The sequence below is a fragment of the Brienomyrus brachyistius genome, chromosome 9 (genome assembly GCF_023856365.1).
Source record: "Brienomyrus brachyistius isolate T26 chromosome 9, BBRACH_0.4, whole genome shotgun sequence".
In the NCBI taxonomy this organism is placed as follows: domain Eukaryota; kingdom Metazoa; phylum Chordata; class Actinopteri; order Osteoglossiformes; family Mormyridae; genus Brienomyrus; species Brienomyrus brachyistius.
Window position 1 is genome coordinate 28,790,853 of NC_064541.1, and position 72,089 is coordinate 28,862,941.

At 46.3% G+C, this 72,089-nt stretch overlaps 3 protein-coding genes across 9 annotated transcripts in view; 1 reads left to right on the forward strand and 2 right to left on the reverse strand.

Annotated features, from left to right (window-relative positions):
* Positions 1–27,665: 27,665 nt before the first annotated feature.
* Positions 27,666–35,759, reverse strand: rcc1 (regulator of chromosome condensation 1). Of its 7 annotated transcripts, none has more exons than XM_049025253.1 (11): positions 35,643–35,759; positions 34,795–34,897; positions 34,122–34,205; positions 33,601–33,788; positions 32,489–32,668; positions 32,134–32,230; positions 31,834–31,956; positions 30,480–30,626; positions 29,866–29,985; positions 28,802–28,954; positions 27,666–28,265 (listed from the first exon to the last, which is right to left on the reverse strand). In XM_049025253.1, exons 3-11 carry the CDS (start codon positions 34,189–34,191, stop codon positions 28,090–28,092), a joined length of 1,254 nt encoding a protein of 417 aa, XP_048881210.1. In that variant the 5' UTR covers positions 34,192–34,205; positions 34,795–34,897; positions 35,643–35,759; the 3' UTR covers positions 27,666–28,089. The 7 variants fall into 7 exon arrangements, with proteins under 7 accessions (XP_048881210.1, XP_048881211.1, XP_048881214.1 ...); XM_049025254.1 differs by having other exon boundaries at positions 34,795–34,873; positions 35,643–35,724; XM_049025257.1 differs by lacking the exon at positions 34,795–34,897 and having other exon boundaries at positions 35,643–35,718.
* Positions 35,760–37,632: 1,873 nt separating this feature from the next.
* On the reverse strand, positions 37,633–53,852 carry phactr4b (phosphatase and actin regulator 4b). The gene is given in 15 exon segments (XM_049025250.1): positions 37,633–39,231; positions 39,387–39,463; positions 39,774–39,911; positions 40,391–40,452; positions 40,856–40,911; positions 41,490–41,655; positions 41,902–42,221; positions 42,950–42,987; positions 42,989–43,491; positions 44,350–44,463; positions 48,001–48,381; positions 48,841–49,212; positions 51,145–51,225; positions 51,650–51,826; positions 53,388–53,852. Coding segments are annotated over 15 exon segments (2,547 nt in total). The 5' UTR covers positions 53,434–53,852; the 3' UTR covers positions 37,633–39,215.
* Positions 53,853–67,398: 13,546 nt separating this feature from the next.
* The window catches only part of LOC125748895 (uncharacterized), an 8,724-nt gene continuing 4,033 nt past the window's right edge, over positions 67,399–72,089 (forward strand). The window contains exons 1-2 of the mRNA XM_049025567.1: positions 67,399–67,582; positions 68,018–68,396. Of these exons, the coding sequence (XP_048881524.1) occupies positions 67,471–67,582; positions 68,018–68,396 (491 nt within the window). The 5' untranslated portion in view covers positions 67,399–67,470. The remainder of the gene's footprint in view (positions 67,583–68,017; positions 68,397–72,089) is intronic.

Below are 72,089 nucleotides of genomic sequence, written 5' to 3' on the forward strand. Positions count from 1 at the left end.
CTTATGCGATTAAGAAGAAGTACCATTTCGCAAAGCAGGTCTTATCTCCCTGTTTGCTAAAGTAGAGCACCCAACTAAACCAAAACAGCAGATTATCTACAAAGGCACCGCAATGATTTCAGCGACGTGTTACGTGGTGATAATTCAGCTTTGTGAGACAGGAACAGCATATAGGCCTGTGTGCGGCGCTGCAAGTTAAGACTGTGATCATTGAAAGGGCACTAGTTCAAATCCCATGGCAGCTTAAACTGGTTAAGCTGGTTAACTCCACACTAAAGCACTGGCTTACCCCGTGCTCTGACTCTCGCCTCTATATTGATGTCTGTCGAACAAAAGAGCATGATGGGATACATAGAAGCTAAAGAAGCCTTATGTACCTCTACTAATGGCAAATCATTAAATGTGAGACGGGTAGGAGAAGGCAGGAGACCCTGGACCCTCCAGATACCTGCAAGTGCTAATATACTGTTAAGGAAATGCAGCCACTGTTAATTTTGCAGCGAGAGATAGTGGGGCTCTCTCACGGAAGGTTTTCTCACCCCCCCCTGCCTGTTGTGCTCCGAGGGGGCTGTCAGGCTCCTTGCTCTATCCTGCTTAAATAAATGGATAAATAAGTGAGTGACCAACAAGGGACAGTTTCCCGTGGCTAGTTAATGAGCATCAGCACGGTCTGAGGAGCAGAATTTCTTTCAGCGTCCCCCGTCTGATCTCTGTTCCTCCAAAGCCCCATTTCCAATTTTTTGCTTGAGCCACAAGCATCAAAACAGCAAATCTGCGAAGCTGACAGAGAAATGATGTTTATGTGGCAGTTAGGCACTCTACAGGTACAATGTCTGATTTTGTGCGCTATGCACATTTTGTGATATTCTGACAGGGTCCTGTAACAAACTTTTACGATACAAGGGTGTCACTGGACTCAATCTAAGGAAGCATAGGGTACAGGAAGGGGACACCCTGGACGGGATGCCGGTCCATCACAGGGCACGAGGCGGGGGACCCCCTGGACGGGATGCCGGTCCATCACAGGGCACCAGGCGGGGGACCCCCTGGACGGGATGCCGGTCCATCACAGGGCACCAGGCGGGGGACCCCCTGGATGGGATGCCGGTCCATCACAGGCACGAGGCGGGGGACACCCTGGACGGGATGCCGGTCCATCACAGGGCACCAGGCGGGGGACCCCCTGGACGGGATGCCAGTCCATCACAGGGCATGAGGCGGGGGACACCCTGGACGGGATGCCAGTTCATCACAGGGCACAAACTGTGGACAGTTCTAATTACTGCAAAACCACAAGGAAACCAGAGAACCTGAAGATGCCCTCGAAAGCACAGCATAGAGCCAGGGGTAGCAATTATGCCCACAACCCCAGATGTGTGAGGACACAGGGCTCCCCACTGAGCCAAGATACAATCATTTAAAAAGGAAACCTGCTTCACCACTCCAAATAAAAGTACCCAAAAGCGTCCAAAAATGTCTGTTTCAAGGCAATGGTTCTAGTTGTACTTGCATTGAGCTATATGTAATATACACACATTGCATATATTACTTATCTCTTGATATGTCCACAAGTGGGATAACTAAATAATAAAATATTTATAATCAAGTAATGACTAAAATGTGGCTGCAGTTGCTCTCGGGGTTAATCCTCCATTCAGAGAAGCCATAACCAGGCAGTGACTGACCGCACGATAATCCCAGTCACCAGGAAATCTGGGTCAGTAAATACACGCCTGTCAGTGTGGGATTTACCTCTGTGCTGAGTGTTAAAGGGAGTGAAATCCATGCCAGTGTGGGGGCTTCAATCTTAGCACTGCCCTACCCGAAAACAAGTAAATTAGGAGTCAAATAATAGGAAAAGGGGTCAGGGCAAACAGTTCTCATACAGAAAATGGATGGATGGATGGATGGATGGATGGTCAGAAATAAAAACTCCAGGTTGGATCCCTATTTTACTTTACAGTCCTGTCACTCCCACACATGGAAATAATACAATTACCAAACTTCAGAAAGCAGCCACTATCAAACTCCACAGTCCAATGATTTGCTGTAGATTGTTTGATTGTTTAATGTCACTGGTCACTGTCAGGGGAAAACACATTTGCAAAATGATGTTCAGTAACTATACAAAAGGTTATATTTGCTTGAGCGATAACACATTTGTAAAATTCGGCAGCAGAAATTGCCAGTTACATATGACACGCCTAGTAATGTGAAAGGATGACTAGAACATCCCATGGCAACGACTTCTACAAATACAGACATAAAACAAGGAATTTTTGAATTCACATTTATTTTGCTGTTTCATAACCGTTTTCATAACCATAAAGGCATTAACTTCCAAAAAATAAGGACAGTAGACAATAGTTATTCCTTTAATGTCTCGAAATGATTTTAATGAAAAAAAGCATAAATAATAACAACTCCAAGACTCGAGGTTGGATGACCCAGGTGTACTTTCCAGTTACAAGCACATTAAATCCACCCACCTACCATACTTAGTCATCCAGTGCAGGGGCCTACAGGCAATCCCAGACAGCAGAGGGCACCCCCGCCGTGGCGGCCCATCACAAAGCACACACCCGTTGGGCAATAGAGGGCCATCAAGTCACCTGAATGCGTGTTGTTTAACTCACAGGAGGAAACTACAGACACAGAGGGAAGGCTCTCAGCTACAAATACACAAAGCCGAAGGCAGCATCCCCTTTGCAAATTACGCTTTAAATTATAATAAAATTACATAAAATCAGACAACTCCTGTGAAGTTCGGAACATTTATCTCGCCATTTAATGAACACTTGACACATAACTTCTAGGTAAATGCTGGAATATTTTCACTAGAATCTCACGGCAGTGTTACAGTCATAGTCTTGAAGGACAGCGCGCACTGCACTCTGTTAATTATTAGAAAAAAAACATACAGACATAGACAAATTTGTTTGTACACTTACAGCTAATTGAAACAATGCTTCATTTCTCCTGAAAAGTAATTCAATTAAAAGCAATTGTCATATGTATACCTGCATGCCTTTAGTATGTGAGAGAGTAAACTAAAAAAAAAATGTGAAAAGAAATGATTTGTTGTTTATTTTTCCATGATATGCTAAAATACTTTGGACAGATTTGTTGGTACCGCTAAAGAGACTGTTTATCCTTGGATTATAGTTATGTTTCAAACTAAGTGTTTACCCTTAATTAGTATCACAGGTACCTTCAAGCTATTCATCAACCATTCGGCCTATTTAAAGGGAAAGAACATGCTACTGTGTTGTTTGGTATCATTGTGTCACCCCACTGAACATGGACCAGAGAAAGTGAAGGAGAGAGCTGTCTGAGGAGCTCAGAAAGAAGATTATAGATAGCCATGTTAGAGGTAAAGGCTATGAGACCATCTCCAAGCAGCTTCCTGTTCCTGTGACCACAGTTGCTGATATTATTAAACAGTATAATGTTCATGGGACTGTAGCCAACCTCACAGGACGTGGATGCAAGAAGAAATTCAAACCCAAGTTGATCAGAAGGATAGAGTGGATGGTAGAAAGGAAACCATCCAAAACCATTCAAGCTGAGCAACTGAACAATAATGGGCTCCATGGAAGAAGACCCAGGAGGCTCCACTACTGACAGAAAAACATAAAAAAAAACTGAGTGGAATTTGCCAATATGCATGTTGACGAGCCCCAAAGTTTCTGTGAGAATCCTGGAGCGAAACATACTGTCCAGTGTCAGAAAGCTCAGCCTCCGTCGCAGGTCATGGGTCCTCCAGCAGGATAATCACCCAGAACATAAAGTTCAATGTATTCAAGAATTTTAGAATCTAAATCCTATTGAGTATCTATGGAAAGATCTGACAGTTTCAGTGTGGAGACGACACCCTTCAAACCTGAGACAGCTCGAGCAGTTTGCTCAGGAAGAGTGGGCCAGACTACCTGCTGGCAAATGCAGACGTCTCACTGTAAAGTACAGAGATCGCTTGGTAGCAGTGATTGCTGCAAAAGGTGGTGCCACAAAATATTAAATTAAGGGTACCATCTTTTTAGTCCGTGTCAAAAGTTTATTGATTCAGTTTAATATTTTACAATTAATCAAAAGTCTGATTCATGTTAAATATCGAATAAACAATAAGGGATGCCATTAAACCTTTGTCAGTTTGAAGATATTTCAGAGAAAGTTATGTTTTTTGATGGAAGGGTACCAACAAATTTGTCCACGTCTGTATCTGAGAGGAACAGACAGTATTTTGCAAATTCTGCAATATTTTAGTGCATGTCATAATAGGGACCCTTTGCTTTGAAATCAGGTATATTTCATATTGACCATTTCCCATCACAATCACTGCATCATAACTTTCACAGTGTCACATGCAGCCTGGTTTGTGACGTAATCACAGTAAAACACTAAAATATATCAAGCAAAGCAGTGACACAGATTTAATACTGTGTCATGCATGATAATCGCACATAGGTAATGCAGGTCCCTCTTAAATAATGAATAATGCAGCCTACATCTGCAGTCACACGATCCATCCTTAGATAGCTGACCTACATCCAGACGGTCTCACAGCAGCCTGAACGTATGACTGGATGCTGTCAGCTTTCGAACTGCTCCAGAATACAGAGCGTCTCTGAGGCACAGCAGCCCGGAATGCTAATGTTGAGAGTATGTGACATACATGACTGCCCTTTAAAGACAAGAAACACCATGGAGCTCCCACTCCGACAAACGTCACAGGCCACCGTGTCCTTCCTAATTAACCTCAAAGATCCAAAATAAACAGGACTGTCCTGGCAGAAACAGCAATCATGCGACAGCAGTCGCCACCACCCTCTGTGTGTAACGCCAAAGCAAACAAGCAACTGTCGAAAATGGTGACAAATTGATGTTGGGAATGAAACGCCAGTCCGTCGCACTGCATGCACTCACGCCCAGTACATGCTGTGGGCAAATTAGGGACGTTCAGCAGAACATATGCTTTTGGAGCGTGGGGGGAAACTGGAGAAAATGATCTACTCTGCCCATCTATCTTTTGTTAGCTCTTATGGGGAGCTGGTGCTAATCACAGAAAACAGAAGGCACATTTATCATACAACCGGATTCTTGTTTTCATTGGTCTAGCAGTGATTCTGCTTTTGCTTCTAGGACGTCACTGCCTCTTTAGTATTAGGGCTTGCGGTTTATGCCTACCTGAGCTGTCTCAAAAAACAAAGTACAACGAAGGTTTCTCAATATTTATTTATCATTAATTTCTTGTCATGCGCAGCAGAGTTAATTCTGGAAAAAGTTCCCATAAAAATCATGGGGGCCAGGGGAAGATAGGAATGGTTGAAACGGCGGGAATGTCGCCATGGCGGCTGCCTTAAGGTGACATGCATCCGATCTCCACCCAGGCGAGCAGACACTGTGGTATCTCCCCTCCGCCATCCCAGCTCAAGCTGGACCCATCATATTTTCAGCTAATCTTCACAGGAGAGCAGAACCTGATACCCAGCCTCCCACACATAATCACAGCTTAAAGAGTCTGATATAATTTGTGGGGGGGGGGGAGGGGGGCGAGATCGGCCCTTGCTCTGTGGTTAGTGCTGCCTCAGATGCTGTCAGAGCTGAACTTAAAGTTGTGCTGCCAGACAAGTGTGATCCGCACCAGAGCCTCACCAACCCAGTGCCTCTGCCGTCACAGAGCTGCCGCTGCGGACGTCAGGGCTGCAGGCTTCCGCACTCATTTGCGTGGAGGCTGCATGGGTCAGCCACGCCGCAGCAGCAGCAGCCACTGACGTCTGCGCTTCTGCGTCACCCAGCACTGTTTCATCAAAGGGACGCGGGGGCTCTCTGCTGCCTCGCTGCTCGCTAACCGCCGGTGATGATAACGCCGGTGAGTGACAGGTGAACAGCACGGCACTGACAGGTCATTTTCTTTCCTTACCTTCAGTGTGAAGGTTCTGTTCATGCTTCCCACTTGAGTATTCAAGGGACGTCAAAAGCTTGACAGATGCAGACGGCCAAACAAACAATAAACATACAATAAATGAACAATAAACCAAAGTGTCAGTTGTGGCCTTTGCTCTTCTTCTCGATACACAGTCGCTATAGTGCCACTGCTAAACCAGCCTCTGCTTCCCCTCAAATCTTTGTACTTCTTCTTCAAGGGTCACAATGTAAGAAAAAGCCCCGTGTGGTACAGCTGCTAATTTCTTTGCTCATCACAGATCAGGGGCCGACAGAGTGTCTGCAATTATTCAGGCTATCTGAACCTTAGCAGAAGACATGCTAATTATGGGAGACGGATGTCCCATCGGAGCACTGCTGTCTGCCATGATCTGACGCTACTTCAGAACTGTCATTAAAACACATGCCTGTCTTTTTCTGCCTGTAAACATTTAAACAAACAATGTAGGAATAGATCAACCTGTACAGTTAATGCTAATGTGATGCTAATGCTAATGCTGACCGACCGGAAGTAACGGAGTAAGTGCGACACCTTTCAGAGGTAATGTTCCTACTGCACAGGTGTACAATGCGCACTCTTCATGTGTCACTTATCTTGCACTTCAGCACACCAAATGTTTCTATTAGTATGGACGCAGTTTAACACCCCCCAAGCATACACTAATCCATTACCTACCTGCTTATTAATAATAAATATTAATAGTCAACTATGTGTGTAACTGGTCTTAATTTATTCCTTTATTAATTTTGCTTTTCCTTTTAGAGTTGTTTACCCTTGTAGAATTTCAGTGATTCAGTCATCCTAAGTGATCATTAAAATTCAATGCTAAGCAAAAGCTAATGTAATACATTATCTGGACACATAAACAATTAGCTTCATACTCTTTTTCATAGTACTTATTTTATAAAACCACAGGCTAATTATAAGGCAATACTATTATTTATGAGCAAATTTCTACTGTGTCAAAACTGGATTTAATTTTTTTTTGCACAAGCCATTTGTACCTTAAATTACTTCCTCACAAAACACTCCTCTACAGATAAATCAATACAGCTTAGAGCACAGCCGGCACATCTCATTAATCGGAAGTGATCTACTTGTATAGAGTTAATGGAGATAGCTTGCAGTCACGCCAGGCTGCAAAGCAGGTGCATTCGGACAATTTCAGGTCTATGGCTAGATAGCTGATCAAGGATCTTAGCCCTCTTGGGATAAAGGATGCAAATGCAGATACCAGTGTTAGGAAGCTGCACCAAAAACATTTTGAAATACAGCACTGATGAAGTATCAGCTTGCACAGCCTGATATACACCATTTTATGTTTGTGTTTGCATTGCATTACGCACATTTTTGTAAATTCGATGCAACTGGTCTTTTGGTGGAAGTACCAGGTTTTCTTAAAAACACTTGTTGTTCTACTTTTTCCCAGAAATCATGATATTTATAAAGATTGTCTTTTCTTCAAAAGAAAACTACACGGCATATCTTTATGCTTAATAATATAATGTACACTGGCTCACAGCATGAGTGAAAAAACTGCATTTTAAAATGCTTGGAAATTAAAGATTCCATCCATCTTCTAACCGCATAATCTTGGTCAGGGTCACCGGGGGCCAGGAGCCCATCCCAGACACACCGGAGATGAGGCTGGGGACGCCCTGGATGGATGCCTGTAAGAAGTCAAAGTGACAAATTGACTATGGTGTGCGATGCAGTCAATCAGTGACACCACAGTCATTTTATGCTGACTATTTGTACACTTGTAGAACATTTGTGATCTCTGTGGTTTTTCAGGTCTGCTTGCCGTGTGCTGAGGTGACAGTCCCGAGGGACCCATCGCTCTTCATTCTGACGTTTTCCCATCCACGAGGTCATCATCCTTCCTTGTCAATTCATCAGAGGGACCCTTTAAGGACATTGAAAGGGGTCAGGTGTCCTTTCAGGTGTCCTTAGGAGGTAACTTGAAGTTTGGACTAAAACATGTTGAGGTGAGTAAGCAAGGTGGTGACACAGATGCAGCATGCTGGGGATGGTGGGCTGTATGCTTGCTGACACATCCTTCAGAAGGTCTTTTGCTGATGCTGAACACTGACAGGTGCTGTGAACAGAAGGATTCTCCTGGGATGCATGTGAATTATTAAATGTCAGGCATTATGATGAGGTGAAGGAAACGGCCTTAAAGATCACAGCCACCTAAAGCTCAGTCTGGGCTAAGATGGATGGATTGGTGGTTTTAGTGATGGGCTGGGAGAGAGATCTAGGATCTCATATCTACTGAAGTAGTTTTGACCTTATCTTCACTAGCTCGGGGGCACCCAAGTGATGTCACACGGATACTCCACATAACTACGACCACGCCTCCCAGGGAATCCCCGTTTGCAAGAACCATCCGATCAGGGAAGCCCATCCTTGTCAGTGGCTTAACTCGCCGGTGGTCACACACCCTCCCATTTGAGATTGAGAATCGCAAAGTGCCAAACGCAAGATCTCCTTGGTTTCCCTAGAGTTTGAGCATTTCCCTGGTAAGTCTGTCCTGTCTGTCTGCCCTTTTTTCCTGGCTATGTTTCTGCCTTCAGATTACGAGAGTCGTCTTGCACATCGCCTGACCTTCACCTGCCCACCGACCACCGCCTTCGTGTCCTGATTTGGATTCTGTCTGGATTACTCTGGCTTTAACTTGGACTGTCGACTTCTAATAAGCAGGCTTTGGGAACCTGATTCCGCAGAAGAGTCTTCCTTACCATGCATCCCCTCACATATCTGTTGTTGTGCACAAGTATTGGCATCATTCAAGCAGTTAATACTTAATTAATACACTTCTTTATACAATGACATGCCAATTTAAATAAAGAAATATGTTGTTATGGAAACAGCATTATGATCAATATTCCATTTAGACTTCATCCTGACGTTCCTATACATTTCTTTCAGATGAGGCCTCCTTTCGGCTGCTTCTCCTGGTGCTTTAAACTTCAAACAAAGTTCCTTTTCTTTAACGAAGCAGAGAAACAGCTGCCTCACAGAAGTAAACATGGCTGACTCGTAAGTGACTTTCTCTCCATTGTATTCCAGACTCCTGCGTCCGAGCCGGAGGTTTTGATGCGCTTCTCTTTCACACACCCCGTGTCTCTCCCCCCCCCCCCCCCCTTTTTCATATCATGAGTTACTTTCTTGTTGCTGCCAAGGACACAATTCCACCATTAGCTGATAGCAAGCGATGGCCAAACAGGGCTGTTTTATAAGGCACCCAGGCGAGATACCAGGGCAATTTATTTCCTCCTTCAGCCAAATGGTTTCTGAATAATAAGTGAGCATTCAGTAACTTACAAATAGCAACAATAAGTCAAAGATTAATCATTTACTGAAAACAGATTGCTGTCGAGCCTTTCACATCGCAGGAGTTAGTGGTGCAGGGGCCCCGCGATCAAGAAAAACTGAAAGTTTTTGGTCCTTGGCAAGCAAAGTGAAGTGAAAAGATATGAGAAATGTTAGATACAGAGATCAATGCGAAATGTCACATGAGATGATTGACGTCCCCCAAACCAGCACTGTACATATACGTACAGCACTGAAAAAAATGAAAAGCCCGCTCATTAAAAAAAATCTGCATTGTTTAATCCTGGTACTACGGGCCAAAGGTTACACTGTGAGGCAGGCTGCTTCCAGACTCAAAGTTTCTAAGGCAGCAGTACACAACAAGGTAAATGCAGGAGACACTGGCGATGACCAAAAACCAACCAGCCAGAGGGAGAAACAACTTTCTATTGCCAAAGATTTCCATCAACTTATCTGGCAGAGCCTCATAAATTGGAGAATGACCTCAGGTGACCTTCAAAAGGAATGGGAAACATTAAGTGGCGTGGACTGCACTGCTAGGACAATTCGCATCAAGCTCCTAGAAGCAGGACTGAAGACCCATAAAGCAAGGAAGAAGCCCTTCATTAATGAGAAACAGGGAAGAACCAGGTTGAAATTTGCAAACAAATGCATATTTTACAGAGGGACACTACATTGAGAAATGAGTGAAACTGAAATTTTTGCTCTGGTCTGTTGCATTTCATACATTAATGAGTTGCTAAATTTTTGTGTGTTGGCTGCTGGACTTCGCGTGTTGACGGTGAGTTTTGAAAAACTCCCAAAAAAAATCTAATTTAATTTCTTATCCTGAACCTGCCATATCTTGGAACTGCAATGAGGAAACTCCATCCATCCATCCATCCATCCATCCATCCATCCATCCATCCATCCATCTATTTTCCAAACCGCTTATCCTACTGGGTCGCGGGGGCTCCGGAGCCTATCCAGGAAGCAATGGGCACGAGGCAGGGAACAACCCAAGATGGGGGCCCAGCATGAGGAAACTCACGAAGCAAAATTATCAGTGATCAACATTCAAGATCCATTTGCTGATTGGCCAAGTGTTGAATTTCTTCAGTGTTCATCCACAACTAATAAACAACTAACAGCATACTTAATTTGAATCTTACATAGGCCACAAACAATACGACATTTACTCAGTGTTTTCATGTACCTCTGTAGCATACTGGGGACGTTGCCCTTTCTCAATTGCATGCTTTAGGACTCAGACATTAATCATGTATCGTAATGAGAGATCGATTGGCCATTTGTCAAAGTAACTGATGGTGCAGTAGGGAAAAATTCTGCCGTAATTCATGATAAATCCAAAGATGTGCCAGCTTGAAGGGTATAACCTCTGAATAAATTCCACTAGTAAAAACATCAAATAGAAAACAGAGATGGTCATCTGTGTCATTCACTATAGATTACAGGTTAGGGAATCTTCCCAAGGCGTATAGCTTATTAATTAATAGTAATACTAATAGTAATTCCCATTGCCAAAAATAAGATAATTATTCAGAAATGCACACAGCACAAAAAATGGTCAGACTGACTTGATTTGATTCCACTGCAGGGATATTATTGCCCTGATGCTTGTTTGTCATGCACAGAACAAAAACATCGACCAGCCTTTCTTGAGTCTTAGTGTCAGAGGGAGAAATGGTCAGAGTATGAAAATCGTATTGTGGGAATGTTACTGCTTTTCTTAGCTGGTGCCCTGTAACAGAACATTATTATGAGGCAAAACACAGTAAATGTTCCAAATACTTCCACTTCCTGCTCAGTCTAAGAGCTTCTAATTAGTCGCTGCCACAGAGTTAACTCAACTCCTCACCTTTGTTCACAGACACGGTGGGTGGTGGTGGTGGGGGGGGGGGGGTCCTTTTTTCTATTGGAGCCGGAACAATAATAAGTAAAAAAAAGAATGACTCAGTTCAGTCCAGTTGTTATTCGGAGTGTGTTCAATTTCTAGTTGAATCAAGCATAGCTAGGGGCATATTGTCGCGCAAGCTTAAATAGCCAAACACATTTTCAGCACTTCAGGGAGCATTCAGGGGAGGAAGCAGAAATACATTTAAGTCAGGGGTTCTCAAACACGTTGAACCAAGTAGCACTTTGGATCAAACCAAGGTAGCCAATGGTACCTGAATGCATGTGCATGTGCACTCACACACAAACACAGACACACACAAATTGGCACTTACTTTTTCAGTGAGAGGGTCGGGCAGCTTGGCGTGGCAAAGCTTTGAAATGTCAGGGGTGAGTGCAACGCGTTTTGAGCGTGGATCTGGTTCAGCATTGTCGCTACTGCAGGAACCCGAAGGATAATCCTTCTCTGCCACAGTGGCTCTGCTCTGGTTGAGCTGCTGTCTCCAATCAGCCGTGACAAAACACCCGATTTCCACGAACTGTTCATTTCTGTTCTGTTAGCAAGTGTGGAGCTAATCTGTGTCTCTGGACAATCAGGATGACTAAAAGCTCAAGAACTGCCATGTGCAGCTTTGAGCTACGTTAACCCCACAAATGTGTCATTACTGAGAACATGAAAAACATCTTCATCAACTGAAAAATGGTGAAGGATATGTATTTTAAAAGCCTGTTTTATTACGTTAAGTTCTGTATCCATTATGCAACAGTGGAGCATGTTTCTGTGGAGATCTGTAAGTAACCTGTTTGGCCCTCTAACATGCGGTATAGATAAGAGCTTCATATAGCATTCACAATGCATAATAAATATGTGTTTTTATATATATTTATAGCTATGTTTATAATACTTTATGAATGCATTATAATGTGTTTTGGACATGTTCATAGATTCTTGTAATCATGACATTCGTAGAAAGTGTTGGCACATTGATTTATTTAGCTGACACATGAAAGTAAAGTACAATTGAGAAAGAAGGATCGGACCCTCCTTGGGTCCTTGCTCAGGGGCCCAATGGTGACATCATTCTGCTGACTTGGGATTTGAAACAACAACTGTCCAATCATCAGTCCTGCCCCATCAATTATCAACTGTTTGAGAGGAACAACAGAACAACCTCTAGCATCTCTTTTTTTTTCCAGCAGGGTCCACTAATATTCTGAGGAGCTTCTCATCTCCAGTGCACGACTCACCTGCCTCAGCATGCGTCTTGTGGAAAAGAATCTCTCTGAGAAGGGGTGAGTTTCCTTTCTTAATACTATGTCAATCGTAAGTTCTATCTTTTGACAAAGAACTTACGAACAACGTAGCGTTAAGAAGGCTTTGGGAAACTAAGCTCTGTACGAACGAAAATCCAAAGTTGTATAAATCATACAAACCCTACAGAAGCTGATCACTCACATGTAGGCAAACCGTAATGTAAGCTTTTACACGCATAGATACAACACAGTGAGTTATCCCAGATGCACCAGTGTGAGCCTATCTCGGGGCAATGCTTCCCAACCCAGTTCTCGGACACTGTCAGACAGTCCACATTTTTGCTCCCTCCCTGCTCCCAGCACACCTATATTCATAGGTATTCAGTGATCTTGATTGGCTGGGAGCTGGGACAGAGCACAAACATTGGCTGTCTGGTGGTCCCTGCGGACTGGGCTGAGAAGCTCGGTCTCTGAGTTTTTAGACTGACAGCTGATACTGTATGACATTGTCGTCTTTCTGCCCTCACCTTGCATTAGAGTTGTTCCTCAGTGAATGACCACAGTAAAATAACTACGGCAGCACAGTCTCTGTCACTGAATATGCATTTGCACATGACAACGGTTGCTATCAGATCTGTGCAAACATGGGAAAAAGCCTGACAAATGGTGCCTGACATTTAAAAGCTTGAAAAGGAATTTGAGCGGCTGGTGTTCAGTCAAGGATTTGACAGTTTCTCTTGAGTCACACAAATGCCCACAAGTTTAACACATGGAGAGGCAAGAAAACAGGATAAAAAAACAATAATTTCCTTAGAAGGAGAATTGGCTATAATAGACAATAGACTTCCGACTACTGCTGTAGTAACTAGGCAAGTGCTCCTATAAGTCTCCTTCCAGTTTAAAGGCTTCCTCACCTGAATCACCAGCAAAGACACAGGTAGCATTCAATGTTAACGCACTTGTCAGAGACATGAAGCAAGACGAAGTACAAAGTTCTGCTATTCATGACGCTTTAAAAAAAAAAAACGATTAATTGCGGCTAACAAAATAACATGTATACATGCCAAAACTATTCACTCCAATTAGTGGCAGCTGAGCTCCACGCTCGTTGTACCAGCCAATTACAGTCAGCAGAATATAATCTTTCTGCTGATAAACCTGACAAAACTGATGAGGGAACTTCAGAGCAGATGAAGGATTTCTGTAGACTGTAGATTGGAGCAAACTACATTAATATAGGTGGAAAACTTCACAAGCAGCATTAAGCGTACACCCAGTAACTCCCAAAAAGTCAGTGAGACTCTGGGAAAGAATCTCACCACCTACACTAAGTATGAAATATGTAGGTGTGCTGTTACCTTGAACCCATTTACTCTGAGTTTTCTCACATTTTAGGTATTTAAAACACTAGGAGAGCATAAATTAATAAGTCTCTGCTGATGGTTTTGCTTTTATAGCGAAGGAAAAATGAAGAAAAACTGCATTCAGGAGAAGTAATCTTCAAGATTGATGTGCATCTAATCATCTCCCTGTGTGACTAACAAGACCCATGAATGTGCTTGGCTGGACATTGCTGTAATAGACTGTAATAGAGCTGGACACAGGAAGACAGCCATGTTTTCCTGCCAGCAAGCCCCTCCATACCCTCATTTCAGTGTTTTTTATTCTGTGTCTCAAACCGACTGCAATGTTTTATTTTATTACCATGCAAGGAAGGAGACGTGTAAAGCTCACAGTGAACAGGTTCATCATGCTCTCTGGGTTTCAAACACATAGACAGCTCACAGTGATCCCATTCTCTGGGATTCAAACATATAGACAGCTCACAGTAATAATACTCTCTGGGTTTCAAACACATAGACAGCTCACAGTAATCTCATTCTCTGGGATTCAAACATATAGACAGCTCACAGTAATAATACTCGCTGGGTTTCAAACATATAGACAGCTCACAGTAAAAATACTCTCTGGGTTTCAAACACATAGACAGCTCACAGTAATGTCATTCTCTGGGATTCAAACACAGACAGTTCACAGTAACGTAATTCTCTGGGATTCAAACACAGACAGTTCACAGTAACGTAATTCTCTGGGATTCAAACACAGACAGTTCACAGTAATGTCATTCTCTGGGATTCAAACACAGACAGTTCACAGTAATGTCATTCTCTGGGATTCAAACACAGACAGTTCACAGTAATGCCACTTTCTGGGTTTCAAAGCTTTGTTTCTGCTATTGCTACTTTTCAAAGTTTCTACACTGTCATAAAAAATGGTACAGAAGGCATTTACCTACAGGTAGGGTACAATTAGCAGACCCTTGAAAGTACAGCCCCAATAACAAGTAATTGTACCCTCAAAGGTTCAAAATGATACTGACAGTGTACAGCACTTCAGTCAACGCCAAACCGCATCTTCTGAGTGTGAGTGATAGGAATCATGGAGAAAACTATTAGAGGAACTACTAGATATCTAGAGTGATGGGTAAGTTAGTGATAGTGAGATTGTGATAGCCCAAAAAGGCCCACTGAGTCCACTGGTGTACTGAGGGACACTTTCTGATATCAAAGTCAAAGTAAACTTTATTGTCATCTCTGCTATATACTGTACAGCTATATAGAGAGACGAGATGACGTGGCTCCAGTTTTTTTTTTAGCGCAGACGAGAGAAAGACATGTAACAAATAGGCACGTGGTACACAAAGTAAATAAATATAAGGTATACACTATACTTGAAAATAGAGGTAGATTTACAACAGAGGTTACAATAGTTATATATGGAAAATGTGCAAATAAGTGGCAGAAGTGCAAAAATGCTTGTAGCAGAGTTTGTGTGTAAAGTGCAGATTTGCAGGAGTCAATTTGTTAGCAGTCCGGGTGTGTGTGGGGGGGAAGTGTGTTCAGGAGTCTAATGGCTAGTGGGAAAAAGATATCCCACAGCCTGGAAGATCGAGTCCTGATGCTGCAATAGCGTCTGCCAGATGGGAGGAGTGTGAAGAGTCCGTGTGAAGGATGAGAGGAGTCAAGCACGATGCAGGAGGCCCTCCTGATGCAGCGCTTGTTGAAGATGTCTTGCAGCGATGGGAGAGACGCACCGATGATGTTCCCAGCCGCTTTGACGATCCTTTGAAGCCGTCGGTTACCGGAAACCGTGTTGTTTCCAAACCAGACGGAGATGCAGCTGGTCCTTGGTTTTGTCCACATTCAGCGACAGGTTGTTCTCACTGCACCACGTGGACAGCTGCTGAACCTCGTCTCTATACGCCGACTCATCGTTGTTGCTGATGAGCCCCACCACCATCGTGTCGTCTGCGAATTTCATGATGTGGTTTGAGCTGTGCAGGGCGGTGCAGTCATGGGTGAGGAGTGTGAAAAGAAGTGGACTGAGAACGCAGCCCTGAGGAGCACCTGTGCTCAGTCTGATGGTGCTGGAAACGCTGTTGCCGATTCGGACAGACTGAGGCCTCTCTGAGAGAAAATCCAGAATCCAGTTGCAGAGTGAGGTGCTCAGTCCCAATCCGCTCAGTTACACAGACTGTGGAACGATGGTGTTGAAGGCTGAACTAAAGTCTATGAACAGCAGTCACACGTAAGAGTGTTTATTGTCCAGATGAGAGAGGGAAAGGTGAAGTGCGGTGGATATGGCGTCCTCGGTTGACCTATTTGTGCGATAGGCAAACTGTAGCGGGTCCAGTGATCGGGGGAGGTTGCTTTTCACCTGCGACATGACGAGTCTTTCGAAGCACTTCATGGCGATGGGACGGTAGTCATTCAGGCAGGAGACTGAAGACTTCTTTGGCACTAGGATGATGGTGGTGGATTTAAAGCATGCTGGGACGATCATCTGGCTCAGTGATGTATTGAAGATGTCTGAGAAGACCTCAGCCAGCTGATCAGCGCAGTCTCTGAGCACGCGAGCAGGAATATCATCATATAAGTAAAACTAGGACGACAGTGAAATCATTTCTGTTAGTTAAAAAATAATGAACTGGACTCAGACAGTTAAAGGAAAAAAGAACGGTCAATCACATTAATGTTAGGGGTAATTAAAATGTATCAACCAACAGCCCCATAGCAACCGGTGAATTATTTATTAAAGACACAAATCTATGAAACATAGCTTTGAAGGGTTATATGACTAGGGGGATAAATTAGTGCAATCATTCATCTTCAGTGACTAAATATTACATCATAAACATATCTCGCTTCTGTTTTGCAGAAAAATAGTAAAACAGATGTTTTATAATAATATTTTATCATTTAAATTGAAATAAATGACATAGAAATGGTTCTTGCAATTATTCTCAACCAGTGCTACAAAGAAGTCAGTTTTATAGTTTAGCATAGCATATTATTTGATAGCTTGGCTATCTCCTTAATTATAAGGTGGGGAAAATTTTTTTAAAATTGATTTCCAAATATTTTCCTAGCAAAAAGAAAGCCTATTTTCAGATGTGAGATGAGATTCAACAGCGATAAAATCACAGCATTTCCATCTGGGTATGGAAAAACCTCTATCAGTCTCACTACTGAACATCTATTACCAAACTTCACAAGCGTTACACAGGCTGCATAGACCCTAATATGTCATATATGGTTTGCCAATTTATTTGTCAAAATAAGCAGCCAACCGAGGGAGTGTTTTTGATGAGTACTTGGCTTTCTTATGCTCTTTCTGCATTTAAAACAGGATACTTCAACTGAACATCGTACTATTATCCAAAATATCCTTCCACAGCTCTGACACATCAGCAGAATACATCATGATATCCTGGAAATGGTCGCATTTCGGTGAGAATCAGCATGGTGGCTTACTGGGTTGTACTGTGGCCTCCCACCTCCAGCATCTGATTGCTGTCCCGGCGCTGTGAGTGTTACCGTGGTTACTCCGAAGCTCTCCCCAGGGCCTCGAAACTGCCCTCAGACTGAAAGTGTATGCTCTGGGCTGCATTGTCATCCTCTGTACAAAATGCCCTGTGCTTCCCTGGATCGACTCCAGACTATTTAATGGAGGAATTCATTTTTTGGTGTTATACTGTAATTAAGGAAAACATATTGGTCCTTTTTCTCTCAAAATTGTCTTTTTCATTTAATATTACAAAGGTTAATTTTTCATGTAACAGGAAAAATAAACCAACAGTTCATCCAGACACTCGCAGATTTCTGGAGTTCCCCGTGGTCGCGGGAGACGGAAGTGTGTCGTCTGTCTCTGTTATCATTTGAGATGAGCCGCGCCTTAGGAAACGGGCAGAGCTTACCGAAGCCCACACATCAGGTCCCAACACTACCCAATACACCACTGCAGAGCTGCGAAAGGCTGCTTCATAATTATACCCAGAGCAAAAGGAGCAAGAGTCAGTCCTACAGGAGGAGGTCCCAATGCGAAGAGTGCGGGGAGAACTGCTGTTCAGAAACGTCCGCTGACATCCAAGTGGACAGAGAGGTCAAGAAGTATTCTGATCCCTTTGTCTTCCTTCAAAACTCAACAATTTATGTGCATTACTGGTGTGTCGATAAAAAACACGATGGACTACAATGGATATCAGCCATCAGATAGGTATTTAAAATAGAAATGAGTGAGAATTGCGGGAAATGAGGATCAAACACATCGTAGTGTGAAAGAATCGGAGTCACTGAATGAACTGCTCCTAAGCCGAACAAACCATCACTTTTGGGGCTAAGCAGGCGAGGAGCAAGCGGACCAAGTGTACAACGGAAGGATCTACCCAACCCAAGCCTGGTGTTCTGCCGGTCAACTGACTTCATTACTGCAGCTGCAGTGACACCAAGTGGCAAAGAATGTAATGTATTATTAATAAAAATAAGGAAACTGAAGGAGTCACTGTCTCGTGTCAGCATCAAGTGCCCCTGCTCAGTCTCCAGCCAATTCTGAATAAGCACTTTTGGCATATCTGAACAGCTTTTGGCATATTTGCACCATTCTTTTGAAGATTCCTTCATCTTTAATAACTTTTTTGTTTCTTGTATGTCCCTGAATTCTACGTACCTTGTAATTTTGCAAGATCTTTTTTGTTGACTCAGAACATGTCGATGTCAAATAATAATATATATATATATAATCAGTAATAAAAAATGACCAAATTCAAGCAGTTTTGTAACCACATTACATGAAGATCTGTAATGGGATGTTTGACCCTGTCAGTTTTTAGAAAAAAGGCAATATGACCATTATTCCAGTGGAATTTTAGGGCTATCACCTCCTTGCCCCACAGGCATTCTCTGATGGTGCAATAATCAATTGTTACTCAATAATTGTGTTGCTGAGTGGTTAACGGTCTCTAACCCTATTAACACCCAATGTACAGAGTGCAGTGATGCTGATGCTCCCCCCCCCTCCCATCCCCCTCCCCATGCCTTTCACTGCCACCTGGAGGCCGCTGTTGTCTAGGAGATGGTTGTGAGATTCGTGACGGGCTGAGGCAGCCCCCTCCCAGGAGCGTAATGTGAAGCACACAGTGCTTCATGACTGCTTTCACACTGAAGAACAGCTATTTTTCCCGCTTCGGCATCCCTGCTGTGAAACGCATCCCCTGTCATGGGGGACACACAGATTTTTTTTCCCAGTCCGAAGGGGGAAAAGAAATAGTTCCGTCCATCTAAACGTGCTACAGAAATAGGAAATTGTCTTTACATATTTTTAAAAAGCATATTACTCTTTCGTTTGCATGTTCTCCCCATGTTGTTGTGAGGTTTCCTCCGGGTACTCTGGTTTCCCCCCACTGTCAAAAAACATCCATCCATCCATTTTCCAAACCGCTTATCCTATTGGGTCGCGGGTGTCAAAAAACATGCTGAGGCTAATTAGACTTTACGGGCTAAATTGCCCGTAGGAATGCATGTGTGAGTGAATGGTGTGTGAGTGTGCCCTGCGATGGGCTGGCCCCCCATCCTGGGTTGTTCCCAGCCTCGTGCCCATTGCTTCCGGGATAGGCTCCGGACCCCCCGCGACCCAGTAGGATAAGCGGTTTGGAAAATGGATGGATGGATGGATGGATGGATGGACATTACTCTTTCACATGGCGAAAGTTACAACTATGGAATAAAAAGTAAATGTTGAGCCCCGACTGAGAACATTTTATTTAGTTACTAGTCTAAACTAGTACCAAACTTAGTTTACTAGTCTATGAACAAGGAAATCCTTGGCTCTATTCACCAATATGAAGAAAATTACACCATATGATTTCTTATATATATAATATCCTAATTTATTTTTCTCCACAATTGAGAGAATTTTCTGGTACAATGATTTGAAACAGCGAAAGAGTCAGGCTTATGTCAGCCAGGAAATGCAATTCCCTTCTCCATTTGATTCTTTCATGAAATGCTGTTCACAATTAACACACTGAACGAACTACATAGGTCAGGTCAGGTTGGGGAGCATGCGTTGATGCAGCGTGTTGCCACACCCACAACATGGTTAAACGCCTGGCGACCCCCCAGGCAGACACAGGGTCCAGTCGCACCCTCCGGAAATGGCCATCCATCTGCCGCAGCCAGGTGTTAAGTGGGTGTCCCCTCGGCATGGTCCAGCCGCTCCATTCCTCAGCAATGAGGATCCTGCGAGCCGGATCACCCTCAGGGAAACGTGCCACTTGGCTATAGTGCCGTAACTGCTGCTCCCTCATAATGCAGGTAATGTGCCTCATTCTGGACTCCTCTAGAAACTGCTCATTCAACACAAAGTAATAACACAGTTATTACTGAACATATTTCATAAATGTGATATCAGCGCTGCTCTCAGGGGGTGCATTTTACGGCAGCTTACTTGTATCGCTCTTATGAAACTTGCTCAGGAACTGTGTGATTAGTACCTTTCAGAGTTTGCTCTGTTGATTGATGTTGGTCCACTGTGTGCATTCATGAAAAACATTTTCCGATTAGACCAATGACAGGAAGATGTGGGGGGGAGGGCTGCAATTTCTACATAAGGATATGCACCCCTTTCAAAACTGGCTGCACGGAAATTGAATCTATGAAGCTTGCTCAGATAATAGACACAGAGGACCAAATATTTTCTAAATATTTATGATATGATAACCTGGGAGAAAGATGCAGAGAGGATGCATTTTGCAACAGCATATCTGCCAGGAAATGCACCCCCTTTTAAATCTGTCTCTGTTGATACTTCAAAAATGAAACTTATTCAGGTAGTATATTTTGGCCCACAGTGTGTACTTTTAAAAGCATTTTGATTTAATCATCTGATACAGTAACCTTTCACAATTGACCGCATTCATGTGCAGTCAATGGGGGGGCAACAGAGGGGGCTGAGCCCAGGTCACACCGTAGCTCCACCCTTGATGTCAGCCTACCTGTTAGGAAATACATTTCCCTTCTCTCATTTACTGCTCTTGGTCTCGACCAGGGACTTTTGTAGCTCTTGAACACCTTTGTCTGTAGCTTTCACATTGCACAATAGGAACCTTTGGGATTCAGGAACCTTTATGCTAAATACCCATGTGAGACACAAATCGTTTGTAGGTTAAATATCACATATAATTTCATACAAAACTACCCCAAAACAATGGGGGATGAACAAGTAGTATTGTTATTTGTCACTTTTTGGAGGGATCGATCAAAATACGACAAATTTTTATTTATATTTCAAATAGTAAATAGTTCCCTGTATTTGTCATGTGTTGAGGTGTCATTATACTATATGTAATGTCATGTCTAGCATCAGAGGTGTTGTTAGACCTATTTCAGGGGGCCTTTAGCCTTTTTATTAAATCTGGCCAGCAGCTTGATCTTTCATCTTCCACAGAATAAAAAAATTATGTAACATTTTTCCACTAATAAGTGTTGGCAAGATTTCCCACTGGCACTGGCGATGATAGAAAGAAGTATGTCGGTTATCAATCAAATTTTCTGTTGCAGGAATATGGAAATAAAGGAATATTTTGAATAAAAAGTATCTAAGGTGAATCTTAATACGAGTACTTGACCGTAATTGTGTTCTCGTGCACTTGTTTTACATGATCTTCAATTGCTGAAGACCTGTTTCAATACTAAGAGCAGACATACAGAGGACAGCAAAAATCCCTGGATGTTGTTCTTGCTCTGCCCCAAATCAAGGCTGCATCCTTGCCCAACGAGAGCAATTCCTTGATTTATTGCACCCCAAGTTGGAAGGCAAGTTAGCAAGACCACAAGCTCAATCTTCGCATTCTTGGCATTGAGATTCACCCTTAGTCTGGAGTAGGGACTAAAAAAGGGTTCCAGAACTGCTTGCAAGGAACCACAATTCAGCCAAGTTCCTGCAATGTGAACACAACAAAAGTACCTGGTTCCAGAAAATGGTTCTGGTTCCTGAAATAATTTCCTGCAGTGCAGTACCCATAGTCTCATTTTACTGATTGGTCTACATCACCCCATAGCCCCCATCACCCCCCACTACAGCCCGATTAACCCCCAGGCTGTTACGGGGTGTGTGTGTGTGTGTGTTGGTGCAAGTTATGGCTGCTGAATCCAGCTTTATTTACTTAATTAGCAGTATGCTTTTGACATACTTGACTATTTCAGTGATCTGGAAAATTAATTTCAGAAATTGACTGCACTTTCATTCTATTGCTGTAAGACATTCTGGACCGCTAGAACCTCCAGACACCCCCCTGTCGCATCTTCACCAAGTCTCCAATCTTTTCTTCTACCAGCATCCCCTCTATAAGTTATCCAGGTGATGAGCGGTCAGGACTGATGGGATCTATTATGGACCTTCTCCTAAGTAAGTGGGAGGCCATGAAGAGCATGTCTACTTTCTTGACCTTGTGTTTGCATTCGGACACCACTGCTCAGACTCCCTGAAATTCATTCATGCAAACATTAAGCTAAAACACACAAATCGGACAGCCTAGTCATGTCATAATGTATGGTGGATAATGACTATAGAACACCCCTGACTTTTCACAAGAAAGTCTGCTGGGTCAGTCAGGCTTCATAACTTTGGACACTCGACTGAGACTGCCCTCCTCAATGTTGTTGAGACTCTGAGAGTCAAAATAGCTGCATCCTCGTAATTTGTTCTGATCCTGCTAGACCTCTCTGCAGCTTTGGACACAGCTAATCACCAAATCATCTTGCCACCCACTTTCAAATTGACATCACATGGGCTGCTTTCTGCTACTTTGACTCACCTCTCAGATTGATCATTCTGAGTGGCTTGGGGTGCTGTGGTGTCCAAATCACATCAGGCACAAACTGCTGTCCCTCAAGGCTCTGTCCTTAGTCCTCTCCTCTATTTACTTACCTCTCTAGGTCAGATCATCCAGGCACATGGCTTCTCCTACAGTACCACTACTAAGCCAATGACATTCAGCTGTACTTGACCTTCTCTCCTGATGACATCACTCTCTCTGCTCAGATCTCTGCATGCCTGGTGGACATCACAGCCTGGATGAGGGACCATCACCTCCAGCTTAATCTCCCCGAGACTGATCTTCTTCTTTCCTGCCAGCCCTACCATCCGCCATGACATCATTGTCCAGTTTGGATCCAAGCTGTCTAGATCAAGGTCTACAGTAGCTCACCAAGACGATAAGGAGTCCCCGAAAATCCAAGCCACATGCTCAGTGAAGTGCTGATGAATCCCCAGCTCAGTCTCTATGGAGCTGGGGGACGGATACTGAGTGAGAGTGGCCAGCGATGTAGACACAACCAAGTGACAACGGCCAGCGATGTGACCAAAGCTGAGTGACAGCGGCCAGCGATGTGATCAAAGCTGAGTGACAGCGGCCAGCGATGTGACCAAAGCTGAGTGACAGCGGCCAGCGATGTGATCAAAGCTGAGTGACAGCGGCCAGCGATGTGACCAAAGCTGAGTGACAGCGGCCAGCGATGTGATCAAAGCTGAGTGACAGCGGTCAGCGATGTGACCATACTGTAGCTGCTGAACACTGGCCTCACCATCACAAGTAATCAAGCCTTCATTAAAAATTAATGCAGAGAGCAACTTAAGAAGAGTCACTTGGGTGGATTAAATGAGAGCTGGAAATACACTTTCTGTACGGTACACTGCATCTACCAAGTTCTAAGGTGAGTGGCGTGTAGCATGTTGTATTTATTTGCATAGTTAAGCCTTACAACAGCCTTGTCAGCATTCAGTTTGCACGTCTGGTAAAGTCTAGGGAACACAGCCTCCTCTCCTGTGCCTCTGTCCTGCTCTTGAGGCAGCCTTTGCCCAACAATACATTCCAAAAGCATAAGAACCAAGATATGTACAATAACAGGCACTGGGCATGGAGCTCTCCATTTGCCAGTTTGTTACAGGCACTGCAGTAATCACACTGCATATTCTGGTTGTTACACTGCCCCACATACATCTTAGAATATAAATTAAGTCTTATCTGTATAGAATTAAGAATGGTTAAAGCCTTGTACTGCTCTCTGCTTCATGGATAGTAAATTAGATGGAGGAGGGGCAAGACCTTCAGTGGGCACGGCCAGGACGGAGGAGGGCATTCAAATAAGTAAAATTGGTCTTAACTACGGAGTCTGGAGTGCTAAATATTCACAATTAACAATTATCTGCAATCACTGTCCCATCAAAGGTCAGTAACGTCCTGGAGACTGTGACTATTTGATACCCATATCACTCACTGTATTGGTTCCCTCCAGCAACATGTAAGTCAGGAACCTCTTGGTGAGAGCCAAAGCAGATGGTTCAGTGATTAAACAATTTTAATAGTTTCTGTTTTCATCCCAGAACGGGGGCGTGTACTAAACATGTCCCATGATGCCTGAGTCACAGCGATAACGCTCATGAAACTGCAGCTACTGAGCGGGTCAGAGCAAAGGCCTCGGCCTCTTCCTTCAGGCGACGAAGGACGCGGCTCTGCCAAGCTGTGGTACCACCGGCCCGCCTGCCTCTAAGTGTGAAAAGCACACTCATCACTCCCGATAATGATTCTGAATGCTGCTGCACGAGCCTCCTTTAATTCCAGGGTTGCCATGGTACCGGCCCCCGTCTTCACTATCTGTGATTTGACAGATTTTCAATGTCTCAAAAGACAAAGAATGCAATTAAAATGGCTTCAACTGAATCGTAAAGAAGTCTCACCTGTAATCGTTTCCTCAATTTCACTTTCACCATGATAATTTCACTCATGCAAAGCAAGAGCGAAATACAGCCAAATAACTTTGGAATAAACAGATTTTGCCGGAAAGTTTAATATACAATAAAAATACAAAAATAGGTCAGGGATACACATCTGCTACATCTGCCAAACTTCCAGTCTGACACAAATATCAATCAGGTATCATTTTTTTTTTTTTTTTTTGAAAAACAGGATTTGATTCTTCTTTGATTCATATTTATTGCTGACAGTCATAAAATATTCAGTCAGACTGAAATCTATCAAAGGTGCAAACAGTGAGATAAGCTTCTCATAAACAGGGATAAACCAACATGTATATCTATGCAAACAACACATTGGGGCAGTGTTTTCAATTGGTTTCTGCATTTGATCAGTTTTTTCATTATGGAACAACTGTTAGCAAAAAAAAGAAAAACAGTCCACACTCCTTAAGGACGCAGCCAATCACAAGAGAGACGAGAGCCGCTGTCAGCTTGCATCAGTAAAACACAAAGAGCCTCTTTCTGACAGCGTACGGCCACAAATACATGGAGAAACACAAGTATCGTCCCATGAGAGGAAAGAGAACGTGTCGCTAATTCTTCCCAAAATATCATGACCTTTTTATACCAGACAAGACAAATAATCAAATAAAAAGATTTTCCAGCAACAAAAATGTGAGTGCAACTGGAGGGATGGGGTTAGTTTAAAGAGTTATTTTCCACAAAATTAAACCCCAGAATAAAAAAGAAATTACAATTAAAAATAATTAGTAGACATAACGAACATCGATCCACATTCCAACTGTTTTCCTGGCAGGGCTGCGGAGAGCCTGGAACCTGTCCAGGCAGCACAGGGCATGAGGCTGGCAACAACAAAGACGCCAGTACATTGTTATATTTAGTAAATATTTTGATGGCTCTCACATATTTCATACCTAATAAGGATATCCCAAGTCACAAAAATCCATCCATCCACCTAGTAATCATTCTGACAGTGGTGGAGAGTTCAGGTCCAGAAAGTAAAAAACCAGACCAAGATTTTTGTTTCAACCAAGCAGTTCAGTATTCTGTGACTGAGACTTTATGCTCAACTGCTTGGTTGAAACACAACCTTGGTCTGAATTTTTACTTTCTGTACTGGAACTTTCCACCTCTGATATCTGATGCAGACTCACAGTGAACCTGGTGCCCATCCCAGGGAAGACAGGGCAGGAGGCCAGACCTCCCTGGAACGGCATGTCAGTCAGTCACACTCTCACACCATACTTGGAAAGACGGAGCACCTGGAGCACACCCACATGAACACGACGAGAACTGCAAGCTGCTCACGTACAGAGCTGGGGGCAGGAACTCAATCGACAGGCACAGAGATGCGAGGCCACCATTATGGAAATTTGTCAGATAGCAGATGTAGCAAATTGGAGAAAAATATATTCAGTGTAAAGGTAACAACTAGCTTTGGTAATTACGCCTGAGACGGGACTGATGTAAAGGGCAGTGTTATTAGCTGGTCACAAAATGAGGCCATGATGTTATACGCAGCCGAATGTGAAAAAGCAATCTAGAACACACTGAGAAAACAGGGCATTGTCTACGCAGTTTGTGTATCGCAGCTTCAGAAAAGCCAGCAAACAGCACAAAAAACAGCACAACTCTACAGTCTGTGTTGTAGATGATACCGTAATTATGAAGCTGGTCTTCAGAACCCAATGGTACCTCTACAAAATCCTCAGAAGGCAGCTGATCTTGTAGCCTGGCCCACAGATTCCTGTTCCGCAAATTAGGCTAACTGGTAAACAACCTTTGAAAGGAGCAGTAATGTATGACACAGGCTGTAAAATATAATTTTTCTTTGAAACCGCTGACAGTAAGAAGATCCCAAACACTTGCAGTCAGACAGACCCCTTTAATACCCGGTTCCAACATCCACTTGGGAAACTTCACACGCTGGAGGAGGACTCGTGTTGGCATAGAGGTTGTACACGTGTGTGGATCCTTATCGTCAGAAGGGGGGGGGGGGGGGGGGGGGAGAAAGGACAGAACAAAAGACAGCACCAGGAGAGTGCTTTAGGAGTTGGGGCGAGAGGCTGTTAGGATTTCAAAAGACTTACTTAAAAACAAGATGTCACATTGAAACTAGCGCCCACATATTATACATCTCATTATGAGTAGATAATGCGAGCGGAAAGTAGCATGATCATAACATATTCACTCTTTACTGCCAAGTGGCTTCAAATCATAATGTGAAATTGGTATTTCTAAGCTTAGATTGTATTATTCAAAATTTCCTCAAACACCTGTCATTTGGCTACAAATGTCATCAGAGTGCCCTCTAGTGGTTACAGCGTGCAGGAAAACAGAGGGAACGGTCCTGTGACTGGGGACCAGTATCACGAAGCAGGATGCCTTGCTTACACCGGCTTAAATGGACTTTATCTTCGTTCGCTTACATTTAGCTCAGCCTACCCAAAATCCGACGACCAAGCAAGGAATCCTGTTTTGTGATACAGGCTCCTGGGCTGGGAGACACTCAGCAAAACTACAAATAACTGGCAGATTCAAAATCTCTTCTCAGTTGAGTCTATTTTTTGCATTTTTGTTACAAAAATGATGTAGACTTTATATTCATTTAGGCTGCTTCCTACTTAGGTACTACCCCTATTTAAGCCACATAAATCATGCATCCGAGTATAGCTGATGCTTTGAAATATTTAAATGTGGATTATTTAGAGAAGCAAGCACATTCTTCAGGTAGCTACTCGTAGTTTTGTACTCAAATTCCTACCCATCCTATTATCAGGCCTCGAAGGATTAAACCTAGGAATAATCAGATAACACACAGCGTCCTTTCCTGTTGGTACACAGATGTAGCACAGTCAAATGAACAGGAACTACAGCCAGCAGCCAACTGTAATGCAGAAGCATGACTGACTGCATGCAGGATTTTATTTCCCCTTCGAGGGAAAGAAACCAGTGCACATATAAACAAAACCCAAAATATCACCTGTTATTTTCAGTGGAGTAGGGTTTAAAAATGTAGGACTATAGGATTTCACTGCCTAAACGTGGGCTTAGACAACAGCGAGAAGCAGGGTCAATGCACTAGAAGTGAGAGACACTTAGTAATAGGCCACACTTTGCAGAGTTGGTCTCAATTTTGGATTTTATTGCTCTGACCAAATGTCACTTTAAAAGTCTGCAAACAGGACTATTAAAAGGTGATCGGTTTCCTGCACAGAAAAAACTTCAGAATCCCTGAATGTCATACTAAAGGATATCGTTAAAAATAATTAAGAAAACAAAAGGAGCAAACTAGTTTAAAAAAATAATTTTTGCTATCCCCCCCCTGAACATCCTGACTTATCCTCAGTGCGATGTTTGGCTCCATAGGAGGAGTAAGAGTAAGACTCGGACAGCAACCAGCACCCAGCTCCCTCACCTCCCCTCCCTAAATGGCATCTTAAGGGCAACATGGCGCAGCACGGGAAGCCTCACCATCCCACACCCTCTCGATCTACACTTCGGTATAGATCAATGGTTTATAAAACCCCCCCCCACAGGGTGTCCAATCAGCTGTCCTGCTTGTCTTTGACCAGCAGAACTGTGTGCTGCCCCCCACTGGACACTGTCAAAACTACACGGTTCTCCAGCTGCTTCCCAGCCATCTCCACCGGGGTCCACTCGTCATCCTCCTCTCCGGTGCCTAACTGCATGTTGGTTCCCATGCCCCAGGCAAACACCAAGCCTGAAACGAGACATGTAGCCGAGGGTTCGAGGTCCAGGTCTGGGACAAGTTTCTTTAAAGACACAATAATGCAGCAAATGTATTCAGTGCTTGAGCACCTATCACAGATCCCAGTGCAGTTTTTTATTTTATTTTCTTTTAAAGAGTCACACGCCTGGCAGCATGGAAACGCGAAGCAGGACAGTCCACTGCCAGACAGTTCAGCAGCAGCACTGCGGTGACATCACATTCTCAAGGGAGGGGGTGCAGAAACACGCACTTATTGCTGGCACATTAACAGATAATCTACACTATAATCCACAGTCTACTTGCCTACTTGACGGGCAAGAATTTATTCCAAAAAAATATTTACTAACGTTTGCTTCTTGAGACATCCCCAATCAGAAGTTCACAGGAACACAACAGCTTGCCAACTTGATAAACCCACCTGATTCATCACAAGTGTAATGCCCAGTAGAGTCGATGGTCTACCAGTGACCACGGAAAACAAGCCCGATCTAGATGGGCATCTTCCGCGAGACGTCATGGCCGCCTACCCTGCTTTGTGACTGCGTAGCTGACGGACGCCCCGCAGGCCACGGCTTTCACCCCATCCAAGCTGCTGATGGACGTGGGCTCGCTCTTCTCCTCGGCGCCCTGGCCCAGGCCCAGCCGGCCGTACTCAGCCCGGCCCAGGCTGTAGACCTTCCCTGGTTGGAGAGACCATGCAGATGCTGACTCAGTTTCCAATCTGTCCTACTGCTCATGCCCCACCCCCAATCCAGATCAAAAGAAGAGCTCAACTTCCTGTCAGTCATTGCCTGCTTTAAGCCAACAGGACGCAAAACTAAACACGGGTGGGGGGTCGGTTGGGACAGGGAGTTCAAATGGTGCGTTCGTTTTTATCTCGGAACTCAGAAATTCTGGGTTGAGTGACATCACGTCCGACAATCTCCCGTCCGAGCTACCACATCTCAGAACAAACATGGCTGCTTCCATGTGTTGTTGCTTTATATTTTAGCAGTTTTGGAGTAAGATTATTTTTCCGAGAGACTAACAAGGAACACGAACTAGTCAGAATTAGAATTAAGTGACCAGTGGTATACAGATATGGTATTCTCTAATTCGAACACGTGCAATTACATTTAGAACTATTAATACATTTAACAAAATAAATATTTTTAAATATTTATAAAATAGAATTACTGTTGACTGTGTAAGCAGCCATGTTGAAACGACTTCACAGGGGAAACTCGGACAAGAAAATTCTGCCCGACATCAATGTCGTAAAAGAGGCGTGTTTCCGACGGGAAGTGACGTTTTTCGTGACGTTTTCGTTCGAGTTCCGAGACGGAGAGAAATAATCGAACGCACCAAAAGCAACCCCCATTTAAAAAAGAAAAAAAGAAAAAAAAGCTATTCCCTAATACTAGTTGCTTAAGACATTTACAACTTGTTTCATTAAAGGAACTGCTCAGGTAAGGAGTCCCATTATAGCAAGGACATGAACAAACAACCCCCTGGTTTATAACGGTTTATGAGCCCGATGATGCCCATACCGGACAAATACCAGAGAAATATGTTGTTTCATGCTGAGATCTTCCCTCATTTTAAAACTCACCCTCGGAGTCCAGGCAGACTGTGTGGTGCTGGCCTCCGGAGAAGCCAACCCAGGAGGTCGTGGAGTTCTTGAAGGCTGTGAGCTTTAAGGGAGCAAAGCAGGTAGTGGTGCCCGAGGTCCCTACAGGGAGAACAATAAGGTTAGAGCACTGAAGTTACCCTGAGGGCCTCACAGAGAACAATAATAGGCTACTGGCCAATACTCAGTCACAAACATCCAGCCTTAGAGCACATTACAATACAAACACCAACTGCGTATCTAACAGCTGCTATTAAATCAGCTCATCTACAAATATCTGCTCAAGGCGAAGTTTTGATCGTAATGAATCCAGGGAAGCAGGAAATGGGTCACTGAACAAGCAACACAATACCAAGTTATTAAACGATTAAATCAGCCAACAATATTTCACCCATTATCCCCCCCTGCAAAGTTTGCGCCAATGAAAGTAGGCTGAGGACAGCTAGATACACAGAAGTCTCCTAAAAGCTTCATGCCATCAGGGCTGTACAAAGTGGATTTTACCACCGTATACTAGTGCTGCTTAACATTTAAGTGACGGTGTAAATGAAGGCTACTGCAGGTCAGTAAACAACTGAAAGAACAATCAAGTTCACCTAGCTGGTGGTAGTTGGAGAGGCCAAAGCCATAGATGTGACCCTCTTTGGACACAGCGAACGTGAAATAGGCACCGCAGAAGACGTCGGAGAAACGGACCTTTCCTCTCGACCGAACCGGGATGGTCTGAGGCACCAGTAGTCGCTCTGAGGCCAGACGAGGAGAGAAGCAGCAGCGTTTAAGAAGCGCCGGGGTCCAGCAAACACACACGAGAGAGCAGCAACATTCAACACCAAGGTATTGCTGTTCATAAACACCTTTAGCCAATGCTGACAGCTGCAGAATATCATTCATTTTTTAAAATATGTAAAAGGATTTAACGAAACCTTTGGCAAAACCCAGCAGTGCTCTTAAGCTAAAATTAGCAACTTGGGCATGCTCTTTTCTCATGGTACCAGCTAGGGGTGGGCGGTACACCGGTGTCAGTCATAACTGGTGTGACTGCCCGCCGCGACATGGATTTACACTATACCCTTAACAGCGCTAGAATGTAGCATTTTAATTATATAATAGCATATTTATAAAAATAAAGCACTTTATTTTCTTCAAAGCTTCAACTGTAATCTAAATACTTGTCAAATAGTATATGTAACCGGTTTATCTGCATTGTGTCAATTTTCTAAACACACTCAGGCAAAGTGTTGTAACAGAAAATTAACAAATTCAAAATAAACTGATTTTGTTTAATTACACACATTAAACAAAATAACCTGGTTTTATCATTTTTTGTGTGTGAGACACTCAGGGTTTCAAACTCACGCTAGAAATGTTACAGCAAATATATATATTATTCCATTACAAACCTAAAATAAGCAACATCAAAAGGCGTTGGGGTAGTTTGCAAACCCTACAGACTATTTAGAAGGTAATAAAATAGTCACATACGTGTAAATGCTTTGGCATGTGTGTACAGACGCTTCTCGAATTGAAATTTCCACTCCAGCCAGCCGACCGAAATAGTAAGCCTGCGTTTTATTTGAAATGGACTGTAAAATGCACCGTTTTTGGCTGAAGCAGCTTGCTGCTCGGACAATTTTAAAATAAATATGAGAAAACATTGACATGAAATGTGTCATAGTTTTTTCGAAATAAAACCACCCATATCCATCTTAATAATAATAATAATAATAATAATAAATTATTATTATTATTTACATAGAGACATGCCACTCCTGCAAAAAAGTAATTGCAATACCATCACTGTCAAAAAGTAAAAAATGCCATGATGTTTAAGGTCACGTCGCCCACCCCCAACACCCCGCCTTATACACCCCCAAGCTCCTGGGTGCATAAGGCGGAGCCGCAGTGCACAGCATGGCCACAGGGGGCTGCCGTCGAGGCACAGAGTCTTACCGAGACCCTTGCGGCCCCCTCGGTTGGCAAAGCGCTCCGGGACACGTCCCAGCTGCCCTTGCTCCCCACAGCCTGAGCTGTACAGGTCTCCCTCCATCGTCAGCATCATCAGGTGGTCATTTCCTTGGAAAAATAACAGCAGCAAGGGCTAGTCTCAAAATTTCCATCTGGCGTCATTCAGAAAACTGATCTCCGGTCAGTGCCAACATCCAACGCCAGCAGAAAACACCCCGATCCTTTGGCGGCAGCACTGCCAATGAGATCTGGCTGGCACACGTGGCTCTAGGGGCGAGGTCTTACCCGAAGCGATTTTAACCACACGCTCTTCAACGGGAACCTTGACTGGTAAAGTGCATTTTTTCATGGGTTCCAGGAGACCAATTACTCCATTGTTGTCCTAAGATCAATATGAAGCATAATGGTGGAATATCATTAAACACGGAGATGTTAGGGCAGGACAAAACAGCCAGTATACTCTGGGCTTTACATTTACTACGCGTTTAAAGGGAAAGCAGAACGCTGAAATGCTATAGATAGAGCAGCACACAAAACCCCCACATTGCCCAACCCCATGCACGAAACGGTACCGCTGCCCCAACACCACGGGCCATCAGCACGCAGACACCGTCCCTGGGCCTAAACGCGGCCCACTTACCCTGAAGGAGCCCCAGATGTAGACGTCTCCCTCCTCGGTGAGGGCCGCCGTGTGACTGTCGCCGGCCGACACTTGCACCACCTTCTCCTTGAGCTCCACCTTCCCGGGACTCATTTCTGAGCCTTCCTCCGAGGTGTCCCGGCCCAGGGCTCCCTCGTCATTGCAGCCAAACGAGTAAATCTGGGGGGGGGGGGCTCATTCACTTATACATCCAGTGGCCTGTACTACGAAGAGGGGTTACTGGCTTAATCGAGGCAACTTGTCGGATATACGGTACCACAGTTTAAATGGACTTCATATTCGTTCACTTACATTTTTCCCAGACCACCTTAAATCCGACAAGTTACCCCGATAAGCCAGTAACTCCACTTCGTAGTACGGGCCATGTGGTTTCAGTCTCTTAACCCAGGACCAGCAGTACAACTGCTAGCTCTGTACCTCAGAAACAGAACTAATTAACCTAACTCAGGTAAATACGTCTGTCTGTACGGAGGTTATGAAGCAGTATACAGTGTAGGGCTCCTAAACCAAAGGGAAAAAAATTTGTTACAACAGTTCCCTTGTTCCGCGTGAAATGCTATGAGCACAGTAAAATACACATCACCTTAAAAAAATGAAAGATCTCAATGAACTGACTGGACTAAAGACTCATGAAGACATACACTCATATTCAGACATATCTAACACTAACTCTTCCCCTCAACAAACTTGCTGGCTGTTCAGTAGTTGCTAGTTCAAATGTTATGCTACAAAACAATATGCTATATATCATTATTGAAAACTGCTGTCCAAACTAGTCAGATCCACATGAACAATATAAACCTCAAGATAGATTTGCCAAAAATTACTTATGAACGTCCAATGGAATATAGTGCATTGTGCAAGCAGGCTGCTGCATTTGCAGTGATCTGCAGGGGGAACCAGCATGTGTGAGCAACTTAAGATGATATGTGTGTACATACAGTTTTGATTATAGGCCAGTGCTGCAATCAATCCCTGTACCGAAGTGCCGCAAAGATTTACTACTTAAATTACAAGGCAGTAACTGTTCATGAGCAATCATTCAAAGTGAGAGCACTTCAAGCCAAGGGGAAAATGTGTGAGCTACTCACACTGCCCGTGTCACTGAGGCAGACGGTGTGCATGCCCCCTGCCACGGCCTGTACGACTGGCTCCGGTAGGGGCACCAATGCCGGCTTCTTCCGCTCCATCACGTCCTCACCCAGGCCCAGCTGGCCCACGTCACCCTGTCCGAGCACCAGCACCAGGCCATTCTCTGTCCCATAGCTGCTGTGGGAAACTGGGCAGGGAGAGAGCACTCGTTGGAATAGGGTTAGGGGATGCATTGAGGCAGGTTTGCCAGAACAGTTTACGTTGCGGGTGGTAATGGAGTGCAGAATCATAGGTGATAATAATAGACAAACAGTCACAGCAGTGCTCTTTACATGACCATTACTTTATCGGACTACATCAAGCAAAAATATTACCACGGCACAAATCACGTACAGCATTCTTCCATGTGGTCAAACACAGGAATACTTCCAGCATAGTTAACAACAGTTCATAAAAATTTTGTCTTATGCCGTATGCAAAGAAATCTGTTTCTCACGGGTATCGGGAATGGCCGGTGTACCTTTCACTTTCTTAGGACCCTTGGCGTCATCCACTTGGCTCACCCTTTTCACTGCCTTCTTCCCAGGCATGTCGGCGGCAAACGCTAGACAGAAAAGCAGAGGGACAGGTATTTAGACATACTGCTTTCTTTATCAGTACTCCAGCTGTTCGAAAACTTAACACATCAGCGTGAAGAGAGGCACACTGGTAGCCTACAAGTGTGTAGCCCTCACAATTCACTCAACGGCGCACTGTAACGTTCAACAGAACGCAAGCCAAAGCAACTCAGCCATGTCAACACGAAATTTGTATCTTTTGCTTTTCCTCCGGAACACAGGCAAAAATAATTCATTTAAATTACAGGATATCAGCACGTAACTGCGAAAAGCAAAACTTGAATCATACTTCGATAGAGAAGCAAACAGGCTAAAGAGTAGTCTCAGTGTAATTTTAAACAAAATACACTTATTAAAACAAAGGACCTCGTACGTGTCTTTAAAAAGAGAAAGGTCGTTTTAGGAGACGCAGCTGGTCCAACGTGCAAAGAACTGCAAAGGCGCCGTCTGCGCGCGTCGGGGCTAAAGTCGGTCGCGGGAAATGTGCGTCACAACAGGAGAGACACGCCTTTCAACGCAGAAAACACGCGAAATAAGCATTTGTTTGGCGCATCCGGATTAAAAAGACTAACTTACTTTGGGGGGTATTGTCCTGGTGGTGTTCCCCCTCTCTGACTTTTCAGTGCTTTACGTGCTTCTGGTCACGTAGCAGCTGCTGCAAACGCACAATCAGTTCCTTCTTCGAGAACAGATTGAAAATAGCATAAGGAGATATGATTGATAGGGGCCGATGCACAAAATAGGACAGGACGGAGTGGGGCTCTTGCCCTAGAGCAGCAGCTGCTGTCACACGACATCACGAGGCGTTTTGAACGAAACATGTTTCCGGTGCCCCCCCCCAAAAAAAAGCATGGTAGAACGGGTGGGCCGATCCGTTTCCTGGTTCAAAGTGCTAAATGATGACTCCCGCTAATTTTTTAAAAGGCCTCGTTTATACTGGCGGCGTCCAGAATCTGGCTACGGAGCGCCTGCCTCTCCTCTACTTAGTAAGTCCTTATAGATAGTTTGGCTGACACTCTTGCTGCACTCAATACAACTTACAAATTCTATAAGTTAGTCAAAATACAATTGACCGCATAAGCGACTGACGGCAGCTACTGGGAGGCAATTATCTTCTTAAAAAAACAACGGAAATAAAATCACTTAAGCAGACTGTTAATAAATTAGCCACGGCTCATCATGTACAGTGAACACAATAACCAAACTGATGCACTTTTGCAATGATCGGTAAATGAAAATGACAGCACCGTTGCATAAAACAGCTTCAGCTAATTTGCTAGCTAATCAGCAACAGTTTTAACATTTAATATCTAACTGACAGACACGTCCTTCCCCTTAGACACTGCATATAGCTAAAGCACAAAAATAACTATTATATGTGTTGGAGCGGCAAAGTGAATGACCCCCATTCATTGCAAACTTACCAGATCCGTCGCTTCTCTTATTGTGCGTTAGAACCTCGATCACCTTCCCTACTCGTTCCGTCCATGTGGCCTGTGTTTTAAAGAGACAGTGCGCCCTGCGTCGCTCGGTCGACAGCCCATCATATGGTACGAAGCCCCATATCTTCATATCAGATCGAAATAAAAAAATATATATACAGAATTAGCACATGAATTCATCGTTTGCAAATTCGTAAATAATATACACGCCGAGATACAAATTCATGGATATTATGAGATTTATCTCTTTGTTATTTAATCTGGGAATTTGTAATAGTTACTCAGTAATTTCTGTTAAGGCAACAACTGAAGGATAGTTCCCTTTTTAAAGCTAGACTTGACGTCTCAGTAAATATTTCGCTACGCTTCGGAATGAACTCAAAATTATATCTATAAATCAAAGACTTCATGGGTCGTAATTAAATTCGATATTCATATTGATAGCGCCATTAAGGAGCATCTGGAAAAAAAACTTTCGAAATACATTTTCTGCTCTGAAAGCTTTATTCGTACAATATCAGGAGATATTTTAAAGGATATATTCAAGACAAAGATATTGGGGAAGAAAGGAAAGACGGTATATACAAATCCGCCAAAGATCACAACCAGGGGCACCGCTACAGATTTTGGATTCCATGACAGCATATCGTATTGGCCCCCAACCCAGATCAATCCAATTATTTAACATTTTTTAGGGCTACTGTTATTCTGGAGACGTTGGAATCGTACTAACCCCACCCGCTCTCTTTACGGCGCCCCTGACCACGACTGAGAAACATTCCGTTTCAGAAAGATGCCTCTATAGCAAAATGCATAGATATCTTTCATTCTGTTGGTTGTGGAAATCTAAGGTGTTTGTTTTCTTTGCTAGAACATTTATGCACAGTTGGTTTTCTTTCTCACCAGGGTCCTTTCCGATTTAAAATGAACAAATACAATTAAAGCGCGAATGGATGGTCCTCCAGATTTCTTTCCCTAAACCACAGCAGTGTAACGATTACCTTAGTTCTGGTTATAGTACAGTACAGCTTGCAGTTGCCAGAAATGCTTTTGATGAACAGCCGCTGTTCGTCTGTACTTCAGCCAAACACACGCTTTTCGCCACTAGATGTCGCCAAAGACAAACAAGAAGCAGGCGGACTCTTCTCACGTTGTATTTTCTCAAGCAAAACACACCCACCCCTCGTTCAGCGACCGTTCGCATATACGCCGGTAGTATAAATAAATGTAACTAACAATGCGCGCATTTACTACCAAATTTCATAAGCCTGATAACGCACGCCGGAGTGAGAGATCTTTGAAGAAGATTCACAAAGGATAAAAGAAATTTCAGTACAGAAGGCTTAGGTCAAAGTCATAAACACAGTTGCAGTCATGCCTTGGTTACAGTCATTTTCCCTTACTGATCATTAAGCTTAACAGCCGCTGGAACGGAGGTCGGTCACCAAGCGAAGAATGATTGCGTTAAATATATTTAGTAATAAATGTCATCACCAAAACCAAAAGGATCATTTGTGCCAGATTAGCTCAATTGTACATGTGGCATCATTTTTAGTCACTCGCCCTGTTATATTCTGGTCTTAAATAATGTATTAATGTGACGTGTTTGGTCCCGTTATCCACTCGAACATTATTCCTTGTCTTAATTTCACACATTTTGACAATCATCCACTTTGCTTCCCTAACCGTAATTACTCTGTAGCTGGAAAACCAACAAACATGTACCTATTGTATTATTCATATAGGCAGGGTGTTGCTAATGATTTGGGCCCCGTCAAAGCATATATTTAAAACATTTTTACCACTTGGGCCACTGTCACTCAGGAATCATCCTAACTCTCTCTCTCTACCCCCTTTATGACATCCCTACATATATGAAACTGGGATTCTGTGCGCCTTTCAGTAATGGTGGGTAACCATTTACCCCCGAGACTTCATTCAACAACATACACAAATACAGGACAGAACAGTATTAATAGTTTAAAGCTTTTAATATTCGGTAGTGACCATTTTCAGCTAAACAGAGAAACCGCTGTCAATTGCTAAAATTCAATGAAGTGTCTTAAAAAAACTATACAACAGTAACATAAAATAGAACAGGTATGTTTATATCCCATTTCTCATAGTGTTGTTCAATCATACACGAATATTTTGAGCTTAAAAACAACAACCTAATACTTTTATTATATTTCAAATATTTTAAACGATAGGAAGACAAGATATACACGACAGTCAGTTTAATCTACAGGATAAATCTATACAGCAGAGGACTTGGGTCTCTATTGGGCCACGAGCGATATGGGATAAAACAAAAACTACAAACATGTTCCTGCCGAAAGGGATTCCCTGTCAGCCATCGCAGTGATGCGTCACTGTAGTGGTTCTCTCCTACAGAGAGCTGTACAACCCTGACTTTTTCCAAATTAAGGTGCCATGTTCTATCCCCCCGTTGTTAAATCTGGTTTGTCAGTCTGGTTTTTAAACTGCTGAAAGGGATTTGTGGTAGGTCCATTAAAAACACAAAATGGCATTAAAATTATTGGCCAGTTGGGATACCTATGGCTGTCACAGCACTGGACAGGTGGTACACAATGACCGTACGCTATTTTAAGACTGGAAATTAAACCATGGCAAACAAAAAATAAATACATTTAAAAAAAACACTACTTCAGGTTTTTCTCCTATGGCAAGGGACTGTCTGTTGACGTCACCTCAGCCCAACTCCCCAAATTGGAGGGGGGGGGGACATCACCCTGGCTCCCTCACCACAAAAAAAGTCCTCATTTCAGAAGAGATCGTACATTAGGAGGAAGGAAAAAAAAAACAACAAAAGAACCTTGTGCATCTTACCGAAATGTTCATTATAACTTTCCAGGTTAATAGTCTAAGAAAAATTACAGTAATCTATACACACACACACACCCACACACCCACACACACACACACACACAAATTCACAATTTTTCCAGAATGCCATCACTCTTTCCGGAGCCACTTGCTTCAGGAGTCTCTCTCTTCATTGTCATTTTGTTTTCACTTCATCTCGGTCAGTATCTTGCAGCTCTTATTGTAATAATTTTCATCTTCAATATTAACTACTGTTATGATTATTATTCCTTAGTTTAGTTTCCTGATGAAGAAGGAAAGAGAAATCAAATGTTCCGTAAAAAATGAAGGAAAAAGGCCACCCGAATGTTCTCCAGAGGAAAGGGGAGGGCGGACTTGTGGCCTATAGGGGCCTTAGCGCCCCTGGGGAGGGGGGCTGAACAACACAGACAGCCTCTAAACCTCTCCCTCCTGCAACCTCTGCCCTCTTGGCACTATGGCTCCCCCCGAAGTCCACGGAGAAGTACTGCAAGCACGCAGGCGCTTAATCCTGCGTGTGGCTGCAGTGGTTGTGAGCAGCTATGGGAGGAGGGCTTCTCTTGCCGTGTTCCTGATGAGCAGTACTGTACATTCAGAATGATAAAGGCAGTCCATTCTGGGAGCATGAGGCCTAGGGGCCCGGCCAGGCTCTCTCATTCTTTAAGTGCTTCGTCTTCCAGTTGCTGGAGTCTAAGGCCGGTGAAATCTGTAAATGCAAAGAGAAGAAACACACTAAGACTGCTTTATTAAAAAAAGGGAAAAGAAGAAACAAAAATAGTGACACGTATTTAAAGGGGGGGGTGTCCCAGATTCATAAGAACAGGACTGCAGAGAGCCGGAGAGCAGAGAGAGAGGACACACCTCGTGTAGATCCTGCTCTCTTCATGGACCTCCATCTCAGAGCTCTTGAATTCATTCAGCTCCTTACGAATCGCGGCCTAAATTTGCAGGTGAGGGTAAGGAAGAAAAGGCAAGTTAACTCCAGAAATTATCCCCATTACTTCAGCAACCCATGCCATGCATCTAATAAACTCACTGAAATAAACTCATAGTCACATGAAAGCATGACAGTGACACCACTGATATACACTAAATACTTAAACTTCTATTTTATAAAACATCAGACCATAGGAAGTGATATGGCATAATAATATAGGCGTTTTAAGCATGAGAAAATATTCACATAATCTTGCACATTACTTATTAACATTGTCTTAAGAAAATTTCTCTGCGAAGGGCCGCCTTTACTTTGTCAGCAGGAGTGAGCTTGGTCCACGGCTTGTCGGCACGCCGGTCGTAGTCCTGGGCGTTAGTGACTTCCACATACTCATGGAACCTAAGGATTTTCCGGGCCTGGAGCTCAGCTACTGTTGGCCTTTGACTTAGCTGGGGGGGGGGGGGGGGGAGTGTGCAGGTGGTCATAGGCATGTTTTAGCAAGTAGCCAGTAAGGGGCGCAGTAGCTAAAGAACCGTCAGAGAAACAAATCCAACTCACAGGCAGTGAGATTTAATACTTGAAAAAAACATTGATTTTCAAATTTCTGCAGTTATGATCAGCAAAAATGAAGTATGACTTTTACCCTTATGAGACAAACACGTAAAATTTGGTCTGCAAATGAGCCAAACAGGATCTTTGGAAATTATCGTTATGTGGCTGCCAGTTATTCAAAGTTGGGTTTCCTGTATCTCTTATGATACCCTGCACTCCCTGGTAATATTCAGCACAACTATGCTATGCACCTTATCAGAAAGCTGATTTAAGGAGAACCAGCTCAGTGAGCAGGTCAGCAGGAACTGAAAATCAGGACAATGCAAATGAACAAGGCAACGGTGGACAGAGCCATACGCAGAGCGCATGTCCTTACCTTCCTGGTGAGCCTTCGTTTGATCTCCCGCACCTCAGCCTGCCTGTCTGCCTCGTTCTTGGCTGAAAAAGGGAGGGAAATGTGCTCACAATGGGGCCTTTCACTTACAGCCGGTTATAACACTCCTCTCAACTCAGCACAGTTTTTTACGTGGCTTGACTCTATTGCTAGGTTTGCAGTATTACATGTTAAAAAGCTAGTACAAACATAACAGCCAGATTTTATTTTCAGATGTCAGCATCCAGCTGTCATTGTCCTTTGCGAACGCTCTTAAATGGTAACTGGATCCTGCCTCTGAATGACCAGAGATTTGGGGTAAGGAGGGAGGCCTGGTAAAAAGGGATAGATGCTAGGAAATGAGTGTGAGGTGGAGAGGCGTAGGGCCCCAGGAAGGTTAGAGTGCAAACTAGAATGAGAACTTAAAGGAAGAAGTATATGGAAGCTGCAGGAAATAGGAGGACTGACGCTGTAGGATATTCCTCTGCTCCAGCTCCTCCGCGGTGGGTCTCTGGCTCAGACGCCTGCGGGAGACAGGAGAAGCATTCATCAGCCACAGGCACCGGGACCCTGGGGTCATGAAGAGCACATCATCCTCTGTCTGCCTCAGTCACCCTCACAGCACTGCCTTACTCACAACGCTTCAAGGAGGGGAGAGGAAACAGACAGAGAGACAGAGGGCAGACACAACCAGAGAGAGAGAGACAGACGAGTCAGACTGACTGAGACAAATAAAGAAAGAGTGATCTACAGAAATAAACACAGCGGGAGACAGACAATTGAGAGAGACAGACCAACACAGAGAAAGATAAAGGGCAAACACAGCCAGAGAGGCAATGAGAGAAAGACAGACCATTCATTCATTGACTAGCCTCACCACAAATCTAATATTACCCTCTTAACAGACAAGCCCTTCTGATTTTCACTCATACACAGACGGGTTTACTGACTGACTAAAGGCCTTATTTGCACTTGAGCTAAGACTGTGCATGCCTGTTGGCCCTGTGTGAAGAGTGTAAAAGGGCAGACATGTCTCTGTGTGCGTCTGACAGTCACACAACGTGATGACGCACGGACAGGCATGTGCGCAGGCCCCACGTACCGGGTGAGCGCCGTGCCGATCTGCGTGCGGATCTCCTCCCACTGCTCCCGGTTCTGCCACGTCACCGTCGCCTGCTCCTCCCTGGCCTGCCGGTCTGGAGCCGAGGGCCGGCTGCTGAGCTTCAGAGCCAGAGTGTCCTTCCTCTTCACACGGCTAGCCAGTGCACCTGGGTGAGAGACACAGGCAGCGTATCACCGCGGTGACAGAGCTCATGGTGGCTTCACGGGGATGTCCTGTCTGCTTCCTAGGACTTACCGGACATTCCCTGCTCCCCTGACAGTCTACCTGTGCTACTCCTAACAGCGTCTGTAACACTGCTTGTATTAATTTAATTCAAAGGATTAAATATAGTTTATAACACCACCCTAGCTCCCGACCAGCATAACCAGTAGGGAATGACTTATCTACATACTGGGTGGGCTTTCATCCTCCTCTTCCTCGGAGTCGTCGTCTTTGTAAAGCACAGGCCCGTCCGAGTCGCTGTCGTCAGGTGGGTCCTCCTCCTCCACGTCCTCCTCCTCTTCATCCTCTTCCTCCTCCTCGTCCTCCTCACTGCTAGCAGGCCCCTCCATCTCGGGGATGATGCTCACACTCATGTCCCCCACCAAGCAACGTCGGCTCCGTGGTTCCAGCTCCGGCTGCGGGGGCGGGATGTGCTCCGGCGGGGGCAGATCCTCCTCTTCCTCGTCCTCTTCCTCCTCCTCTTCCTCTTCAGAGTAGTCTTCCTCGTTACTGTTAACCAATGAAGGACAAAGGACAATCTCAAATTTACTACAGCGCCCCCTACAGGTCAACATTGAGATTTCACATGGCTTCCTGAAAGAATGAGCAGCGTGCTGTTAATGTCACACACAGGTGATGCCCACCAGCACCTCAGCTGATCATTTTGACATTAACTCGGACAGTGAGAACAAAAATAGGTGCGAGGTGCTGATTGAAATACTCCCAGCAGAACATGATCCAGCAGTATCACACAAGTCACGGGAGAGGAGGGTGCAGAAAAACGACCCCATTTAGCCATATTTAAAAGCATAAAAACATCCAAAGAAATCCACAAAACAGACATGTACTTATAAACATGCTTACAGGAGTAACTTATTCACTTTTAAAAAAATACCAGCAGGGTTACCATGTCTGAACAGGTTACATCACAATTTGCCATGTAAGTCCAGCACAATTATGTTTTAAAAGCTCATATTATTCAGTATATTTGCTTGCTGGAAATATCCCATTTTAATGGTTGAGAAGGTCAAATGCCCCCCCTCCCTCCACTCGTCACAAATGTGCCCCCCACTCGATAATAAAATCGCCACATGCAGGCACACACCAACACCCACACACACACCAACACCCACACACACAAACACACTCCCACGGCAAAGCAGGAATTTTTAATAAACAGAAAATGCAGGCCACTGTTGTGCAGCCCTGGGAGGAAGCAGGGGGGGGGGAGTACTCACAGCTTGAGCGGCTGGATGGTGACAGGCAGGGGGTACCCGCGACCACCCCCCCTCGCCCTGGTATTCCGGTGGGGGCGTCTCGAAGAGTAACGAGTGGGCGCGCTGTGAGCCGTCGGGATTGGGCACAGCAGGCCCGGGGCTGGTCAGCGCTCGCTGGATCATGATGTGCAGGGGCACGGCGGCCTGGCGGCTTGGCTCCGAAGTGGGGCTGGGTGGCTCATACGGGATGGGCTGGGGCAGGGGGTGTGGATACGAGTGCTGGTGGGGCAGCAGGTGGTGGTGGGGGTGGTGAGCCAGGCGAGGAGGGGACGGAGGAACGTGGGTGGGCAGGGGCGGGGATGGTGGCGGCGGAGGCAGCGGGGGTAGCTGGAAGCCCGGCGGGCAGGTGGCGAAGTCCTCCTCAGGCAGCACGCTGGACATGGGGGGATTGGACGACTCCTCCGAATTGCGCTTTGTAACAGGGGTGGTCCTCTTAGGAGGCATGGGCGGGGAAGGCTTAGTCGGGCCCAGAGCAATTGCACCGGTGGCATGGGAGAGCTCAGCTGTGGGAGGAGAAGAGAAAAAAAAACCTGACGCCCCCTGCTGGAACTTCACAGAACCACGTTAAAGGTGAAAGCGTGGCATGAGCCTGCATGCTACCAGCAAGTGCGCACCCTCTGAGCAACACAGAGCAGCATGAGACCAGACAAGCAAGCCAGCGAGAGCGCATCTCCCAAAGTCTGCCAGGGCGGCAGGATCGGCCAGACCACCAGCTTCAGGGAAATGATCGGCTCAGAAAGCGGCAGCGGCAGACAGACGGGAAGGTCACGCTTCAAGGCAGCCACTGCTTAGCAGATGCACAGCTACAAGCAAAGACGCGTTAAGCGGGTTCCTAGAATGCAGGGAAGTGAAAGCGGGAGATGGCATGATGGCGGACAGCAGCACGCTTGGCTTTGATGGGTCCAGACAGGACCGATGGACCCACGTAGATATTTCAGCATAATCAGTACTTTCGTGTCAGAGCAATCAACTAAACGAGGGCACCCCCTCCCCCACGAATCATAACCCCATTCATATATCAGGAGACAGCAGAGCCACGACTGTCATAGGAAACCCTATGAAACGCTAGTAAAATGCTGCATCAACATCACCAATGGGGCGAGTTGCAGGCATGCCGCGTGGTTAGCATGCCATGTGGTTAGCATGCCATGATCCAGTGGGACTGGCGGCTCGGCATGCAGCATTTAAATCGGGCGCGTTTCCTCAGCTCCCTCCGTTCCATTCGGAGATCAAGGGCTGCTGGAGGTTAAGGGTTAGTCCAAATAGTCCAAGGCGGAATGAGGCATGCGATGACAACATGTAGCAGAGCCCCTCCCCCACGAAGGTGGGCGGTGCCAGTTTGAGGGGGGGCTCAGCTTTACCTGAGCGGGGGGCTCCAGCCCGTCGGCACAGGTAGACGGGCAGGGACAGGTAGACGTCGTACTCGCCCTCCCGCTTCCAGCAAGACCAGTACAGGGGGAAGTGCGTGTTATCCCCTGTGTGCAGTGCGGAAGGTGGCAGAGATGAGCGTAGACTGCCTGTCCTCCGCTGAGAAACAAGAGCTAAGCCTAACGAGGCCCGGCAGCCATATTGAATTGGTCCCGTCTTCAATTCAACATTTTCACACTGGAGTGCAGTTGCTCATCTGTGACAGCGTACTACGTGTGGGGAAGGCCGCAGTGAGCTTACGGAGCGACCCCCGGCATCGTGCAGTCACCCTCTTGGGTGGCTTATGGGTACAGCAGCGTAATGTGTACAAAACCTCCACATGTAAAGCAAAAGATGTACCAGCAGGGGCAGAAGGGTCTCAAAAAGCATCGAAACTGCTTTTTAAATCACCCTGCAATAGCAAAGAGCGCTCACTACCCACCAATTTATACAGCGGCTTCAGGTTTATATAGGGCCAGAGATTCTCCTCAAAGCCAAAGCGGTGAGCACACTACATCCCTGTAAATCCTGTGTGCCAGATGTCACATTACCATTTTACCTCTGTATTGCACAAATAGTTGCCTTATTAACGCACGAGGTTTTAGACACTTTCTTTACACTTCTTAAAAATTAAGCAAGCTTTATTTTTTCTTATGTATTTTACTCTGGGCTGTAGAATGTGGTCTATGTTTGTCCAGGAGGGCGCAGTGAGGCATCCAACAATGCCCAAGGAAGCGCCGACATCCACACGCAAAGGCTGCTGGGAACTGCTGAAAGAATGAAAGGGCAGGAAGCTGTGTGCGTGCGTGATCCCTGACCTGCCTCGGGGTGGGAGAGAGTTACCAGCTTCTGATGAGGCACCTGACACTGACATTTTACACCTTACAAATAACAGTAATGTGAATATAAAAGCTAAACATAGTTTACAACCGTGTAATTAGGCAGGATGAAAAAATGCAATAACCTAAAAAAAACAACAACAACATTGATGTGAACAACAGGCCGCCAGGGGGGGCCTCCTGGGCCAGCACTGCCCCCGGAGGACGAGAGAGGGAGGAAGCTCCGTCATGCAACACGCCCGAGTTTGCATGTGGGTTCGAGAGAGAGGGGGAGGGCGGGCACCAACGCCGCACACTGGCACAAAGGGGGTGCAGCTTTGTTTATTTAGAGCGAGCGTCACACATGTTCGACGAACGGCCGCACAAACTCCTTTGGAAGTAGGGATCGGAATCGAGAACCGGTTCCGATTTGGAACCGATTCTTATTGCTGCGAAGAACCGGAATCGCACACCTCCGATTCCTCTAACGATTCACCCGGACTTTTCGTGTTGCGCAGCATGACGTCACACGCCGCGGCTTGAATCCATATGATGGAGCGCAGGAAGCGGTCCAGGGCATGGCTGCATTTCACAAAGAAGGACGACCATTGTGCAGCGTGCAACCAATGCGAAGCCGTTGTCACCTCTAAGGGTGGTAACACTAGTAATATGCTTAAGCATTTAAGGCAGGGGTGGCCAATCTTATCCGCAAAGGGCCGGTGTGTATGTGGGTTTTTGGGATAACCTGTAGGTCAGCTGTTCACACCCAGGTGTGAGGACTCTTCAGCCAATCAGTCCTCTAATTAGTAATTTAATTATGGAGTCGCAGCGAAAACCTGCACACGCCGTGGCCCTTTCTGGGTAAGATCGGCCACCCCTGATCTAAGCTGCCAACACGGCATCACATGTAAAGATTGCCATGTTTTTGCCACTCCGTCTGCAAGTTCCGTCGTCTCCATAGTTGCGGGTAACTTTAACTACGGTGCCTTAACCTACAGGCATGTTTTCTGAAAGAAACGAATTATGTACCTTTGTTTCATTCATTTTAGAAGATGGCATGTAGGGTGGCAACGATACCTCCTCTGAGGCAGCAATCGCGTCATGCCCGGAAAAATGAAACACCGCACTGACGCCTGCTTTCCAGGCAGCGAAGTGTAATGAGGGGAGGGTGAACGAGTGCCAGCGGACTGTGACAAAGTTCGTGGTGAAAAGTTTGCATCCTCTCACCACAGCAGATCAAAAAGCTTTTCTGTAGGTACTGGTAGTGAAATGCTTTCATTAGTTTAGTACGTCAGTACATTGTAAAGCAGATGTGTAATATTAAACTAGGGTTTTGTCCACTTTAGGAGCATTAGTAATGATGGCCTGGTTTTGTGGTAATGTGCCTGTGTGCTTGTTACTACACTGTTATAACAAATGTTTTTAATTTACTGTTTATTTATCTTTCATATCATACTACAGCTAATAAAACAGCTGCTTTTGGTGCTGAAGCTGCACAGGACGACTTAATAAATATGTAGCTAATCAGGTCTAATTACCTGTCCACGAAATTATAGTCAGTGATAAATTAATATTCAATTATTTTACAGTGATTAGGAATTGATAAGGGAATCGATAAAGAACCGGATCGATAAGAAGAATCGATGATGGCACCGGCATCAATGATTTCTTAATGATTCCCATCCCTGTTTGGAAGGACGCAGATTCAGGGCTCCGGGAGAAGCGACACGGGGCCTGGGATAGCAGATTCCCTGGGATGTGTGTAACGCGTCGGCATGGGGCGTCACTCGCCACTTTCATCTCATGTGTCAATTCTGGCTGATATCGCTGGCCAATATTTAAAGCTCATCAATATTCAAAGTTATCAGCACCAGAGCTAAAGACACAACTACTGAAATAATAGAGTTTACAGCATCGCACGATCGGCCATTTTCTGTAGTGGAGGACGAGGGACTTTGCCAGCTCATTCCCTACTTAGAAGAGGTGTCAAAGTACCATACCGTTGCGTGTTTATAATTGATTACTTATTCCGGCCTGCAGATCGATCTTTCAGAGGTTAGCTAGATATCAGTATCAGGGATAAATATATATTAATATGGGTCAGAGTTTCCACATGGGTGCACCACTATCTGCCAGGGTCTCTCTGATCGATTTAACAGTTTTTGAAAGTGACTAATTCCAGCCTCTCGCACATGTATTGTATACATGTATTTATAAGGAACCAAACTGTACCCCCCCATGTCATTCTGTCACATGCAAACTGTGAATTTGGAAGGCACCGGCTCTCAACTAGCTCTCGTTTTTGAGCAAACCTCTCAGAAAAGCACACATTCACAGCCACGGGCTCGAGAATTTAACTCCGTTATTAAATGCTAAATGCAGAAATAATTGTATCAAAAAATGGGGTCTAACTGACAGATCAAAAAGGCAGAGCGACTGAAATAAGGCTGAAGGAAAAAAAAAAAAAACAGGTCATTTGCAGCTTCACAGAAAAGGCTGGCATGCAGGGGGGTGGGTAGCTACCTCAGCACTGAGGCTGTTTTCTGAGCAAACATGTCATCAGTGTCATCAAGAGAAACTTCCAGAGAAAGGGCAAGACTCCCTGCTGTCCCTGGAGGACTAAATTCTTATAAACACTGTGTCCCTGGTACTCAAACATTGAGGTGTGGTTACCAGTAAGATGCATAGCAAGATGCTCCAAGCAAACCCAGTGGCCACGAAGGCCAGTGGGGGAGGGTCCAGTGATTTAAACATCAGTCTGCCAGCAGGGGGCGGCCATTCACTCACCTAGCAGAGTGGGGTTGCTGTTCCGATTGATGGGCTTGGGGGGTGGGATAGGTGGTTGCTTGACAGGTTGGAGGGCAGTACCAGCAGCGGAGGAGGGGGGCGGAGCCACTGAGCCGGGTCCGTGAGTGCCCATGATGCGCACGGGCTTCACAGCAGTGCCGACAGAGGAAGAGGTGGCGGACGAGGAGGAGGACGAGGAGTAAACAAGTCCTGGGACTGAGGGGCCGCTGCTGGCTGTGGGCCGTGGCAGGACATCACTGCCGGGATCCGGGGTGGAGCTCACCAGCCACTTGGGGGGCAGTATGGGCTGTTTGGGGGGCAATGGCTCCCTCAGGGTGTCCCGCGGGGCCTCTGCCTCTGGCGTGCGGCTGCCGTTAGGCTCTGTAGCAAAAAGGTGGCGTGAGAGAAGCAAGCTTTATAGCAACGTCACAAAAACCGTATAATGATAACGAGGAACAGCAAAGGCAGCGCAAGAGAACAAGCATTATATCGTCAGAAAATTTGTATAATAATCACGAGCAACAGCAAAGGTAGCATAAGAAGTGAGCATTACAGTGTCATCATGAAAACCATACAACGATCACGAGGAACAGAGACACTCTTCAGTGACACTGGACACAAATGTCCAATCAGTGAGAGCAGACCCACAGAGAGAGGATCGCCACCCCAGCTGAGCCAATGAGAAGGGGCTCTGATAATGTGACAGAGATAAACAGCCAATCACACGTGATGATTAGTGAGCTCCAGCACTGATGCAACAATGAAGCAATCTTATTGGCTCAAAGTGTCAGCACAAGCATTCAAACAGCAGAGGAAGCGGGGGCCAGGTATGGGGCTCACCTCGTAGTGTGCGGCCCTCTTCTGCAGATGCGTGCCGGGGCAGCGTGGGCCTCCAGTCGGTGTCAGGGCCGGGCCGGCTGCGGCGGCCGTCCTCAGACGGGGCCTTCTGCAAGGCCGGTTTCTTGTCAAGCCGCCGGGCCTCTTCCACCTGCCATAGTGGGCCCACTTTCCGCTCTGCGTCCCCCGGGGTTCGAGCTCGGGGACCTGGAGCTCCCCTGCGCTCCTCAGCCTGGGGCAACCAAGCTGGGTTCGTCCTGTAGTCAGACTCTGAGGAGGAGCGAGCCATTTCCAGGGCCCGGCCACCGCCGCCGATCGGGGCAGTGTGACCATTCTTCAAGTATGGGGGCTTGGGGCCATGACAATTGTCTCCATCTGCAGGGCACACATATGGATGAAGGAGGCAATCCTGCATGCCTCACTGACAGAAAAACAATCTAATGAATCCGTCCATCCATCCATCTTCTCTTAAAATAAAAGGCTAAACAACCCAGTGGGATTATGGGAATGAGCACCATCACAGCCACGCTGTTGGATGCAGGTGCAGTTTACGCTAGTCACCTTCAGAAATGGAAAGAGGGTGTGCCTGTTCCTCTGTGTACCCTGTCTCCTGCTGTTCCCTCCGTCACCCTTAGGGCGTGTCTGATCCTCTGTGTACCCTGCCTCTTGCTGCTCCCTCCGTCACCCTTAGGGTGTGTCTGATCCTCTGTGTACCCTGCCTCTTGCTGCTCCCTCCGTCACCCTTAGGGTGTGTCTGATCCTCTGTGTACCCTGTCTCCTGCTGCTCCCTCCGTCACCCTTAGGGCGTGTCTGATCCTCTGTGTACCCTGCCTCTTGCTGCTCCCTCCGTCACCCTTAGGGCGTGTCTGATCCTCTGTGTACCCTGCCTCCTGCTGCTCCCTCCGTCACCCTTAGGGTGTGCCTGATCCTCTGTGTACCCTGTCTTCTGTTGCTCCCTCCGTCACCCTTAGGGTGTGTCTGATCCTCTGTGTACCCTGTCTCCTGCTGCTCCCTCCGTCACCCTTAGGGCGTGTCTGATCCTCTGTGTACCCTGCCTCTTGCTGCTCCCTCCGTCACCCTTAGGGCGTGTCTGATCCTCTGTGTACCCTGCCTCCTGCTGCTCCCTCCGTCACCCTTAGGGTGTGCCTGATCCTCTGTGTACCCTGTCTTCTGTTGCTCCCTCCGTCACCCTTAGGGCATGTCTGATCCTCTGTGTACCCTGCCTCTTGCTGCTCCCTCCGTCACCCTTAGGGCGTGCCTGATCCTCTGTGTACCCTGCCTCCTGCTGCTCCCTCCGTCACCCTTAGGGCATGTCTGATCCTCTGTGTACCCTGCCTCTTGCTGCTCCCTCCGTCACCCTTAGGGCGTGTCTGATCCTCTGTGTGCCCTGCCTCCTGCTGCTCCCTCCGTCACCCTTAGGGCGTGTCTGATCCTCTGTGTACCCTGCCTCTTGCTGCTCCCTCCGTCACCCTTAGGGCGTGCCTGATCCTGTGTACCCTGCCTCTTGCTGCTCCCTCCGTCACCCTTAGGGCGTGCCTGATCCTCTGTGTACCCTGTCTCCTGTTGCTCCCTCCGTCACCCTTAGGGCATGTCTGATCCTCTGTGTACCCTGCCTCTTGCTGCTCCCTCCGTCACCCTTAGGGCGTGTCTGATCCTCTGTGTACCCTGCCTCTTGCTGCTCCCTCCGTCACCCTTAGGGCGTGCCTGATCCTCTGTGTACCCTGCCACCTGCTGCTCCCTCCGTCACCCTTAGGGTGTGCCTGATCCTCTGTGTAACCTGCCTCCTGGTGTTGCCCACTGCTCTGCACCCCAAAAGTAGATAAGGGCACTACAGTAGAGTAATTCATGCTTAGGCGCCATGAGGTTCAAGCAAATTGCTTAACAGCTACATGTCACCAGATGCTATAGATAGCAGAAGACATCATAGGGCTGGTTCAGCCACACTGAAATCAAGATCCCTCCCCTCCAAAAAAAAAAACTGTGGGCTTCCTCACCGAGATCCAACATCCACTCTCCACATGCAGAATGCCAGTTTTTCCACTTTCTCAAACTCTCTCCTCATAATCATACATGTGCTAGGCCTTTCTTCCGCCTTGCCCCCTCGTCATTCATTCCCCATAGAATCATTCGGACCTTTGTAAGGTATGAGCCATGCTCTTCTGCTGGCACACACAACACAAATGCCCTTCTCAGTGAGTCAGGAGAGTGACCCTTTATATGGTCCCACACAGCAGCAGTAGCACAGCACAAAGAACTTCACAAACGTTTTAGCAGCATGTTCACGCAGCGCTCAGTCTCTTCACGTACCATTGTCCGCGACCTCCTTCAGAACCCCCTTCTCGATCAGCTCCTGCCGTGGCCGCCTCATCGAGATCTTTCTTTCCAGAACTGTTGAAGAACATTTTTGATACGAATCAGTGCTTCTGTGAGCAAACCCGTTACCACCACATAACCGAAAACAATATAAAAGCAAATACGCAACAGCAGATTAGAGAGACCAATAACACCATATACACATCTCTCAGAGGCGACACAGAGAGCATTGTTTCCAAATAATGGAAATATTCAAGGGCTATTTATCTATGGAAACACCACGCAGGTAAAGCTGTAGACTAGCCTGTTGGAAGTAAAAGGCAGAAAGGCAGATTTGTAATCAGTACAATATTATAATATTGCCTGAGACACCCAACAACAGAAGTGCACCCTGCCGTATACCTACTGGAGGAGGTAGAAAAGAACAATCTAGAACTTCGGACATGAAAACACTATCAAAATGGAGAATTTGAGATCCTAGTCAGGTAAAAACAAACACCTTCTGAAGTTTCCTTGAACTTCTCACTGCTTTTCTTCTTCCTCCATTTCCAGGGTTTGAAGATCTTGCCCAAGGTGGAGAACTTGCCCTTGCGCTTGGTGGGAGGAGTGCTGTCTCCAGAGTTGCCCCCCTCGCTCCCTGTCGTGTTGAGCTGGTGGTCGACTTCATCATCTGAGGCTGAGAGGAGAGACATGGTAAAGATCACAGACGGCACAGAGAATCAGCTTTAGGATATTCATCATATCATCCACTATGGGCCAAGCACCTTCGGAGGATGCAGCCGTTAGTAAAACTGCTAAAGTCAACGTAAAATTAGAGCACATCTTGTTCTGAGCACATCTTGTACAATTCACCGTATGAGGAGCAGCAGAATTAGGGCAAACACTTATTTTTAACAGAAACGTACCATTCATTAAAGTGCAAATACAGCCGCTGCACACATGCTAAATATATTGTACCCGACTGGATAATGGAATATTACCTCAGAACCTATTAATTTTAAGCAAAGAACAGGGAAACAGCAGCATGGAAACAACCAAGGAGGGATCTGCTGCCAGTTTAGTGAAACTGGAGCATTTATGAGCAGACTACCTTTGAAGGATATGTAATCCAGAAAGTAACAGTAACAGTATCTATTTACACTATAAAGAAAATAAGACGCAATCAATTGATTTTGTAAAGCAGAATGATGTTCTCACTATTAAGGTACAAGTCATATACTGAGTGTATTTTCCATGGCACTCACATTCCCAGACATCTGTACGTCACGTACAGTCCAGTTCCTTATCGAAACACAATCACTGTTCCTGTTCCAGAACAGGAGGAAAACGCGAGAGCGACGGCCAGGCGAGATAGGCATTTACGACCATCTAGAAGGCATTAGGCCCTAGAGAACCCAAAGGAGAGTTCACACATACATCTATGAGGAACATACATGGCCAACAGCTGCATACTTCCCGATGCAAACACAGCCCTCACTGGCAGTAACCACACAAAACAGTTGAGAATGTTCCTGACAAGCGCCCTTTTCCCCATGGGAATCCCCACCTTATCCTACACTGTACAAGAAAACAGGAACACATGCTGCAGACTCCGCTCTTCCTCTTTTAAACGCAGACTATACTGCACCCGCCCCAGCCTGCTAGAGAAGAGTCTTTCTTCTGAGAAAAAAGATGACCCTCTGACAGAGGCAACCAGAAGGGCTCCATGCTGTTCCGCAAATAAACCTTGGGGGGCCTCTAGCCTTATTTCCGTCGGCTAATCGTGGGGAGCGAGGCCCCGCTCTGTTCCACCTCTAGCTCAGCACTGGAACCACTCAGGAAGAAGACGCGGTGGGAAAAGGGCCACTCTCCGGGGCTGCAGTGACCCAGGAGCCCGACTCTGCATTTCTGCTCCTTGGCACCTGTCATTCCACCTCCCACCCGCCCTTCACACAGATAATCATCTGAGATGGAGGGTAACAAAAAGAATACTGTCACCTGCAGCCCTTGCAACAAACCGCTCACCAGTCTCAGGAACATGCCGGCATCTGCTCACTGCGGGTTGCCGTGACGATTCTCACAAGCTGACGACCCCCCTCCGCTCCCCCGGTCACCAGCGAAACAAAACAAAACCCTAAATGGACCGTTTGCAGGAAACAAAGTCCGGCAGACCGCGGCGGTGTGAAGTGAGCGAGTGTAGCCGTCACACGGAGGAGCCGGAAGCCCGGAGCTGGAGCTCGACCAGAACACTCATCTACCTGAGCTCCACTCAGGCAAGACGCAGTCGCACAGACAGGCAGCCATGGGGGCCCCCGCCCGTCTCGTCCCGTGCCTCTCCTCAGCCTGCACCTCCTTCCTCAGAGAGGAGCGGATCACAAAAACACAGCCTGGACGCAGACGGCCGGCTGCCGGCGATGAGGGGGGGGAAGGACGGCGGTGCTTTCGGTGACGGCAGCCGGCGAGATTTGGAAACAGGTCGCCCAGCAGAGGCAGGACGGCAGAAGCTGGGAGTCCAGCAGGCCTACTGTCAGGATACTGCAGCTCAGAGCTAGCTGACAGGGAGGAGGAGCGGGGATGACGGGGGCAGGGCCTGGGAAACAGCGGAGCACGGCTAATGGGAGAGAGGAAATGGCACCCCACCCTGGGACACACACAAGCACGCACACACACACTCACGCAGGCATGCACAAACGCATGCGCGCGCGCGCACACACACACACACACACACACACACACCTGAAGCAAGGCTCCGCAAAAGTTACTACTTCCAATAACAGGAACATGTTCCAATCTGAAAAGCCAGCACTGTCAGACAACCACAAACAGCCACTCCAATAGCGGAACCCCCTCCCACACACCCCCCAGGGAAAAAGGCTGTGTGAGGCATTATTTCATTTCCTAAGACAGAAAATTCAATTCAATTAATAATGTACATGCACCCACACGAAAAACCTACCAGCCACCAACACAGCAGATAAGGCAGGCAGTTTCACAGCCACCAACATGCTCGCTACCAGACATCATGGGGGGGGGGGGGGGGGGGGGGGGGGCAGCACTAGCAGGACTTGAAGAAGGCGTAAACAAGCTCCATGCCAGAAAGTGAAGGTTCACAAAGTGAGAGAGTCTCCCGCCACAGCCTCTCATGGCCACCTCCTTTCCCCTCTCCCCAAAGCAAACTGCCATTGTCCCCCCACCAAACAGAGGGAGCAAACTCAGCATAATTAAGCCAGCGCAACACCATAAAGACCACCCCAGCTGCCCTGGGGTGCGAGGGAGTCAACGTCGCTTTGCTGGGCTGCCCCGCTGACGAGCCTGACCGCGGTCTCTCTCACCTGAGGGAATGTGCCAGAAGCCTCCGGAGTCCCTCCAAACGACACCGTAAATAAATCAATATGCGTGCGGATGGCCGGCCGGCCGACTGGGCGGTGGGAAGGTGCCGCACCACATCTAGCTCTCAGACACAGACAATGTTCACTCTGTGAACAAGGGCCGTCAAACGCATTCCTCTGGCAGGGAAGTATCCACATCACAGACGCGCTCAGAAAGGGTAATGAGCACGTACGCATGTCCCCCGTGCCGTTTACGTGACAGTTCTGCTGGAGCGAATCTTTGACAGGGTGACAGTAGGGAGGATCCATGGCGCCTCTCAGAGATGCAGGCATTTACCGTCCAAAACGTCCATTTTACCACCATACGGCACCGGCTATGGGTCTAGCTGTGTTGGTATCGTGATATCAATACGAAATCGATACTGTAAAGCATTCCCATTTAAATATATTGCTTCAAAATAAACAAACCATTTATAAATTCAAAAGCAATAATATATTAATACCAGTGTTTCCCCTACCATTATATTAGGGGGGCAGCCCGCCCCCTTGAAGGTCAAGTTAATTTTCCATCCATCCATTTTCCAAACCGCTTATCCTACTGGGTCGCGGGGGGTCCGGAGCCTATCCCGGAAGCAATGGGCACGAGGCAGGGAACAACCCAGGATGGGGGGCCAGCTCATCGCAGGGCACACTCACACACCATGCACTCACACATGCACACCTACGGGCAATTTAGTAACTCCAATTAGCCTCAGCATGTTTTTGGACTGTGGGGGGGAAACCGGAGAACCTGGAGGAAACCCCACGATGACATGGGGAGAACATGCAAACTACGCACACGTGACCCAGGCGGACACTCGAACCCAGGTCCCAGAGGTGTGAGGCAACAGTGTTAACCGTTGCACCACCATGCCGCCCCTCAAGTTAATTTTATTTAATTTTGTTTTCTATACAGCGCCAGATCACAACAGAAGTCTTAAATTTCCTATAGAACAGGTCTATCCATTGTACTTTTATTAAACAAATTAAATAGCCTCATGTTATTTATCCTATTTACACAACAGCTTGTCATTTTTCACTCTACACGGTCGCGCATTTATAAGTCCGACACATTATTTTTGTAAATATGGTTTTCATTTTTATTTCAATTAACAATTTTTTTAAATGTTTTTTTCGGTTTTAGTTTGCAGTAACGACATTGGTCCCAGCAAGTTCAACACGCACGAACACACACGCTATAGTGTAGTGTAAGCCCAGATTTTAGGCTGAACATTTTTACAAACACTTACTCAATTGATATTCTAATGTAGCAGGCAGACAACCTATGACTTTAATCATGAGTGTATTTAGCAGCTACAAGGACAAAAACTATTAAAAACCTCTCTGCACGAATGGTAATTTAAAACATGAATAGCAAACATGGTGATTTAGCCTTTTCTGACGATCCAGGATGGCGCCTGTGGGATCTATCTTCCGGTGCTCATGCATAGCACTAGTATTGCTATGGTAAGCCGTCACACTTTGCACAGTGTAAAATCACCTTTTTCTTTTGTGCTAATTTGAACTACTCCCATAATTGCATAATATTAAAGGAAAACATTTCTTATAATGAACTGAAGCATTTTAGACATCATAAAGGTAATTCTATTAAAACAAAAAAAAATTAAAAAATCAATCACGCGTCAATTTAAAATATTGATCTTGACATTTTCAGCGTCAACATCATCGACCGTCTAGTAATCGTGGCAGTCCTAATGTAATTCAAACTATTTCTATGCAGCAATGAATGTCTTTTAGGGTTAGGGTTAGCGTTCACCTCAGCAAGGTGAACAGGCTCTGCTGAGAGACAGAGAGTGCAGAATGTCTAGCCTGGACACCAACACGACCATGGGTGGGAACTGCAGAAAACTGAGGTGGGGAGGCCATACTTGTGGGGGGGCCTCAAAAGCACGTTGAATTTCACACACTCATATCAAGCGCAAATCTGTTAATACTCAGGCGTGTGTTCACCAGTCATCGCCTGACGTCATCGCAGACTTCGCCAAAACACCTTTAGTCTGTCCTGAAGTCAGTGGCTCAATGTCAAGGCTGAGAGACTAAGCACGTATGGGAGAAAGGATACAATCAACAAACCAGGAAAAGACAGGCACAAAAGTGAACAGTCCCCACAGTCTTCCAGAGTCCAACAACAATACTGCTTCATGGACTTTCTACATACAGTCACCATCAACACATAACAGGTTTCTGGTACTAGATGGAGAAGCAATTATGAAGCAACAAGATATTAGTTAACGTTTGGCTTTGGGTCAAAATTTCATCACCAAGAATCCCAGGTGAGAAGCATCCACACTGGCGATGGTGCTTTTGTAAATGGAAGCTATCTGGTCACCACAAAGTTCTTTAGGAACCAGGAACTTGACAACCTTACAAGGAATGACCTGTGACTTGCTTCAGAGCGAAAATAAACCAACAAACAAACAAACAAATAAATAAATAGAAACACAAGATTTTGTTCTGGATCCCAAGGACTTTCAGGGAAGGGGTGGGGGGGGGGGGGGGTTACAGGGGAAGACCATGGAAATGAAAAGAAAAAAAATGACCAGGTCTGCATCACTCACATTGTAATATCACCTTCCATTTATGATACAATTCAGGCAATAACAGGATAACAGATACAGTAGGAGATGACTGGCAGGGGCAACCCAGAGCGACAGGTTAGATGTCGATTCTTTATAGGTCATAAATGTTCAACAATTAACTTAATTACATCACTGATCATGACATGCCTGAGCAATACATCTGGACCCAGTGAATTAATAAACCTCAACATTCCAAATCAGTATAAACAGCACCAAAAATGACCCACAAGATGAGCCAATCAGCAATCACATTCAATGGACAAATGAATCACACGTAATTACTGAGGTCCAGCTAGAATCAAAAACAGCACTAGACTGGAGGCCCACAGGAAGGGCTGAACAGCAGAGCAGCAGGAGGGCAGGGCCACTCTGCCTGCTCCACTCACACCGCCCTGGAAGAGACAGGAAGTCCACGTGCCATCTGGCACCCTTGTTACCATACCAGCCCAAGGTAAACCCATTCCAGAAAACAATGTCTGCCAATATGTTGATTTTACATGTTATGTAAGATAGTGCTGGATGTAAAACAACAGTATGTAGTCATTCCATCTCAACATGAAGACATGCGCCAGATTGATTAGTCAGGCTTAGGCTCACGCCCCAGTTGGCAATCGTATGATCCGGCCTGTGGTTAAGCGCTGATCCCAACAAGACTTCATGACACGTGCGGCAACAGCAGCAACGTGCCAAAAGGGGCCGGCACCTCGCCCTGGCTGCGACCTCCGCTGGGTGCGAGTGGCAATAAACGGCACCTTAGCGAAAGCTGGCAGTGCCCAGAAAGGAGTGGAAATTTGCCCCTTTTGGGCACTAAGGGAGAACAACTAGCAAGTGCATCTGCCGCTCCCAAACACCGCGTGAAGCAGGCTGGAATCCTCACCCACATCATTTTTTACCGTGCAATGCTTGACTATCGCTCATTTAATGACATCATTTCATTGCGCTTCTATACTGCTCCATATGACCTGCCCCGTTTGTACCTCGTGCATCGGCGCATGCTGAAACGCAGCGTTGGCAGATCTTACAACGGTGCCCGATTTGTTTCAGAACATTTTCACGACCCAATCGTGAGTCAGTTGTGAGCAATCTCCATTAGGGAGATGTTCAGCCAGATACTTTGATTCTGGATTCTTTGTGTTCTCTGTTTAAAGAAAGTTCTGTATAGCACCTGCACTTGTATCTGAGGTGGTCTCGTCACAGTGAGATGACTGTATACATCCCTGACTGCTGCAGCACAAGAGTGGCAGCCAAGTCAGTATATTATGCCAACAGGACAAAGAACTAGAGATGTCATTTTGTCCATTTTTTCTGATCCCACTGATTTGGAGTGATAGAAATAGGTGCACATACCAGGCACGCAAGTACAAAATTTACAGCAATCCGTGCGGCAATTTCTTCTTGTATCAGACCAAAAATGCTACACATGTATGCATTCGCTGTATATATGAATGTGTATTTATTTTATGTATGTATTTTAATTTGTATACACAGCAAATGTGTACTTGCGTACCAGTTATGCGCACATCTGGATACAAAATCGACTGAAACAAAACACAAAATACACCAAAGATCATTTCAGTTTAGAGTGAACCAAAGCTGTAAATATAGCAAAATAGCATGGCGCTGGATAGAGGCAATTTCAACTGATATAAAGTAACATTTCAGATCTGGGATATTTAGGTAATAGTGTTGATCCAAAAACTGGAAATAGACAAATCGGAGCTGACATTTAAAATGACAAGTTAATTAAACTTATTATTTTTTTTTTTTAAAGTCAACCGAATTTATTAACACCAGGGATCAGCATCATGTTTCACGAAGGCGAATTTTCTTGCTTAGCCGGATAACATGTCAGATTTATGGTATGCAAGTTTAAATGGATTTCATCTTCGTTCACTTATATTTACCCCAGAATACCTAAATTCCAATACGTAATCTGGCTTAGTTTGCTGTAAATGTAGACAATATGATTTGCTGTAAAATGACTAGATGAACAGATCGGGCAGGTGCAGAAGTTCAAGATAAAATTGGATAAGTGGTACGGATCAGATAATGACAACATTACCTCTCGCGAGGTGTGTAACATTTATTTATGTTATATCTGCACTGTACAATTCTCATTTACAAAGCTTAAAAGGCAAATGCAATTTAATTCAAATTCAGTTCTTCATAAGGTGTATGTGTATTTAACTATGATTAGATTAACTATGCTCGTAGTGGGGGGCGGCATGGTGGTGCAGTGGTTAGCACTGTTGCCTCACACCTCTGGGACCCGGGTTCGAGTCTCCGCCTGGGTCACATTGTGTGTGGAGTTTGCATGTTCTCCCCATGTCGTCGTGGGGATGCCTCCAGGTACTCCGGTTTCCCCCCACAGTCCAAAAACATGCTGAGGCTAATTGGGAGTTTCTAAATTGCCCATAGGTGTGCATGTGCAAGTGATCCCCAATCCTGGGTTGTTCCCTGCCTCATGCCCATTGCTTCCGGGATAGGCTCCGGACCCCCCGCGACCCAGTAGGATAAGCGGTTTGGAAAATGGATGGATGCTCGTAGTGTTATAAAAATGAACAGAAAAAGACATTAAAATTGTTCATTTCAATTATATGTATGACAATTAATCATGAAGTAAAATTTCATGATAGAGACGGCCCTACCTATATGGCAGGGAACAGCCCACCAGTACCAATCACTGCACACAGCAGACAGGATACCTCACCCCCAGAGCACGGAACAGCACGCGAGTACCAAACACTGCTGACAGCAGACGGGATACTTTACCCCCCGGAGCACGGAACAGCACGCAAGTACCAAACACCGCTGACAGCAGACGGGATACCTCACCACTAAGGGCGAGGGTACAGCATGCGAGTACCAAACACCACTGACAGCACACAGAATATCTCATTGGCAGCCAAGGGCCCAGCTTGGCGTGTAAAGAAGTAACATATGGAGTGAGGGGGTGAAGGCACCAAGTCACCAGCGTTACCAGTATCAGTCTCCACATTCCAGTTATGGCAGCAACACATGCCTCATCCCCCCCCTCCCACCCCAGACTCAGTCACAAACTCTCAGACTCACAGACAGTGTCTCACACGCACACAGACTCACAGACACACGCACACAGACTCACAGACACACGCACACAGACTCACAGACACAGTGTCTCACACGCACACAGACTCACAGTCACACTCTCACACGCACACAGACTCTCAGTCACACTCTCACACGCACACAGACTCACAGTCACACTCTCACACGCACACAGACTCACAGTCACACTCTCACACGCAGACAGACTCACAGTCACACTCTCACACGCACACAGACTCACAGTCACACTCACGCAGCACCGCGTCTCGCCATTTACCGGGTCTCCTTACTGCTTCCTCAGTCACTGCTGCCAGTCTGATGGCCTGTCCCATGCTCCCATTCAAGCTCCCGTACTCAGGGGCTGCCGCTCCCCTCTGGCCCCCAGGAGGCACCACACGCAATGGGTGGGTGGTGGGGGCGGGTTAGAGGTGAGGAAAGCAGAGCAGCGCTACCCGTTCACTCCATGGCCGGCGGGTGTCCACAGACACTCCTGTAACTCAAGCCTCATTCTTTGCGCGCTCTCTCTCTCTCTCTCTCTCTCTCTCTCTCTGTCTCTCTATGTACTCAGTGAACACCGCCCGCCTGCCCACCCGCCCGCCTGCCCACCCGCCCGCATCCCTCCCACGCAGGATCATAAGGCAGCATGTCTGCAGTGAATGCCTATCATTCCACAGCAGACACTTTTTCCTTTCTTAGGGTCAAAGGTTGGGGGGGAGGGGGGGGGCAGAAAGGTTCGTTTGAGGGCTGGGACGACCCCCCCAGTGGGTCCAGTCGGTCAGCCATCTTCAGAACTAATGGGCATCCAATCTATGGTTTGGGGGGCTAGGGGGGAGAGATAGCAGTGAGAAACCTGATAGCAGGAATGTGAGCCAGGCCTAGATGTAGCGAAAGAGGAAGTGACATCACGGGGGGGGGCGTGTGTAACCCTCTCACACTTATAGAGTTGGGGGGAGGTTGTTCCAGGAAAGGCATGTGGACAGTGTGCGGTCAGCGAGATTCATCTCCACTCAGCCACATTGTGGTCATAACGAAAAGTGAAAAGGTTGCAACACCCATTCTTAGCTCGGATTGCTACAAACAAAACCCAAAACAGCTAAATTAGAGAGACAGCTTCTGATGCATTCTGGGACACTTCCACTCACACCCATTCCCTACTGGTCAGAAACCACACTGCACAGATATAAAGGCTCAGTAGACAGGAGGCACAAAGACAGGGTCCCCCGGCTCAGACACCAGGTGACATCAGTGGGCTCATGTCACCCACAAACTGATAAGAAGCTAGATGATGCAGTGCGAGTAGACTGTTAACGTGCTACACGCGACTTGCAGCCAGTACGCGAGCTGCCATCTGGCGCCCTCTGCTGCTGACCTCGCAGAGGACACCCGGCGGGGCGCGTGTTCCTGAAGGGCGAACACCAAAGCGAAGCTACTCCCCCGCCCACCCCACCCAGCGGAGCACTTTAAAGACACAGAGTCCAGCAGGGCTTCACATTTACAAGGCTGTGCCAACTACTCCAATAACCAAGCAACACCCCCCGCCCCCTTCCCATTGGTTGCATAAAAGGTTTATAACTTGCCAAGCATAGCAGCTGCAAACTCAAACTGAGGTTCAACAGCAGCCTTAAAACTTGTTTGCAGTCCTCCTTCAGAGTCCCTTACACCCACAGCAGCACAGTTAGTGTAATATCAGGTTACAGATGAGTGATGCACGACACCGATAAGCAGATGATCAATCCTCACATAACAAAATTACAGCGGATCTCAATCAATTGCGCGGATCTATGAGATTTCCAGCACAGACCGGAAGCATCAATAATCAGAGTTTCAGCCTCATCCTAGTGGACACTAATACCACAAAACTCCATTCGTTAATCTGGGACCTTTCAGAAACGTACAGCTTTCGGGAATAACAGCAAATTAATAAAGCTAATTAATAAAACATTTTTTACATATTACCTTCAGACTGGCATCAGCCACCGATGCAATAATTTAGATTTTCTTGCAATTCAGGACGGGGGGGGTGGGGGGGGGCACAGTCTCCGCGCTCGTAATGGAGGCGGCAGAGCACAGGCCGTGGGAGTCTCTTTAGAGTGGCTCTTCCGCAAGGCCATGCTGGTGCCGCGGTGCAGCTTGTGTAATGCTGCTGGAACAATGCAGTGACTCAGGCCGCCCGCCCCACCGCACTCGGCCGCCCGCTACTTCCCGGATGGCGGCGTTGGATTCTTCATTGTGTGATTTAGGCTAGTGGCTGCCTCTTCAACCGTACTCACATCACCAATGCTGCACTATTAAACAGCCACGCAGCTGCGTGTTTACTGAATCATACGGGCGGAGTGCATTTACTGAACACTTCAGGATTTGAACCCACAAACATTTTCATACAATCATCCACCATCATAGTGCAAATGAATTAATCCCTCTCCGCCACACGCGATGGCTGACAGCTGTTTCTGTGGACAAACTGACATGTGCACTATCCACCCACCCCTCAGGTAGGCATACAGGTCAGGGAGAAAAAAAGAAAACATATTCAATACAAAAAAGGGAAGCAAATACTAAGGTACATGACATGAACTGTGACAATTAGGTCAGAAGTCAAGAAATACCAGGGGGCTTTGTCTCCCCCTAGGGGGTAACTCCTAGTACTACATCACTCTGCAGTGCAATGTCGACCGTCACATGCTGGAACTCCAGGAATGCAAGGTTATGAAGCAGTTAGACGATAAGGAGAAATGAAACAAGTGAGATTTCATGGAAAGTCCGCCCACTTCTTAACCATTTACCCGCCATGTTCAAGGGTACTTTAACAGGCTACCATCGTTTAAATGGTTATGGGGGGCATGGAGAGAGACTGTGGGACAGCAAGACAGAGCGAAAAAGAGTGAAAGCAGAAAGAGGCCTGAAGTGAAGGAGGAGAGAATTGTGGGGGTTGAGAAGCGGGGACAGGGCTGGAAGAGGTAGAGCTGTAGCCAACGGCCTGTGGTTTCTGTTGTCCAACACCTTGCAAACTGTGCAGCATTAAGGGGAGCGGCCCAGCTTCTGCAAACACCAACAGCAATTCGGAACAATCCTTGAGAGCATCTAGCTGCACCAGCTAGCTCAAAAATGCAAAAACAGTGGTAACACCACTCCACCCCCCAGGACCTGTGCCGTCACACTGGACAAAGATCGGCTGTCGCTTACCAGACAGGCACGCACATTATCAGGAACAGAAACCCAATTTAGATTTTTCTTTGAGCTGCACTCCTCATTCAAGGGATTGCTAAGCTTCACTGCTGAAGATGGCCGCCTTTGCTGTGCCCTAATTTTGTGTTCCAGTTCATACCGATAACGTCCTGCTGGGCGAAGGCCTGGGCGACTGGAAGCTTACTGCAATGAGGGAATGTTACTTTCTGCAGTCTCATTTCCTTCATTTGAGAGGTTTCCTAAAGTTTTTGTCAAGGTTTGCAGAAGGAGTGACAGATCTCGACATCAAAACTAAGAAACCCAAGTAGGAGATTTACAGTATGATTTCAGTTTGGTTCTAAGGTAAAAGGTTCTGCTGAATTCTGAGAGGAAGCAAAATGTCACATGACGCTCAACTCGTTACTTACTGCACAACGAGCAAAAACCACCTGCTCTGTTGCACATTAGCTGCTGCAAACCTGTAAGACTTGATGCAAAACTTAATTAGTGCGTTAGGACTAGCACGTTCCCTGTTAATGCTAACATTCTTATTTTTGGCCAATAGCGTTGAGATGAACAAACAAACAATTATGCATCGCGAAATGAATAAACACCCTACATTTCCAGCTTTGCAAATGCATGGAAGCACAAAGCAGGACGCTATCAGAGCCACCTAGAGGCCCCAGTTTAACAGAAAGAGAGCAGAGGATAGAGGCAAAGAGAGACGCGCCAAGGTTATTTTTACTGAGCTGGAGCAGAGACGGCAGGCGATTGATCTACTTATGTAATCTCGGTTGGCCCGGTTCCTCTGGACGCAGAAGGAAGAAAAACACTGTTTCCTCCTCACCGGACCCAAGCCCAGGAGCTCAGGACTACAGGGAAACCCATAAAGGAACTGACAGACCAGTGGCAGCTTCTGAGGACTGACGGGATAAAATGGCCTAGCTGGAAAAGTCAGGATATCGCTTAAACGGAGAGAAACTCCTCACTGTGATTACTCAGAAGCAATTTAATAGGACTTCCATGCTCTGTCAAGGCAGCTGAAGAGTAATAGGCCGGCTGTGCCTTAATGCTTCTCCACCACACATATATCGGCACGACCAGGTGAGGGCATCGAAGGAATCAGTGGCAACTAACATTTCCAACGGCAGCAGGGTTCTGCTAGAACAGCAGCTCTCAAGATATGGTACCAATCTTTGGTGGCTCCATGCTGCCCCACTTACTGCCACCCACGTCGGTAATTACCAGGAACCCGTCCAGCCCAAAAGCCCACACTGCACTTGCCGTTTGCCGGTGACTAATCTCACTTGTTATACCGAACTATTTTTGAGTGTAGAGAAAGAGACACCATGCCAAAGAAATAATGTACCGCGAGCATTAGACCCAGCAAGCAGTCTTCACACCAGTGTGCCAACTTGGTCGATTCCTAGGAGGGCCCTGCCGGATCCTGAGAACTCTGTACAAAATGAGGATCTTTTGCCGCAGACCAGAAGGAAGTGCAGGTTTGTGGGAAGGCAAGCAAAGTGTCAGAGAATCAAGCAGAGCCGTCGATTATTCGATTAAACTCAATTACTCTGCAATATAGTGGAAGGAAGACGGTACATAGGATGAGGGTCCAGATAAGGAGCGAAAGCACCACTTGTATGGAAGCACTTCACATTTAAAGTGAATGAAACTACAATCGCCTGCCAGTATCACCAAGCATAGCTTTAATGGGTCTTTTCGAAACCTTCGAACCTTGTTCGCTTTTCTCTACTTCAATCATTTTTGTGAAATCTCTCACAAACACACCAGACGGTCTATGAGTGGCTCCAAGGAGAAGCAGGATTATGGTTCTTACACAGAGGGGGGCAAGCAGAGCTCATGCAAAAGCAGCAGTGGAAAAATTTAGACTGAATTATACTAGATAATTCTGAACCATCATTAAAATTGCAACGCTTGCTAAGTTTTGTTTCCTATCACGGAGCAAAAAATGCTGAAGCATGGTTTGAACCCAGGAACTACTGCCTGTCAGGGTGGCGCAGTGGGTAGTGCTGTCGCGGCACACTGCCACTTTGCGTGTGTGGAGTTTGCATGTTCGCCCCATGTGGGTGTGGCTTTTAGATTCTCTGGTTTCCTTCCATTGTCCAAAAACATGCAACTTTAACTGAAGTGCCTAAATTGATCGTATGTGTGAGAGCGTGCACCTTGCACGCTGAGCGTGCACCAGTGGTTGGTTGGCGTCTGCCTCACGTCAACTGCAATCATTATATTTACATATAAAAAATTACTAGGAGAACCGTCAGATTAATACGTTACATTACCTAAATTTTGATGTAATCGATAGTAACTAGAATAAAGTTAACGATGGATGACAGCGAGTCGATGGTGCTGCAGTGAACAGTGCAGTGAACAGACAACAGTGAAACTCGTGTACGATAAGGGAGGAGGAGCTAAGCCGTTTCCCAAACCAGCCACCAGAAGCAGCTCCCAGAAATGGAAGCCTCAGCCATGATGCACCCAGGGCAAGATTTATGCAAACATTTGCTCACAGGGACTCAGTCCTTCAAATAACTGTGCAAACAAAGACGACCAGGAGTCAGGCTATTGAAAATCAGGCATTTTCAGCTGACATGTGAAATGAGGCCTGGCATCTGTAGAAGTCCTCAACAGATAAAACCATGTCTGGGCATGGGGGTGGGGGACCGTACCATTAGTCCGACAGGTGGAGTAGATGAGAAATAAGTACGTTTCTACTTACCACGATTTTCCATTACAGTGTCTGAGACGCAACAATCAGTAGCTCCTAGAAGAGAGAGAGTCAGGTGTTAGTAAAACCAGACACTCGACCAGGAATATCAGAGGTGGTGCTTAATCTGACAGCATGATCACAGAAAGCGCAGTGAAATCGGCAGCGTGTGCCACATCCCTGTAAGAATAACGACACATCAATCCCCAGGCCGGAGTTTACGGTACAAGCCCACTGAGGACGCACAAGCATGTGGCGCATGTTCCAGACCGCAAAGTGAGCATGTTCAACCAGGCACTGGGTAACTGCTCATCTGTAAGCCATTTAGCACCCATACCCCCAATACGATTACTGTGCCATGTATACAGGCAGGGCAGCTATCCTGAAGAAAACTCTCATGCCAAGGTAAGCCCACACTCATAAAACATATAAAACAAGATAATATTCTGGCATAAAGAAGTATACAGAAGCGAAAGTGATGACTACCAGGTCAGTTATTAGTTATACTGAAATGTATACTGGCATAGAACACATCAGCCAACTCCGGACTTCAACACTGCCAGTTCAACAGGGCATAACTTAAACAGTGGCTTTAATATTAAACATGACACTGGCCATACTGAACATTGTATGAACCCCCTTCTGAATGTACAAAGATGACCTTTTAAAACTGCAAAACTAAAACAGGAATGAGCTTTACTTTTAGACAAGATTTTGACTACGCTGTTTTCAGTATACTGCCATCTACTGCTCAGGAGGTCTGGAGACGCACAAGGAAGGTCAAGGGCTGCTATGGTTTAAACAGGCATCAGTCGTGAAAGATTATTAAAGTTTGGGTACCAGTTAAACTTCAAAATCATATTTTAAGGTTTTCAAAATGTGAATTTATAAATAATTTCTAAACGCTTCTTAAAAAAAGGTGTTACAGTTTATTCATTCATTCCTTTAAAAAGCTGAAAATGGTTAATGAGTACTTTAGTACGCTGACTATGGCCCGTGAACGAGCTGCCTGGGCAGCAGCTGGAAAGATGCTTCTGAGCACCGCGGCTCTCCTCAGCCAGCGGAGACACCTCGTGCCGACACCTCACAATCGGCAGCAGTCCGCCCGCTCTCTGGATAGATCACCACTGCCTGCTGCCAAACGCACATATTTGCACTGACCTGTTAGTCACTCAGGACTTAAGAGCCAAATTAAACACAAATTATTGCAAACCATACATAATTTGCATGTGCATTTTTCTGCACACAAATTACACACACTTCCTTTTTTAATTCCCCTTGAATGTGTATAAAAAATATGGGGAAAAAAACCTGTATTTGATCGTACCCATTCAGTTTGGGCCCCAGTTTAACAGAAAGAACAGCAGGCCCTGCTGGCCCAAAAGGGCAGTGGATGGAGTGCGGCCCTGCTGGCCCAAAAGGGCGGCGGATGGAGTGCGGCCCTGCTGGCCCAAAGGGCGGCGGATGGTGTGCGGCCCTGCTGGCCCAAAGGGCGGCGGATGGAGGTGCGGCCCTGCTGGCCCAAAAGGGCAGTGGATGGAGTGCGGCCCTGCTGGCCCAAAAGGGCGGCGGGATGGAGCGCGGCCCTGCTGGCCCAAAAGGGCGGCGGATGGAGCGCGGCCCTGCTGGCCCAAAAGGGCGGCCGGATGGTGTGCGGCCCTGCTGGCCCAAAGGGCGGCGGATGGAGCGCGGTCCTGCTGGCCCAAAAGGGCGGCGGATGGAGTGCGGCCCTGCTGGCCCAAAGGGCGGCGGATGGAGTGCGGCCCTGCTGGCCCAAAAGGGCGACGGATGGAGTGCGGCCCTGCTGGCCCAAAGGGCGCTCCGATGGAGGTGCGGCCCTGCTGGCCCAAAAGGGGCCGGCGGATGCAGTGCGGCCCTGCTGGCCCAAAAGGGCGCCCGATGGAGTGCGGCCCTGCTGGCCCAAAAGGGCGGCGATGGAGTGCGGCCCTGCTGGCCCAAAGGGCGGCGGATGGAGTGCGGCCCTGCTGGCCCAAAGGGCGGCGGATGGAGTGCGGCCCTGCTGGCCCAAAGGGCGGCGGATGGAGTGCGGCCCTGCTGGCCCAAAAAGGGCGGCGGATGGAGCGCGGCCCTGCTGGCCCAAAAGGGCGGCGGATGGAGTGCGGCCCTGCTGGCCCAAAGGGCGCCCGATGGAGTGCGGCCCCTGCTGGCCCAAAGGGCGGCGGATGGAGTGCGGCCCTGCTGGCCCAAAAGGGCGGCGGATGGAGTGCGGCCCTGCTGGCCCAAAAGGGCGGCGGATGGAGTGCGGCCCTGCTGGCCCAAAAGGGCGGCGGATGGAGTGCGGCCCTGCTGGCCCAAAGGGTGGGCGGATGGAGTGCGGCCCTGCTGGCCCAAAAGGGCGGCGGATGGAGTGCGGCCCTGCTGGCCCAAAAGGGCGGCGGATGGAGCGCGGCCCTGCTGGCCCAAAAGGGCGGCGGATGGAGTGCGGCCCTGCTGGCCCAAAGGGCGGCGGATGGAGTTATTCTCAAGTCCATATTTTAAACCTTACTACCTCTTCAGCACCACACCACTTATCTAAATAAAGCAACCGTGCATGCATGCATTCTAATGAAACGCATTAAAGGCTTTCTGTCACGCAGTCAGAAGTCGGCTTTCTGATGACATGCCTGTTTACAGCACCACCACAAACGCCCCCACCATCGCCATCTTCCACACCTCCCCCCCCCCCCACCCCCTATCAGGGACCACCACTATATGTTGTGGACACCTCATTTCACACCTCAAAAGCTACTACTCTTTCCACTGCTGGCTGGATTCTAATTACATATACCTGCTACTGCCAGTGATGACTAACTTTGTTATTTATATGTGTATGCAATATATATTGTTTATATTCATTCCTGGTATTCATGGTTTTCTTCTGTATACACAAAGGGTATAACAGACCCATTATATATGAATATGAATTTACACATGCACTCCGATGATATGCACTTAGCTCCTTGACTAATTAGTTAACCAGACAGCCAGCTAAAGGCACTATATGACCATCACCTTCAGCCCCTCCCACTGAGTAACATGACTGAATAGCAATAGCTGTGGGGATGCCATGTGGCGTGTTTGATAGGAATGATTGTTTTTTTTAAAAACAAAGACCTGCCGATGCTTGATGCTCCCGGCTAAGGGGCTGAAACACCGCACCTCACATCCCTTCACACCTCTCATGCAGGCCTTGCTCTGCAGGCCTAACTTTCTCCTCGCCACCAAAGCAGCCTGCTGAAAAGCTGCTGAAATCTACGGAGCCTTGTTTACTGCAACAAGACGAAGGGCAAGCGAACGCCGAATTCCCCCAGCAGCCGCTCATGCCAATGCAAATATACACCAAAAAAAAACAGCTGAAGGCCACATACCCCCAACAACACACTACACACACGTGCACTACAAACACTGTATTGTACCTGATTTTATGACTTATGTTCAATAATTCTACGGATATAATTTGTATTTCAGTTGGTAGGTGGACACGACCTAGGATTTTACTCTCCTTTTGTGTGTAATTTGGTGAAATTTTAGTTAATTTTATCCATGTTATTTTCATGTATATTTTTTACTGTAAAGCACTTTGAGCTGCATTCCTTGAATGAAATTCAATAATATTCTTTTATTATTATTATTAGTAGTAGTAGTATAGATGCTCCTCTACTCACTAACGAGATGCGAACGGCTGTTCAGAATGTAACTTGAAATATTCGTAAGTCATTATTGAACATCATTTTAAGGGTATACGCAAGTACTAAGAACTAATATGCTGGGCGTACGCACAGTACGCTGCTGCGCGGCGGGAGTAGCGGCCAGAAGTCGTACTAGGCGGAATTTGTGCGCAGAAAAAAAAAAAATGTTGTGGACAGGAAACTGGAGCCCAAATGAACACAATTTGGACTTACAGTCCTCTTCGTTCATATGTCTGAAAATGCGTAAGTTGAACGTTTGTAAGTAGGGGAGCATGTGTAGTAGTACTACTAGGACACTTGTTTCTTACGACATGCAGATACTAGGGATGCAATAGTTCCCCAAAAAAAGCTGCACCGTTTCGCATCCATGACTCGGCATGGGGCAGTCGACCCGAGGTTATGACGGTTATGATTGACTAAAATTGCTATTCTGCTCTCTACTTTAAAGGTTTTCAGACCAGCTAAGTTTGCTGCAAAATGTACGCAAATGTTTTTTTCCGTGTGGGTGGTGCCCACGTGTGAGCTGCAGCCAATCAATAGCAAGTGTCATACTTTGCATGTTGTTTCCAGTTTGATAAAACCAAACATGGCGAGCGGTGGCGGAGATACAGACGTCCCCTGATATACAGGTTACATGTGTGGGGAGCATTATGGTTTCCCAGTATTCTATTCTATTATTCTAGCGAAGGTAAAAGAGTGGTCGGTAAAACTGCAACTTTCTGTCGACATCGCTATATGTGTCTTGTGTATGCTAGCAGCAACGTTTACAATACAAGTGCCCGTACATGGGGAAATCACCCGGGTATGACGGTGGACGCTGTACCCAAAGAGGAGAGCCAGTCACTGCACTGGAGCTGCTCACACTGGAAGCCACTTAATTTCACCTCGGACAGACACGAAGCTCCAACAAAACCACTGGCATCTGCAGCCCCAATTTGACTGACTATGTTGACTGACTGAAATGTATTTGAAATTGAAATGGAGTTTCTTTTTTAGATAGAATACAAACCACACCAGGTCGAAGCAGCGTCTCTTAACTCGAGCCAAAGACTTCTGAACCATAATACCCCGAGCACATACACAAAATGATGAAAGCCGATGGAAAGCTTGAGAACAGAGCTGACAGGCTGCACTACACAGTCACAAAATGGCGGGCAACCTACATTCACTGCGGAAGGTCATGGGCCTCAGCAAGTGCTCTACTGCAGGAACGGGGCTCTCTGCACTCCAGCATTCAAGGCCAGTGCGATTTCAGGGCGCTGTCATCCAGCACAGTGCCTGGCACAGGAGCGGAGGGCAGGGCAGGGGGCAACAATAAGCAGGTTCCATGGGTGAAGATGGCAGAAACCACACTGCTGCTGCTGATCGGTAACATGGAGGACAGAGCGAACAGCAGCATCCCAGAATCCCTGACAAATGATACTTCATTTGGGTCTTTAACAGTGACAAAACCCTCTTTGAATACACATGACAACCGAAGAGCTATGGTCATCTTATTTAAAATCAGTAATTCATTACTGAAACAGCTGACATGTTGAAATATTTCAGTACATTGTATGATTTCCTCCTAAATTCACGGCCTGATATATATTTTTAGGTCCCCTGCATCAAGGTCACCTCCTATCAGTAGACTTGGTGATGTCCTGGTAACAATCTTAGTAGCTTAAACACAAACCTATGGACGTCTCTTACTATCCGTGAGGGAAAATAAAAGAATCAATTCCCCATTAAAAGGACAGATGGACTTGAATAGTTTGACGGACTTCTGCTTTGTTCAGCCGTGTCGAGCTGTGACAGTAATGGCAGGGAAAGCTTTAACCGCCGACCGGATCGATCAGCACGCTGCCCTCCCTCCCAGAGACGATTATCCCGGAGCCAGTATTCTTACACAGCAGCACGAACGTCAGGGCCACCAAACAGCTGCCATTAGCACACACGCCTGGCCAGGCAGCTCAGCAGCCTTCACCACCACCCAATAAGTAACTTATAATAGCCCGAAAAAGAATCCACCCAGGGGGGCGGGGCCTTGCTGAAGTAGCCCAAAGAGCTTTCCCCAAAGTCCTTGTCCTACACCAGTGAATATAGCACTGCACCACTCATTAGAAGAAATGGGGTGGGCCTGGCGGGCATCCGGGGTGGGGGGGCGGGCCTGGGCTCAGAGCTCTCTGGCTAAGGAGAGAAGCAATGGGAGAGTTACTACAGAGCTTGGGGCGATGCCATGGTTGATAAGTGAATAAATAGGACAGACACCCACCCCAGCAGGGCCAGAGAAAGCGGGGGCACTCTTCTGCAGCAGGGCCCGCGTACTAATCAGGTGCCAATT

Coding starts and splice junctions, on each gene's coding strand:
- rcc1 (XM_049025253.1), bottom strand. CDS start 34,191: ATGCCTGGGAAGAAGGCAGTGAAAAGGGTGAGCCAAGTGGATGACGCC. Junction 33,789..34,121: donor GGGTCCTAAGAAAGTGAAAG/GTACACCGGCCA, acceptor CTCCCTGCCCAG/TTTCCCACAGCAGCTATGGG. Junction 30,627..31,833: donor AGGGGGCCGCAAGGGTCTCG/GTAAGACTCTGT, acceptor GTCTGGCCTCAG/AGCGACTACTGGTGCCTCAG.